This window comes from Rattus norvegicus, chromosome 19, assembly GCF_036323735.1.
Source record: "Rattus norvegicus strain BN/NHsdMcwi chromosome 19, GRCr8, whole genome shotgun sequence".
NCBI classification, from domain to species: Eukaryota; Metazoa; Chordata; class Mammalia; order Rodentia; family Muridae; genus Rattus; species Rattus norvegicus.
In genome coordinates, this window is record NC_086037.1 from 62,056,849 (window position 1) to 62,116,005 (window position 59,157).

A 59,157-nucleotide genomic window follows, 5' to 3' on the forward strand; every position below is an offset into this window, starting at 1 on the left:
TCTTCCCTCCCTCCCTCCCTTCCTCCCTCCCTCCCTCCCTCCCTCCCTCCCTCCCTCCCTCCCTCCCTTCCTTCCTTCCTTCCTTTCTTTCTTTCTTTTTCTCTTATAACCCTAGTCCTGAGGATTGAACTCAGGGCCTCTTGCAAGTTAAATACTTTACTGACTGATCCCTGTCCCCAACCCCAAAGCATCTTTTCATTTTATAACTTATTTAATTACGAAAGATAGAGAACTCTCGTACATATTCACGAGGCGTCCTTGTGCTGTTTTGATTCCTGTATGTGTTGTGGAGTGTGGAAGCCGGCTTGTGCGAGCCTTTTGCTGCTCTCCTGGCTGAGGGCATCCCTAACAGCAGCAGCAATCAAGAGTCTCCCTACTCCCACTCAGTGCCCTCGGAAACACAATGTGGATTTTGGGCAATGGCGTCGCATCGAGATATGTGATATGTGAACATTGGGAAACCCTAGACCCAAAGACAGCCATGGCTCGCTCCACTGAAGGGTCTCGCTGGACTGGCTATCCGGAATACCTCAAGGAACCTCCTAGCTCTGCCTCCCAGCTCTGGGTGCTCCTGACAGAACTCAAAGCCTCACGTGTGCACAGGCCCTGACACGTTATTCTTCGGTTCCTGATAAAGCCAGTCTTTGCTTTTTTTTTTTTTTTCTTTTCTATTTTTCGGAGCTGGGGACCGAACCCAGGTCCTTGCGCTTGCTAGGCAAGCGCTCTACCACTGAGCTAAATCCCCAACCCCCAGTCTTTGTTTTTTAAATGAGCACCTGACACATTTTTGTGCCCACCTTCCAGAAAGAAAACCAATCAAAAAAAATCAATACAATTTTTAAGAGGGGGAAGGAACCAGGCCCCGGGTTAAAGCCAAAGCCTTCTTTGTGTTTGCAGAAGACAGAGATGTCACCAACCCACACCTCGCAATAGCTAGGTCAGGGCCTTTGATGGTCCCCTCACTTAAAGAGCCTTTTCTGGTCTCTCTGGTCTAACCATAAACACATCCAGTTCTCAGGATGGGCTAGCTCAGGCAAGCTCAGCAGAACGCACCAAATCGTCTCCTCCAACTTAGAGCAGAGCCTTCCCTGGCTAAGTTAAAAGTGAAAACTGAGAGAAAGAGTTGGAAACACACTAATGGGATTAAAGATTAGCAGTAACCCATGGCTTGGGAACTGACCTTTAACCCAACACACACACACACTGTATAAATTATTCAGCAGCTTCCGGCAGCAGACCGAAACCCCAGCCAGCAAAGGGGAGGAAAGCAGAGGAGGAGACCGAGTGTACAGGGACAGATGGAGGCATCAAGGAGCAGAGGGCAGGAAGACAGGACGCTTTGAGCACACGGGGCTTTGTGTCTATTCCACTGACAACCTCCTCACTGCCACCCACCGGTTCCATGGAGATAATATTTGGCCGGAATAAGAAAGAACAGCTGGAGCCATTACGGGCCACAGTGACAGGTGAGACTTCTGTATTTAGATGGGCATCTTTTTCTTTTCCTGTGTTAGAAGTTGTTTGTGGAAGCCTTGACCCCATATATGGGAACAAGATGAGGCAGGATCCAGAAACAGTTTCTGTAAACAAATGGGGTATGTTTGCACACAGTAACTCAGTGTCGAAGGGGAGAGCAATTACTTCCCACTGTCTCCAGAAGAGTGTTGGGAACGCTCTGATAGAGAGCCACGTTGCAAGTGGGGAGACCAGAGGACAACTTGCAGGAGTTGGTTCTTTCCACCATGTCCATCCCAGGGATTGAACCCAGGTTGTCAGGCTTGGCTGTAAACGTCTTTACCTGCTATGCCATCTCACTGGCCCTTAGGTGGGGTTTTCCAAGGAATTGCCTTAGAAGTTGTTGGGAACCTTTTCAGCTTTTGTGTATATTTTCTACGATTCAATCTGCAACTCTGTGTGTGTGTGTGCATATACATTAAATTGCATACATTTAGGTGACTATTAAAATATGAAAGAAAAATTTGCGGTATCATTCTTTGAGTATATTTCCCTTTTTTAAAGGCTTTTGTTATATTTAATCATGTGTGTGAGTGTGTGTGTGTGTGTGTGTGTGTACATCTATGTGTGGGTGTGTGCACGTGAGCACAGGCACTTATGAGCTGGCGTGGGCACTGGGAACCAAACCCAGGTCCTCTGGAACTGGAAATGCAGTGTGTGCTCTTAGGCACTGCGCCATCTTTCCAAACCCTCTCTTAAGTTTCCATGAGATGGATGTGTTGGTCAGGGTCACTGTTATTGTGATGAAGCACCATGACCAAAGCAACTGGGGAAGAGAGGCCTTATTTGACTTCCACTTCCGCATCTCCATTCATCATCTAAGGAAGTCAGGACAGGAGCTCAAATAGGGCAGGAACCTGGAGGCAGGAGCCGATGCTGAGGCCCTGGGGAGCACTGCTTAACAGATTGCTCCCCGTGGCTTGGTCTTCATAGACAGTGGAAGGAGAGCGCTCCTGAAAGTTGTCCTCTCAATTCACACACACCCAAAGTCAGGCTCCTGTGCCAGCCTCAAGTCAGCACTCACCTTGTTTCTTGAAACCAGACCTCTGGGGTTGGGGATTTAGCTCAGTGGTAGAGCGCTTGCCTAGCAAATGCAAGGCCCTGGGTTCGGTCTCCAGCTCCGAGAAAAAAAAAAAAAAAAAGAAGAAGAAAAAAAGAAAAAAGAAAAGAAACCAGACCTCTGACCAACCTGGAACTTACCAGTTTGTCTAGACTGACTACCAAGTCCCAGGAATCCTCCTGTCTCTGCCTCCCCAGCACTGGGATAACAAGCCCAAGTTATCTATTGTGCCTGACTTTTTTCTCACATGGGTTTGGAAGATGAGCTCACAAGCTCAGAACCTCCTGCTTGTGTGGTAAGCACTTTATCCACCGAGCCATCTCCTCAGCTGTCCCTCAAGACTCAGGCTGTTACCTCCAGAAAGCCACTGCTTCCCAGCCCTTAGCCAGGTGAGGCCCTTCTGCTCTGCACAGCACTGGGCTGCGACACTGCCTCTGGCGCACTGTATTTGGAGCATCTATTCTTCTATATCTTAATGGACAGTGAGCGACTTCAGAGTACGGACGGTGTCTGTTCTCCTTGGTCCTCTTCAGTGCTAGCAAACTGTCTGCCCCGTTGTACCATTTCTAGAAGGGACCGTGGAGTACATGGACAGATAATGGGTTTACACTCTGTGTACTCAGTTCCTTTCCAGGACCCCCCCCCTCATCCCACCCCACCTTTTTTTCAAGTTTTTTTTTCAGTTTGGTCATGGGATCTGGAAACTAAACGGTTTATCTTTGAACAGGCAGCATTCCAGCATGGCTGCAGGGGACCCTGCTCCGAAACGGGCCTGGGATGCACACAGTGGGAGACAGCAAGTACAACCATTGGTTTGATGGCCTGGCCCTTCTCCACAGTTTCTCCATCAGAGATGGTAAGAGCCTGGCATGAGTTTGCTGTTGTCATGGTAACCGATGCAAGGTTGACTCTGTGGCCCGAAGCAATAGGAGTTTGTTCTCTTTCCATCCTGGAGGGTCAGAAGCCTGAAATGGATCTCACTGGGGCGATGCCCAAAGTATTGGCGGGGTTGCTTTCCTTCTGGAAGCTCTAGGGAGAACCCAGTGCCTTGCCTTCGCACGATTTCAGAAGGTGGCTGTACCCTTGGCTCGTGGCCACCTTCCTGTCTCAAACCAAGACTTACAGTCTTACAAGGACTCTATAACGCCACCGTGACCAGTCACACAACCCCACAGCTTTAGATGAGTAAGACTTACAAAGTCCCTTCCTTCACACGGGTACCGCAGGGTTCAAATGCAGGTTGATCCTGGAGAAAGCATCGTCCCACAGCTCACTGCCAATGAAAAAGGTGCCCAGGGTTCTTTATCATCTCATCTTATGATAGAATCCCATGGGATGAGCAACACCGGGAAAGGGGGCAAGATGGGAGCTCAGACATGACTTCAATCAAAACGAGGAGAGGCTAGAGTGAGAAGAAGTAACCTGGGCACACCACTTACCCTAACCATCATGGCTGTGCGTCTCTCCCATTGGTAACCTCGTCGTCTAAGGGTCCTCAGGTTGCCAGCCAGGCTTCTCATCTCCTCTGGGACACACCCCCCCATTGACTCCCTACCGTGTAACAATGGAGGTAGAAACAGAGTATCAAGCTCTCCTGCCTAGTTCCGAAGAGACTCGCAGGAAAATTGGGGTCGAGGGATAGAGAAGAAAATGGGGGAGTGTTCATTTTGTTTTGAGTACTTTATGGGGGTCTTTCATTCTTTAGATTTTTGTTTTATTTAGTTTAATAAATCTCGTGCAGGTGTGTGTCATGTTGAACCTATCTCCCATGTTATTCTACGCTCTTCTTCTCACTCCTCTCTTTTGTCTCCTAGAGAGTTTCACTTCTGCTTTTATTACATATATGTGTGTGTACATGTATGTATGTAAATGTATTATGTGTACATACACGTATGTGTATGTATATGATTTTATGCAACTATGTGTTCTCTCTATATGTGTGCGTACATATATATGTGTGTACATGTATATGGTTTTGTGACTCTACGTAAGATCCAGGAATCACAAATGAGAGGAAACATATGAAATTTATCTTCCCAAGGCTGATTTAATTCACTTAATACAACAGCCCCTGCCTCCATCCATCTTTCTGCAGATGACATAACTTCATTCTTTACAGCTGAAAGAAAACTGAATTGTATGCACACATCATATTTTTTTACCCATTCCCTCAATGGACACCTAGGTGGGTTCCAGGTCAGCTATTATGTTAGAGCTGCAGTAATCATAGATGTGCTGGTGTCTCCAGGGTGTGTAAGTATCCAGGAGTTGGGTCATGTGGTAGAATAGTTTTAGTTTAGTTTTATGGGTTCTTTCTTTTTAAAGATTTATTTTTGATGATGTGTACCTCCTTACATCCATGTATGGGTATGTGCATGTGAGTGCAGTACCCTAGGAGTCCAGAAGAGGGCGCGAGAGTTACAGTTGATTAGAAGCCACCCAACGTGGGTGTTAGGCACTGAACTCAGGTACCCTGTAAGAGCACTGAGCATTCTAAAATGTGGATCTAACTCTCCAGCCCTCATTTTTACCTTTTGAGGAACCTCAAACTGACTTCGAGTGGTCAGACTGGTTTTCATTCCCACAGGAGTGGATCCTGACCAGCCCTTAGGTTTCATGACTGCTGTTTTCTCTGAGGTTAGTTGAACTCTTAATGTAGCTTTGATTTCATTCTTCTGATGGCTCGTGAGGTGAGGCATCTTTTTGTTTACTGGTATTTCGTAATGGTTGTCATGCTTTGAGACTGTTCGTTTTACTAGCACACTTAGCTTTTAAGAAATTGAGGGCCAGGGTGGTGTGGTAGTGCACTTAGAAGGCAGAAATGTAGTGAGAATTTTGGTTTCTTTAAAAACACAGAAATATTACGGGACTATGCTTTTGTTTTAATCCCAGGCGTTGGGCTATAGGGCTGCTTCACAGCAGGTGACTATGATTTGCCTGGTGATATAGCAGGGGCGTGGTTTTACCAGCTGCTGAGAGTTCTGCAATTGTGTGGAGTTTGGAATTCTGGGGACTCTTCAAAGGATTATAAATGCTAGAGTCCTGGCTGTTTGGTTGGTGGTTGGATGCTATGGGTTACAGTTTGTCAAGTCATCATGCACAAAGAGACAAAGAGAAGAAATTATATATCCCGACGTTGATTAACTTGCCCCAAAGAACTCAATGACTCTAATCAGCAGAAAGGAGTCTAACTATTATCGTCACCCCATTTACCTTCTATCCTTTTTTCTCTCCTACCTGGTGTTACAGTGTTAAAGAGTAGAAGAAGGGCTGCAGAGATGGCTCAGTGGTTCAGAGCACTGATTGCTCTTCCAGAGGTTCTGAGTTCAAGTCCCAGCAACCACATGGTGGCTCACAACCATCTGTAATATACATTAGATAAATAAAAATTTAAAAAAAATCACTGATCTATGTTTCTGGACCCTGAAAAAAAATCAATTAAAAAAAAAGAGTAGAAGAAGAAGAAGGTAAAAGAAAGTACCTACAAAGTAGCCAAAAATTCAGCTACACAGAAGCAGCTGGGTCTTTGTGAGTTCAAGCCCAGTCTAGCTACAAAGTGAGTTCTTGGACAGCCAGGGCTACATAACGACACTTTGTCTAAAAACAAAAACAAAACCTAGCAAAGACTGGATAAAGAGAAGCAGCAGAGAGGAGGGAAGCTGGAGAAGGATTTCTTTGTCTAAATCTGAAAGGAGGTCAGAATAGAGAGCTTGGCTTAAAGCAGGGGCAGTGGGTGATGTCAGGTCTCTCTCAGCAAAGAGACCATTTCTAGGACTCAAAGTCATCTCACCAGTGTGCACATGCAAGAGTGTGTGTGGTACTCATATGGGGGGATGGAGTGTGTGCATGTGTGAGCAGTGTGTGTTGGGGGTATGTGTGTGTGTACATATGTGTGGTACATGTTGAGGGCAGTAGGGATGCACATGTGTGTGTCATGTGTGTGGTGGGGTTGGGGTGGATACTGTATGTGTGGTATGTTTCAGGGTATATGGGTATACATAGCATGTGTAGTGTGTATTGGAGGGTGTGTGGTGTATGTCTAAGTATGTGGGTGTATGTGTGTATGTGTGTAAGTGCATGTTGGGGAATGTGGATGTAGATGTATGCATGTGGTGCATGCTGGGATATGTGGGCATACACAAGTATGTGTGGTATGTGTCAGAGTAGATGGGGACACACATGTATGTTTGGCTTTTCTTTTAATGTATATGTGTGGGTACACACCCACATTCCTGCCTTAATCACAAAGCTTTCAGAATTGACCCAGTTCTTGAAGATAACAAGCAGGAGATTTCTGTTTACTATGTCCCTTCATATGGGGTATAGGACTTGTGACAGCAGGGCAGGCAGTGGCTTGGTGACTTTAATGCTCCAGCACTAGCTTTGAACATTTTCAGGGCTACTTTCTCTCAGGGCCTACAGTGTTCTGGGATCTTACAGCTCCATGTTTATAGGAAGTGGGTAGTCTGGCCTGAGAGTTTACATCTCACGTGAAAAGAATTCACCTTTTATGCCAAGCATCCTGGGGTGCAAAACCTTAGCCAGTGCCATGTGGATAGTGGCATCTCGAAGGCATGACCAAAGAAGGGCAGGCCAAAAGTGGGCCTTTGTTCAGTGCAGCGCTTGGCTGGGGACCAACATCGGGTTCATCCCGCAGGCAAGTTTCCAGCCTTAAAATATCAAGAGTTCTCCTCGACCATTTAGAATTTTAGCAGCCAACATCCATGTATAAGAAACTTTTATTTGCCTGTATAGTAAGTCTGCTAGGTCAAGTCCTGGAAGCTTCCAGCCTCTGTACAATCCAATCTAGGCCTAGAATGTTTTCAGCCTCTGAGACTTGCTGCTAAATAGGCTGACCCTTTCTAACTCTTTCTGAGCTCTCGATGGCTGGTTCAACTCTATTCCGCTCAAACTCCTCTCCAAGCTGACTGATTCAATCTAGCTTCTCTCAGCTTCTCCTGAATTGCTCAGCTTGGCCTCATACTAACCTTGGCAATCTGTTCTAATCTTCTGGCTCCTTCTCATTCTCTGGTTCATTCTGTCTTCACCTATGTCTAGCTTGTTCTCTCTCACTGCAACCTGATTCTCTATAACTAATTGTCCTGGTAAAACTGCTTCCTTGTCTCCCTCTCTGCACTGCTCTCTTAAGTAGCTTCCCTTTCCTCTTTCTTCTCATGGGAGTTGGGCATAATCTCATTCTGTCAAATCTTTCTCTGATTCACCACTTTGTCTGCCACTCGATTAGAAGTTGCTTTCAAACATGGGTGCTTCCTTCTGCAAACTAACTTGACCTTCATTGTTTGGGATTAAAGGTGTGTGCTAACAGCTGGTCCACGCCAGTATTTACTGAAATACTGGTTATTTCAGTAAATAACGAAGTCTCAGGGTTCACAGGGTGATCTAATATCCTTCAACAAATGTTCATTGCAATGAGTTCTTGGTCTCGGTCTAGGCCTCTGGCTTCTGCGACACTGTCAATGCTCACTAGAACTACTCTCAGACATCCTATTGTTGCCCTGTGTCATGAATATTCGGCAGCTTTGAATCTGCAGGACCAGGCCCTTCATGGGGATGATGGAGGCATAGATAGGATAGATGTTGGGGTGGGTGGACTCAAAGTCCCAGATCCGGGCCTGGATGGTAGCTGAAGCTCTCCCTTACCCCACACCACTGGAGCCAGCTCTCCAGCACTGCCCTGGCTTGCTCACAGCCAGCAAGGGGCAAGACCTGCTCTCCAGCTCTCAAGCCCTTGAGGCAAGATCACCTGCAACCACAACACCAGGGCAAGCTCCACTGTGCTGTGCAGACAAGGTTCAGGGCTGGTCTCCTGAGTGCTGCAGTTGGTGAGGGACAGGGCCACCTCTCCGGCTCTCCTGCCCTCTGGGCTGACTCTCTCTCCACCTGCCGAGGGGTGGGGTGGAAGGGATATTTCATTTTATATTTTATTTCTGTGTGTGTGTGTGTGTGTGTGTGTGTGTGTACATACAAGTACACGCATACACAGGGTGGGGGCAAAGAGTTCTCTCTTTCTACCATGTGGGTTCCAGGGGATCGAACTTAGGTCATTAGACTTGTGAGCAGGTGTCTTTATGCACAGAGCCATTCCCCCCAACACCCCCTTCTCATCTTACTTCATTTTTATAATCCACCATGTCTAATTGTAATCCACCATGTGCATAGGTGTGGGGCTGTCCACTGGAGCCTGGGAAACGGGATCACGCCTCTTAAGAAAACTCTCTCTCTCTCTCTCTCTCTCTCTCTCTCTCTCTCTCTCTCTCTCTCTCCTCGAAGCCTACAACTGCCAATACCTCTGGGAGGGCTGTGACCTCATCTCTATACATGTCGACTGTCCTGATGTCACACAGGCAAACAGTTGCTGAGTCCGTGAGTTCAGCAGTCCTACTGAGTCTACGGAAGGCACTGTTTCACTTTGTCCTCCCAGCCTCTGGCTCTTTAAATCAGGGTCATCCTCTCCTTTCTCCCCTCCTCTCCAACCCCCCTCCTCCCCTCCTCCCCCACTCCCTTCCCCTTCCCTTTCCCATCTCCCTCTCCCTCCCCTTCCACCACTCTCTACCTCCCATCCCCCTCTCTTTCCCTCCCCCACCACAGTCCCTTCTTGTCTCTCTTTACCTCTTTATCTCCCTCTCCCTCCACTTCCTTTCTCTTCCCCCTCCGCCTCACCCTCTCTCTTTCCCTTTCCTGCCCTCTCTCCCTTCACACACACACACACACACACACACACACACACACACACACACAAAACACATCCACATTTTTTAGTGTGTGCAAATGAACTTAGACTTCAAATTCCCTTCTCACTGTAGTACACGTTTTCATGAAAGAGGCTGGTCTGGGTCAGCAAACCTTCCTCTGGACCCCAGTGAAGCCCCTAGAATGTCTGGGGCCCTATTTCCTAGGTCCCGAAAGGTACCAGGCTGACAAGTGTCTGCTTCCGTTTCAGGGGAGGTCTTCTACAGGAGCAAATACCTGCAGAGCGACACCTACAACGCCAACATCGAGGCCAATAGAATCGTGGTGTCTGAGTTCGGAACAATGGCCTACCCAGACCCCTGCAAAAACATCTTTTCCAAGTAACACCCCCCTTCTGAATTTTGACAAAGTCATACTTTTGGATATTTCTGACGGTCAAAACAGCCTACCCATTCTCCCCTATTAGTTCTCTTTGGGGCAGAAAAAACAAAAACAAAACAAAACAGCTAAGACCACATGGCTGGCCTGTGACCTCAGATGCCCCGTATGATTCTTGATCAGTGACAGCAAGGGAAGCAAAGAGCATGTGACAATTGTCAGATGTTCACCTGCCCGGCTGGTGGGAGTGTGTTTGGGCATTATCAGTCAAAATTACAAATGTGTCTTCACTTTGGTCTGGAGATACACTTGCTCATGTCTGACATGACAAATAGACAAAGTTATTCCGGGCTATGTCATTCGTCATGACGGAAACGGCCGATAACCCAAGTGTCATTGCCAGAAGTCTGGTTGAATCCGCAAGGGTAAAACTATATAAGAAAATGCCTCAGCGAGGCTGCAAGGGCCCGAGGCTGCTGCTGTGTGGCACAAAGACAATCCTAAGACATATTAAGTTAAAAGGTTGTTGTTGGTGGTGGTGGGGGGATAATGTTGATAATGTTGTTCTAAAGCAGGGGAGGCCTGGGGAGACAGTGAGTGGGTAAGAGCACTTCTTGGTTGTTTTTGTTGATTTTTTTGATGTTTTAAAGCAAGGTAGGGTTGGTAGCTTAGGATTTCTATGGCTTACAAAAAAACAAAACCCTACCATGGTCAAAAGTAAGTTGAAGAAGAAGCTTACACTTCCACATTGCTGTTTATCACCAAAGGAATTAGGGCAGAATTTCAGGCAGGGCAGGAACTTGGAGGCAGGAGCTGATGCAGAAGTCATGGTTACTGGCTTGTTCCCCATGGTTTGCTCAGCCTGCTTTCTTATAGAATCCAGAGCTATCAGCCCAGGAATGGCACCACCTATGATAAGCTGGGTCCTCTGCCATTGTTCACCAATTGAGACAATGCCTTATCCTGGGTCTCATGGAGGCATTTCTTCCACTGGGGCTCCTTCCTCTCTGAGGACTGTAGCTTGTGTCAAGTTGACACAAAAACAGTCAGTTCAGCTGGAGAGATGGCTGGTGGGTCAGAGCACTTGTTGAGAGAAAGCATGGAGTCCTGAGTTCAAGTCCTCAGAACTAAGCATTATCACAAGCATGCCTGTAGCCCAGTGCAGCAGTTTGCAGACAGCCTAGCTCCAGGTCTAACCAGAGACCTTGCCTCAAGGGAATGTGATAGAGAGCGAGAGGCAGGACAGCTGATGTCTACCTCTAGTCCATTGTCCACACGTGCACAGGTACACGGACCTGCACACAAATGTACTACACACACATGCACACACATACATGCACACATACACATACACACATGCACACACATACATACACACATACATACATGTACACACATATGCAGAATACAATATACATATGCAGAATATACAAACACACATGCACACACATACATACACACATACAACACATGCAGACACACACATACATGCACACATACACACATGCATACACATACATGCACACACACATACACACATGCATGCACATACATGCACACATACATAGACATGAAGACACACATATACACATGCATACACATATAGATACATGTATACACATATAGATACATGTATACACATACTAACACATACCACACATGCACATATGCACACACACACACACCTCTTTTCAAAGCAAGACACATAGATGCATTCTGTGATCAGGGAGGGAAAAAGCAGAAGTAAGTTTAGATGTATTTTTGCTTGCACAGGGCATAAGGAGATCCCAGAGGACAGTCAAGGCAGTGGGAAGATGAGGAACGAGAGGGTGGGGAGATTTTTCTGGAACACATCTGAAATCATCGGGGTTATATGAAGCAGATGCTTGTATTACACATTCAACAATTAAATTCTTGGCTACAGAGTCAGGCTCGCTCCCACTATCTCTCTTCAGATACACTTCAGAGAGCTATGGTAAGACTCAGGGTGGATTGCCAAAGATAGGAAAACTGCTTCTGCTCTCCCGAGGCTGACATCATCCTTCCCTGGAACAGGGCGACTTGCCCTTGCAGATGGGGCTGAGCTGGGGTGGTGTCAACAGAGAGAAGGGAGGGGACCTGAAGGACTCCAAAACCTTACCTGGAGGAGAATCCTGCAGTTACATCCTCTGTCGCTAGGGGGAGCACCACTCAAGGCTTGCATCCAGGCTTTGCCATTTGTATCAATTAATCCCCCTTGGGTTCTCTTTCTTCCTGTTTGCAATTTGCCATTTGGTGAAATGAACCCCGAGTCTTACAGAACATGAGTTTCTTTTCCTTTTTGATGATGATGATGATGATGATGATGATGACGACGACGACGACGACGACGACGACGACGATGATATAATTATAATGCCTAGCCACATACTCAGAAGGTGGAGGCAGGATAATCAGAAGTTCAAGGACATCCTTGAACTTAGCAAGTTTAGGCTAGCCTGGGATAAATGAATCCTTGTTTCAAAAGAAAAAAATCAACAAGTAAACAAACAAAAAACCCACAAATGATTTCTTGAACAATATTTAAATATTCAGTAGGGAATTTAGATTGTCAATGCAAAGATTAACCGTTTGCTAGGTTTGGGGAGCATTATGAGTACAGATCTGGTCTCTGTGTGGCTACTTAAAAGAGTTGGAAGCATACCAGTTCCTGCTGGTTCTAGCTGAAGAGACCCCTGCACTTCAGACACTCGGGAGGAGTGTCGTGTGGCCACACTGCCCCAGCACCTTACTTGCTGGCTGACTTGTTGTAGACTGTGTGGGGAGCCCGATACCTGAGTCCCCCAGATTCCTCAAGTGACCCAGAGTTGACACCCAGAGTCTTTTCTCTACTGTGGAAGCAGAACACGCTACACGGTGAGAAAGGCAGGTCCCGGAGGGTAGCCTTCCCAGTTGGCCAGGCGCAGCGGCTAACGGGCTGGCTTTCTCTCTCTCCAGAGCTTTCTCCTACTTGTCCCACACCATCCCCGACTTCACAGACAACTGCCTGATTAACATCATGAAATGTGGAGAAGACTTCTATGCCACCACAGAGACCAACTACATCAGGAAAATCGACCCCCAGACTCTAGAGACCTTGGAGAAGGTATGGTAGGCTTACAGTCAGCGTCCATTCCTGACCCAATGAGGAGCCCCGCTCCCCACCCCCCAGGGGGAAGGCAAGCTACCCATAAGCCTCCCCTAATGTCTCAGCTGCCTTACTTACACGGTGCTTGCAGTTACAGTAAGCAAGGACTGCATGGTGTCCATCTTTGTGGCTGCCCTCATTCCCAGTGGTTCCCATACACAGCACAGTCATGCGCTGTTTAAGTATATTTCAGTTAACCGCAGGATACGTGCGTGATGGGGATCCCAAGGCTGGTTCCACCTAGCGACACTGTACCTATCTTATCGGATAAACCCTATGCTGTCCATATGGTGATTAAAAGCATGTACCGTGCTCTTTCAGATGATCGGAGTTTGGTTCTCAGCACCTTGGTTGTAACTCCAGTTCCAGGGGATCTTATGCCCCTTCTGGTCAGTGTGGGTACTGCAATGCTCACCCACACACATACCCTTTAAAAAGTATAGACATAAAAATAAATCTTTAGAACACATCCTCGTCCCTAAAAGTGGTATAGACTAAGCACCTTTGAGAGAGAGAGAGAGAGAGAGAGAGAGAGAGAGAGAGAGAGAGAGAGAGAGACTGACTTACTGTCTTGCATTTATGGAAGCCACAATTCTAAATCCAATATGTAGAGCCAGTCTCTGGCAGGTTATAGAGCTTGTGTGTTTCCCAGCTCCCGAACTTCTCGCCAGTCCTCAGTGTTCCTCAGCTCATAGACATATCACTTGAATGTCCACCTCCTCAGTCCCATGGTAGTCCCTTGGTGTCTGTGCGTTCCAATTCCCCGTGTTCTATGAACACGCAAGTCTTAAAGGCCATAGCCCACTCTCACGTGGTACAGCATCATCTTGTGGTGATTACACGCTCAAAGATGCTATTGCCACGTGAGAGCACATTCACAAACGCTGGGGTGAGGACTTCCTTCTGTATGTTTGGAAGATGGTACGACTATATCCATAGTTCTTATAGGACCCAGAGCGTCCTACCCACAATGACCTGCAGAGGGAGGTATTACTCAGAGAGCAAGGGCATCCGCTGACAGAACCGCTTCCTGGGAAGCGCTGGGCTAACATTCCCATGAAAATCAGTAGACCCCCGTGCCAGTTTGCTCCAGCTAGTTGTTGGAAGCCACAATGACGTCATAAGGCATTTGCGCGATCTGCTAAATTGAACACCTATCTTAGCCGGGAAATTACGTCTAGTTCCTTAGAAACTAGGTGGCAAGAGCCCAACTGATGCATGCTGGGAAATACCGGAAGGGCCAGAGCCGGACCTAACTCTTAGCTGCCAGTGTTATCCTGGAGAAGGGCAAACAGCTGTTTCCTAGCCATCTCACGGTTCTCAGGCTGTGGTCTGTTCTGAGCAGGGGTTATCGTTCAAGTTGTTAGTAGAATTCCTGCTTTAAGTAAATGGTTTCATAACCTCGTCTTCCACAGTATAATCATGAGAGGCATAGAGAGCTGTATCTCTGTCTCTGGACTCCAACAGGGGTGAATTTAAATGACTTAATAGGATTGACACAGAAGTGGCTGAGACTGGCCGGAAGGTGGCGATCTACATACCCCCACCATTGCTTAACATCCTTCTTCCATGGGGCATCCTGTCTCTATGCAGAGGATCCTGACAAGCCCAGGATGCAGGATGGGAACCACAGGCACAAAAACAACATGAAACAAAACATGTGGCTCATTAGCTCCCCACAACGGACTTCTGCCACCAAAGTAATACAGACTCATATCTGGTCACGAGAGTAGACATCTCTTTAAAGGTAAATTAGGATCTTTACGAAACGGAGTGGCTGTTGTATTTTACAGGTTGATTACCGGAAGTATGTGGCTGTAAACCTGGCTACCTCACACCCTCATTACGACGAGGCTGGAAATGTCCTTAACATGGGTACCTCCATCGCGGACAAAGGAAGGACAAAATACGTGATGTTTAAGATCCCCGCCACAGCACCAGGTAAGTCACGCTGGGGATCTAACAAAGCAAGGACGGCTGGGTGACCCTGACTGAAGTCAGATTTGTGTTCGTGACACACTTCATGGATTATTCAGGTTATTATTCACGGTTTTTGTCATTTAGTCAAAGGCAAAGGTTCTTTGGGGGAAGAACTCAGTTTTCTCCTTTAAACATAAAAGGGACGTTTCTGAGATTATTTTGGATAAAAGAAATCCTGTCTCTATTTTAACGTCCTGACTTTTAGGCTCCAATTCATGAATTCATTTTTTAATCTATCCACCCACCCATCCATTCACCTATTGATCCCTCAGTCTACACATTCAACTACTCACTTTCCCGCTTCAATCACCCATCCATCCAACTATCCATTTACCCATCCGTCTATTCATCCACCCATCCATCTACGCATTGATCTACTTGCCTATCACTCAACTGTCTACTCATCCATTCACCTACCCCTATCCATCCATCCATCCACAAACACAACCATCTATTTACCTATACACCGATCCATACCACCATCCATCCATCCACTCACCTACATAGTCAATCATCCATCCATCCATCCATCCATCCATCCATCTATCCATCCATCCATCTGTCTGTCCATCCATCCAGTTAGCCTATCCTAACCTTTTCCCTTCGCTACTAGTTTAGTCATTTTTAAAAGTCTCCCGACAAACTTTATATGCCAAGATTGTGCCACCCCCTCTATCCCGCAGCCGGGCTCCCAGGGCTGTTGGGGTGCTCAGCCCTGCTGGGATCCACTCCAAATTCCACACCCTGTTCCCAGAGGCTTCTGGACCTCCTCCTCTTAGGGCCGGGTCCTGGAGCAAAGCCCAGGCCAGTGATTGCGTGTTCCCGAGGGGGAAGAGGGTGAGGTTCCCAACCTGTGTTTGTCTGGGACCCTTCTGGTTGCCACACCCAGCAGATGAAGCCTTCAAGGGTGTATGACCTGACCTTCTGGCCTAAGAAACAGGTTTCTGTGACCCCAATAGCACCTGCCTGCTCCCCACCCTGACCAGCTGTAGAAAACCACCCAGCTGTGACAGAAGCTGGGAGTGCAGCGCCCCCAGGTCAAAAGGTGCCATGAATATTATTAAGTGAAACTCAATTTACCCGAGCTGATGAAAGATGTGTGGTCCAGTCCAGCACCTTAGAGCTCAGACTGGGGTCTTGCAGGCATTTTTTTTTTTATTTGCCACCTCATATCACAGGGGACTGTGAGGTGACCTGGTGTTGGTCACATGGCTTACAGGAGCCCTGACATCATGCAAGAGTCGGGGGCAGGACATTCTTGCCCTGCCTGCCAGACCTGGCTCTGTGTTTCTCTTCGTTTGCGGAGAAAACTAGCCCACAGCCCCACAGCGTCCCCTCCCACCCGCCAGCTGTTTACAGTGTGCACAGGTGGCCACAGAGAGGTGGGGACATTGACAGGGAACTCATTATAAACCAGCCCCAGGACTGGGTGGGGAGGCCTTTTGCCCAGGGCTGATTCATGCTTACAAAGGACTCAGAAAACAGAGCGCGTGTACACACACACACACACACACACACACACACACACACACACACACACACACACACAAGCTATGACCTTCAGTGCCAGCAGTTCAGTGCCAGCAGGGGCCCGTGAACTGTGGTTAGAACAGAGGGTGGGTACGGACCTCCCGCCCCTCCCCCACGCCCTATTGCTTGCTTTTCTGGGTATTCCCCGCCCCCACCCCCACCCACAATGACACAGGAAGAAGTCAGTTATGACTTGGATCATTGTGATAGACCGTTCACCTCATTTGCCCAACTGCAAAACGGGCATCCTACAGCGTCATAGGACATGTCAGGGCCCCTCATCGTTGGGTGGAAGCATGGCCCTGTCAGTAGAGGGCTAGACTTCTTTTTTTTTTTTTTTTTTTTTCTTTTTTTTCAGAGCTGGGGACCGAACCCAGGGCCTTGCGCTTGCTAGGCAAGCGTTTTACCACTGAGCTAAATCCCCAACCCCGAGGGCTAGACTTCTAAGCGTGAGGATTTGAGTTGGATGCCAGAGCCCGTGTAGAAATCCAGATGTGGTAGTGCATAGCTGTAATCCTGGTCCTGCAGAGACAGAAACTTGTGAGGTGAATTCCTGGGGCTCGCTTTTTTTATGGGCTCCAGGTCCTACCGAGAACCCCTGTCCAAAAAGGCAATGGCAGCTCAGGTTGTCCTCTGTGCCTCTGTTGGTGTTTGTGCACAGTTACCTCACCCCTGAGACACAGGGCGGTCTGTCTGTCATCACAAAGGACAGTCTTCTGCTGGGCATTCTACAATAGGTAGTCTTTAGAACAATGGGTCGAAACCTTGTGGAAAATATTGTATATGCTGGCTCCCTGCGAAACACAAGGGCTGTGGGAAGGGTTCCCCTGGGAACCTTGGTAGAAATGCAATCTGGGGCCCTGTTCCAGGAACATATTAACCTCTGCACTTGATCACTGTCCCCTCGTGATTCATGAGGATGTACATCCATGGCTCTGTAGCAGGGATCAGCAACTCTTTTTTTTCTGTTGAAAGACAATGCCGGTAACTAAACTATCTAAGGCCCTGTGGACCAACTCTCTGGTGTCTGTCACAGAGGCTCACCTGGGCTACTGTCCCTGGAAACAGTAATAGTCTAGACCTCATAGAAAGCAGTGGATGTGTCCAACTCTACACAGATTGTATTTGTGAAGGCAGCTGGAGGCTCAGTGTAGTCCCCTAGCTGGAGTGGAAACCATTGGCCCCTCAATGCCTCCCTGGATGAGCCTGGCTTTTCAGGCCAGAAATCCAGAATTCACCACAGCCAGTGGACTCTAGTGGGGAGTCTCTCAGTCTCTGGGCCTGTGGGTTCTTCATTGATGGTTCTCTTGAGAACACTGTGTGGGTGTGGGTGATGGTGCCATTCTGCTAGATTCCCAGGCTTGCCCCTCTGCAGGCAGCAAGAAGAAAGGGAAGAACCCCTTGAAGCACTCAGAAGTTTTCTGCTCCATCCCGTCCCGCTCGCTGCTCTCCCCCAGTTACTACCACAGCTTTGGAGTCACGGAGAACTATGTGGTGTTTCTGGAGCAGCCTTTTAAGCTGGATATCCTCAAGATGGCCACCGCATACATGAGGGGTGTGAGCTGGGCTTCCTGTATGACATTCTGCAAGGAGGACAAGGTCAGAACTTCCTCTCTGTCTACCCCACCCCAGGGAGCACTGAAAGAGAGGCTACCCTGAGGGATGCTCATGGGACATTAACTGCATTTAGTCCCTTTGCAGGCAGCTGCCCCCCGTCCATAGAGTTCCGATGCTGGGATGGGTCTTTAGTCTGGTCCTGAGACCACTAATTCCAAATGCAGATTGTCCAGGGAAAAGCATGAGATCTTGGGCAGACAGAATCCCCCTAAACTATCCACAGGTGCACAGCCACTATGGGATCAAGACCTCGTCCAGAGCTGGGACCTACATAGCCTCTACCATCCATCGGGAAGATTCCTATAGCATCTCAACTCCCATTGTACAGTCTCGGGGGGCTAAGTGAACCCTGGATACCAGTGAGCTTACATATCAGGATGACACTGGTTCCACAGATGTGGAGTGACAACATCTCCTTCAGTCAGAGGCACGTGCGCGTTCTAAGCACACGCAGATGAGCATGCACATGTATGTACAGGCATGGGTGGATGTTCAACACATGTGTATGTACTTGTGTGTGTTTTATTTGCTGTTGCTGCTTCTGACAAACCTCCAGCGATTCTCAGCGTTACCTATTCAGAGAACACACCAGTATAGAGAGCCACACATAGAATCTCTCTCTCTCTCTCTCTCTCTCTCTCTCTCTCTCTCTCTCTCTCTCTCTCTTTTTTAATAAATTGGGTGCGGTGGTGCCAGCCATGAGCCTGTAGGGGAGGGGAATGGGGAGAGAAGGGACAGAGGGGGAAGAGGGTAAGAGAGTAAGAGGGTAAGAGAGTGAGGAGGGGGCAAGCAGCCCCTTTTATAGTGAGCCAGGCATACCTGGCTGTTGCTAGGTAACTGTGGGGCGGAGCTTAGACTAAATGCCAACACTATTTGCAGGAAATCCCAGGCTGGCCTTTTCCAGCTCCCAACCCTAATTCATTTTTCTTGAGAGTGCCCTTCAGACTTGATGCGTTCCAGATTTTATTTTTCTCGTGGGTTCCACCCCGCTCACATTACAGTCCTTGAAAGGAGCCACTCCATGTCACTCTGTCACTATGGTTCCCAAAGAAGTGCCCAATATCAGGAGGGAAGCCAGCTCAAGTTGAATACCCTCTGCATCTATCTTCAGAGACACTAGGGCTCTCCTAACTGCCAGGAGCTTAGAGACCAGTAAGCCTGGAATCTGTAACTGTGGGGCAGCCCTGGGCCAGAGGGTCCCAGGCTCCAGAAGTCAACTGGGAGTAAACTCATAAAAATCCAAAAAAGTGTCCAGCCTGGGGCTGGGGTCACTGCAAAGAAGCTGTCTAAACCAATCACTCCTGCGCTTACCTGTCCCTGCTGACATGCCCCACCCCCATGACATCACAGCTCTCCTCAGTGGCCTCTGGGGGAGGGGAGAAAGCAACCAGACCAAAGAAGCCACCTCCTCCTTCAGGAGGGTAGTTAAGTCAGAACTGCAAAAAAGAGATAACAGAGGAGAGGGGAGGGGGAAGGAGAGAGGGAGGGAAGGGGTGGTGGAGGGGAAGGTAGGAGAGGAGAGGGGAGGGGAGGGGAGAGGAGAGGAGAGGAGAGGAGAGAAAAGGGAGGGAGGAAGAGGAGAAAGGGAAGAGATGGGAGAGAAGAGAATGGAGAGAGAGAGAGAGAGAGAGAGAGAGAGAGAGGATCAAACACCCCACCCAGGATGGTTTTAGTCTGGTCACACACAGCCAGGCCTCTTGGGGCAGATGCAGCTCCCCAGTCAGTCCTGGGCCCACTCCCCTGCAGCCCCGAGGACAGCATGGGTGGCTGTAGCTGGCAGCACTGGGGAGAGACTCCGCACTGCAGTGCATGGGAAAGAGGACCACGGGGCTCCAACCTCAGCTGGAGCCCGGCACTACTTTCTACCGGTGTGACTGTTCCCAGGGTGCTTATCTGGAACCACAGCAATGCTCTCTGGGCGCCCTCCCCAAAGATTGCCCAGCAACCTTGGTGGCAAAGCTGCCCTCCTGTGGCCTTCTGTATGTCACAGAAATGCTCTATTCACTGAAGGCTTTGCCTGCCTACCTGTCAGTTTGACAGCATTTTGTTTTGTTTTCATTTTTTGCTCATTTGCCTGTGTATATATGCGTGTATTTGCGTGTGTGTGTGTGTGTGTGCGTGCGCGCGCGCGTGCATGCACCCACGTGTGCACATGCATATGTGCTCAAGAACAAGCAAAGAGACCAGAGATCAACCTCCCATGTTGTAGCTTAAGACATTGCTGCACACCTTGATTTTTGGAACAGTGCCTCTACCTGGCCTGTGATTTGCTAACTCAGCTCGATTATTCAGCCAGAAAACACCGCAGGTCCTCCTGTCTCTGCCCCAGCCCTAAGCACTGGGGATTAGAGCCACCACTCCCGGCTTCTTCACGTGGATGCCAGGGATCAAGGTCAGGTTCTCAAGCCTGTACAGTAAACGGTTTATTGATCGAGCCTTCTCCACAGCCCCTTGTCTTAAACTTTTATTAGGAAATACTTATTTTTTTAAAAAGATTTTATTTATTTACTTATTTATGTGAATACACTGTAGTTGTGTTCGGATGCACCAGAAGAGGGCATCAGATCTCATTACAGATGGTTATAAGTCACCAACCATGTGGTTGCTGGGATTTGAACTCAGGACCTCTGGAAGAGCAGTCAGTGCTCTTAACCACTGAGCCATCTCTCCAGCCCCAGGAAATATTTATTTTAAAGGTGGCAGACTCGTGATATTTTCATCCAAACATATCATGTACTTTATGTTCATCCCCCTGCCTTCTACTTCCGTTCACATACCCACATACGCAAAATATAGGATTTTGAAGGAAATAAACTTCATCTGTTGGTGAACGCCTTGTAGTCTGGCCATTGTGAATAGCACTACCTGACAGTTTGGGGTGGGTGCAGAGCTCAGAACGGGAGAAAGGAACATCCATATGGCCAGGAGCTAGGGCAGGCCTGATGTTGCGATGTCACCATACCAGATGTGTCCGCGGGTGAGCTGACCGCTTCATGGGCTGATGTGGGCGTCTTCTTCCAGACTTACATTCATATCATCGACCAGAAGACCAGAAAGCCTGTGCCAACCAAATTCTACACAGACCCCATGGTGGTCTTCCACCATGTTAATGCCTATGAGGAGGACGGCTGTGTGCTGTTTGATGTCATCGCCTATGAGGACAACAGTCTCTATCAGCTCTTCTACCTGGCCAACCTGAACAAGGACTTCGAGGAGAAGTCCAGGCTGACCTCAGTGCCTACCCTCAGGAGGTTTGCTGTGCCCCTCCACGTGGACAAGGTATTGCGCTCAGGGGATCCTCCGTGCTCAGGGGATCATGGATCTGGGCAGAAGTCTTTCTTGATGCTTGTTGACACAGAATTCCACAATGCACAGGGTTTCCTTTTTGGTTTTGATTTTCTTTGCTTCGCTTCGCTTTGCTTTGCTAGCAAGGATGGAACCCAGGGCCTCACACTAATTTACCACTGAGCAACACTGAGTCCCGGCCCTGAACTATACTTTGATAAAAGTTTTTCATTGTTCTTCTAAAAGCAGCTACGTTCTGTAGAAACTTTCAGAAAAATAATTAAGTGAGAAAGAGAGAAACAAACAAACAAATAAATTTGTTTTGTTTTGTTTTAAACCTGGCTTGGAGTGGTAACATAGGCTGTGTTGCCGGTACTGAGGAGGTTTAGGCTAGCTTGCGCTACTTAGCCACACCTTGTCTCAATCAAGCAGATGATCCCTGTTAAACCCACCATGCAAGATGAACACTGTGTTTGCATTTACTCCAGTCTCTCTGGATATACAATACATACATACATACATACATACATACATACACCATACATACATACATACATACATACACATACTTACACATACATGCATGCATACATACATACACTATACATACATATATATACACATGCATACGTACACCATACATACATGCATACACACATACATACACCATACATACTTACACATACATGCATACATACACTATATATACATATATACATACACATACATGCATAACCATACATACATACATACATAGACGCATACATACACCATACATACTTACACATACATGCATGCATGCATACCTACATACACTATACATACATATATACATACACATACATACACCATACATACACATACATACATACATATACTGTGCATACATATATATACCTACATATACCACATATACATACATACATAAATACAAACATGCACACATGTACATGTATATTTTAATCGCAGTTTTATTGAGATATAATCCACACACTATAGACTTAATCCATTCTAAAGTGTTCAATTCATTGCACTTTGTGTAGTCAGGGTTGAGCATCCCTCCCCATCCTCGTTTTGGACATTTTTTACCAGCCTTAGAGAAATCCTGTACTCTTTACCCCTTAGCCGTCAACTCCCAGAAACTCTCCCCTTGTCCCAGGCAACCACAGATCTCCTCCAGCCTTAACAGCATTATGTCGGCGGAGTCTTGCAGCCTGGCACTCTGGCTTCTCCTCAGGAGTGTTTTCTCCATCGTGAATATTGCGGTGTGCATCATTCTCTTGCATGGCCACGGGTGTGCATACTCTCTTGCCTTCTGCCTCGTGTACCAATTACATACCCAGGCATCGCTCCGTGCTCTCATTTTAAATATTCAGCTAATGGTCCAAGGGCGGGGACCAACACCACCAGCTTGCAAGATGTCCCTGCTGTTGAATTATTGTTCTTAACACTGTGCACAACCCCTGGGGCCAGGAGTCCTCCTCAGTCAGGGCGCTGCTGTCATGGCTCTGAACAGGGGGAAGCTTCTGGCTCCAGAACTCACTGACTTCATGAGATAATTAATTTAAATGGAACCAAATTGAACTCAATTAAGATGTGGCGGGCGGCTCCGGTTTACTGAAGGAGATCTGGATGCCAGGGGCTTTTGCTGTGCATTTCTCGTCTTTGTTTATTTAATGACCGAAACAACTTCTGGGGAAAGTTGGGAGGCTCATTTTACAGTTGGAAACAAAACAAAACAAAACAAAAACAAAAACCAAGAGGAAAAGGAATGCGCCCCAGGCCACCACAAGGCTGGAACCCTGGGCCAGCCACTAAAGGTATATCTGTTAAGTGCAGGGACACAGGAATTCAGTTGTTCACCCTGCAGGCCTTACACCTGGGAAACAGACCTCTGCAGTGGGCAGAGGGGACCCCTCATTTCTGGATTCTGCAGTACAGGGGTTCAGTCTAACCCTGTCCAGGGAGCAGGAGAGTCAGGGTTTGTACCCAGGTTTGTGTGTGTCCAAGTTTGGGGATCTCTTCTCTCTGTAACATTCTCTATGCGTCTCTGCCATGGCTTTTCCCACATGGCATGTCACCTTGATCTCGCGTCCTTAACGTTGTTGTTGTTGTGAGTCATATGAAAGGGGATGTGACCCTCACCAGGGAAAGCAGCACCCCTGTTGTAACATGGAGGCGAGTGCAGTGAGACCTGAGAACTCCAGCAGACGCGTACCGCTCCAGCGAGGGCTACCTCTTCCCATGGTCTGACTTTGCAAAATGAATTTAGTGTTAGGAATTGTCCTAGTTAGGGTTATTATCCCTGTGATGAGACATCATGACCAAAAGTAACTTGGGGAGGATAGGGTCTATTCAGCGTGTGCATCCACATCATAGACCATCATTGAAACCAGTCGGGACAGGAACTCAAACAGGGCAGGAACCTGGAGGCAGGAACTGGTGCAGAGGCCGTGGAGGTGATGCTTACTGGTCCCTCATCGTAGCCTGCTTCCTTCCTTCCTTCCTTCCTTCCTTCCTTCCTTCCTTCCTTCCTTCCTCCCTCCCTCCCTCCCTCCCTCCCTTCCTACCTTTCTTTCTTTTTTAAGATTTATTTATTCATGAATTTATGTATATATATGTATGTAAGTGCTGTGTCTGTACATGTACCTGCTTGCCAGAAGAGGACGTCAGATCCCATTACAGATGGTTGTGAGCCACCATGTGGTTTCTGGGAACTGAACTCAGGACCTCTGGAAGATGAGCCAGTGCTCTTAACCGCTGAGCCATCTCTCCAGCCTCCTAGTCAGCTTTCTTATAGAACTCAGACCACCATCCCAGGGGTGTCACCACCCTCAATGATCTGGGCCCTCCTCCATCAACCACTAATTAAGAAAAAGCCTTACAGCCAGATCTTCTGGAGGCATGTTCTCAACGGAGGTTCCCTTCTTTCAGATGACTCTGGTTTGTATCAAGTTGCTATCAGACTACCCAGAACAGGAGTATAAGTCAGGGGTAGAAAGAAGGCTTAGTACATTGAGACTCTGGGTTTAATCCCTAATGTGACCTTGAAGAAAGAAAGGAATCAACCAGTTGGGCATGTTGGCATATGCCTACAATCCCAGCACTCAGGAATCTAAGGCAGGAGATCTGCAAGTAACGGCCAGGTCGGTAGGATGCCTGGTGAGACCTTAACTGTTGTTGTTGTTGTTGTTGTTGTGATTGTTTGAAAAAAGGAAGGAAGAAAGAGGCTAGAAAGATAGCTCAGGTAGGAAGGAAGGAAGGAAGGAAGGAAGGAAGGAAGGGAGGGAGGGAGGGAGGGAGGGAGGGAGGGAGGGGCTGGAAAGATAGCTCAGCAGTTGAGAGCATTGGCTGCTCTTCCAAAGGACCCAAGTTCAATTCCCAGCACCCACAAGGCAGCTCACAACTGTATAGAACTCCAGTTCCAGGGGATCTGGTACCGTCACACAGACACACATGCAGGCAAAACACCAATGCACATAAAATAAAAGTAAATAAAGCTTTTAAAAAAAAAAGGAAGAAATGAAGGAAGGAAAGGAAGAAGCAGGCGAGCTGGTCTCACTGTTCTGGTTTACAAGGCCAACTACCCAGGAGGCTGGAGTAGGAGACCTGAATATTTTAACGCCAACCTGGCAACTTAGTGACACCCTGCCTCAAGATAAAAATAAGATCTAAAAACCAGGACAGGACTACAGGATAGTTCAATGGTATCATGTTTGCCTAGCAAACATGAAGCCCTAGGTTCAATTGATTCAGTTTTACTAAAAATACTAGGATGTGGGGGGACTTATAGGACTTAAGGCATTAGCTTCCTGCCCTCATGAGGGCGACTAAGTGATAACCGGCACCCCATAAAATCACCCCCAGCCCTGGCCTCTGCACCCCTTATACTGGGACAGCCCCACAATTCAGCACTGAGGTTTTTCTTCTGGTCTAGGAAGAACAGGGTGTCACAGAGCACACAAGGCATGAGTCACAAGGCTGAACTCAGCCCAGGGCTGATGCAGGAAGAGGGACAGGCTCCCTCCCTACCCCCACTTAAGGTTTGACGCCCTTTGATCGCATGGGGGAAGGGTTACTTCCTCAGAAGCAAGCTTGAATGGGCTGTCTGTGTGCCTTTAAAGGCCGCCTTGTAACCACCAGGTGCTTTGAAATCAGCAAGGGCGAGCAAACCCTTGGATGGGCGGCTCTGGCCACGCTGGCTAATTGTTGTTTATTGTCCCTTAAAGATGGCTTCTTCGCTTTCAAGTCACTCAGCTGCCTGGACATACAAATGGGAAACTTGGATAGGTGGACACACACACAGACACACACACACACACACACACACACACACACACACACACACACACACACCCTGCTCCAAGAGCCCAGTTCTGTCCTAGCCGGGAAAGTCCTCCCTTCTTAAATGCCCTCTACTTGGGGGCATTTGACCATCAATGACCCCTCTACCTGCCCCTGTGACCCATCCTGGAGTCCTGCCTAATGTCCCCAGTTGCATTTGGAGTCATCTCCCGCACTCCCTGGACACAGAGCATCCCGAGGGATTGCGGTGCATGCTGACAGGCTCTCTGGGCTTAGAAAGGTCTTCATTTTCTGGTCTCTGTGTTTACCACTCCCTCCCCTGTCAGAGGTGTGTGTACACTGTGGCACCCTCTAGGGTGACACCCACCTCTGGTACAACAAGCTTATTTGGTCCCCTCTTGCGGCTGAAACACAGACTCCTCAAAGGCAGGTATTGTTATTAAAATCTCGTTGTTAATTAAATATTACCCCGTGCTGGTCCAGATGGAGCACAGCAAACCAACATGGTTCCACATGGAGAGATTTAATGGGAGAACGAGACAAGGGGAAGGGGTGAGAGAAAGAAGAGAAAGAGAAGGAGGGCAGAGGAAGTCTGCCCTTTATTTGGAATGTGACGTAACTATTCCCAGATGGAGGTGGGAACTGAACCAAAGGAATACTGGGAATGTATGGCCATTGCCATGGCAACAGTGACCAACCGTGGTTGCTGTTGGAGGAAAAGGCAATTCCTGATACCAACAGCAGGGACACTGTCTTGCAGTGAGCCATCATTGTATTTAAAAACTCTTCAATGTGGGGAATGAATGCATACACGAATGAATGAATGAATGAATGAATGAATGAATGAGTGAATGAATGAGTGAATGAGTGAGTGAGTGAATGAATGAATGAGTGAATGAATGAGTGAGTGAATGAATGAGTGAGTGAGTGAGCGAGTGAATGAATGAGTGAATGAATGAGTGAATGAATGAATGAATGCGTGAATGAATGAATGAGTGAATGAATGAATGAATGGAAAACATGAAGCTAAGTCTCTAAGAGGTCACAACTCTCCTGTTAGCATCATACCATGTCCTGGGGAGCACTGCTTTACAGCCAGCGCAGATGGTGGGAGATTATTCTCAAAGGTCTAGGCCCTCATGATTACCTGTGTTGCTCAGACCAGCTGGGGTCAAAGGAAGGCAGCATGGAAGGGCCCCTAACACCCGTGCTGTTTATGGAGTGCTGCGGGCACCTGAGGTGGGGCTATGTAGGGGTGGAGGAGTGGCAGGGAGGAACCTAGGCATGTCCAGACAGTGGGGCAGCCGCCCTGCCCTCGTCCTGAAGGGCGCCATGGCATGTTAGAGGTAGGTTTGTGAGAATTCACTGTCATGGATCACAGACTGTCACAGGAGGAGGCATGCTAGACCGAGACGAGGTAGCTTTGGACTCTAGACCAGCAGATTTGGGGTTCGTCTCCAAAGGCAAAGATGAACACATGCTGAGGGAAAGCAGTATCTATGGACGCGGGCTGAGTGCTGGGCTCCGTGTTAAATGGCTTTTCTGCTCTGAGACTTTGGCAACAGGATGCCCTTCTCCGAGACTGTCACTTTAGAGGCTTCTATTTATCCCTTCTGTCTCCAGCATGGCTCCTTCTCCCTGAGAGGAGAAATTTGAAGGGCCAAAGGGTCATGTCTGCCAAGAAAAGTATCTCTCCATCACACCTACCCATGCTTTGGAGAACTGGTCTACCTCCCTGTTTGAGAGGCTGCCTCTGTTCCACTAAGAATGAAATGCATTGCTAGTGTGTCTGTGTGGTATCTGGGGCTGGCTGGGACTTAGGGTGCTGGGTGGGGCATCTGCATAGCTCCAGGTAAAGCCTGGAGTGAGAAATGTTCACTGACCATTTCATCTGGCTGAGAACTAAGGGGTCCCAGACTTTTCAACCCATATCCCTTCCAGGACACCCTTTGAGACAGAACCTGCTGTGCTGCTGGAATGTTCTCCCAGTCCGTCCCAGTAGCTGCCAACCGAGAGTGTGGTGGTGGAGCATGGGAGATGTGGCTTCATTAGGGCCAAGGAAATTTCCATCTCACTTGATCCTTTTTTAAAGTCTCGGTGTCCACACTCGGTTCCTCTCTGCTCTCTGAAGCTCCCTTTGCTACGCAGACCGAGGGATGGAGCCAACTACAGAAACACAGTAGACTTTCTCTTCTCTCCAGAAAGAAAAGAGGAGCTGCTACCATTAAAATAGGCTGGTTTTGGCCCTAGCGATTTGACAGAGCAGTTCCAGAGGATAAAAGCCCATGCGTCTGGGTAGGAGAGTGATTTGGTCGACTTAATTAGCCTGCTGCACTTGGGCATAGGGCCCGTGGGCCTCAACTGGGGCTATTGCTCCAGGCCGTGCAACTTTTAAGAACTGTTAACTCTTTTGCCAGTTCACACTGCAACCCTCCCCTCCGAGTTACTCTTTATCCCAGAGTCTCCAGTTGAGAGGGAAAGTAGCTCGCCCAACATCAAAGACTTACCACTGGGATTAGGTCAGGATTTGAATTTGTGTCTGTGAACAATGATGCCTCTGGCCTGGGACCAGATCCTTACACAATCATAACTTTCCAAGATCAGGCAGAAACCACTGTGCTTCACCCAGCACCCCATTTACAGATAGGGAGACCCACCCAGTGGGGTCAAGGGTCTTTTCAAGCTCACATAGCAAGTTCAGAATTCTGGTTCCACGCAGAAGCTGGGTTTTCCTTGGCAGCAGATGGGCAGATATCTGAGCTCTCTTCTTAAGCCCCGGAAGTTCCCTCTGGCACCAGGACTGCAAGGCTCGCCTGTGGCATCTTTTATCCACCCCCCCCCCCCGATTTCTTGCTGATTTCTTTTCAATGCTGAGCAGGGCTTGGCTGCTAAAAGCAGCCGAGTCATGTTAGGTTATTGCTGTGTGTGGAAAATTAAAAGTTTATCCCTTAACCAGTCTGACCAGTTTCAGGCTGGAGCTAAAAGAGTGTCTGTAGACCAACTCCCTGTGGATCAAGGCTGGACCTGCCTTGGGCGGGGAAGGGGCGTTACCCGGTGAGGTTCGGGCACAAGATGAGCTCCTATAGTGAGCCCAGCACAGGGCTACTTGGTTCACAGACTTGCTTCCATTGGGCTCGCCAGCCAAACTGCAAAGCAGATACATTCTTGGTCCCTGACCACTGAAACTGGAGAAAAGCTTATTAAATCATGAATTCACTTCCTGGTTGCCACATGTCTTGCACCCAGAGAAATGGTCTCTGACATCCTGGAGAAACTGACCACAAAGAAGGAAAAAGAAGCTTCCCAAATGAAATAATTACAGCCCAGGACTGCTGCCTCACGGGCTCAGCAGATTCGGACCGAGTGGTTTAGGAAGGAGATGTTTGAGCTAAAACCTACAGGATGGGAAAGGACCCCTCGCTCTGCCCTCTGTCCAAACGTTCTTGCTTCTGGGAGAATCTCAGTATGAAGCCATGGGCCCAGGTTCTGCTTCTCTTGTGTGACTTTTTTTTTTTTTTAAAGATGTATTTATTTATTATGTATGAGTACACTGTCGCTGTCTTCAGATACACCAGAAGAGGGCATCAGATCTCATTACAGATGGTTGTGAGCCACCATGTGGTTGCTGGGATTTGAACTCAGGACCTCTGGAAGAGCAGTCAGTGCTCTTAACCACTGAGCCATCTCTCCAGACCCTCTTGTGTGACTTTTGATGTGTCACTTTCCATCTCTGGAAATCAGCTTCCTCTTCTAACGATCAGAGGATCGAACTAGATGAATAATCTCTAAGAAGCCCTTCAATTCAGCTACCGTGAAGTGGTCGCTTGCCCTCTTTCTCAGCTTTCTCAGCAGACAAGATGCTCTCATTAAGATAGGTTGTTGTAGGGCGGGGGTCGTAGCAGGTTGGAGAGGTGGCTCGGTCTATAAAGTGCTGGCTATTCAGCTACAAGGACCCATCTCCAGCATCCATGTGAAATAAAAGCATGGCATCGAGTACCTGTAATCTCAGCGGCAGAGAGGTGAACCCCAAGTTCAGTAAGAGACCCTGTCTCAACAAATGTAAAATAAAATAAAACAGTGGAGTCCTCTCTTTTTCCTTAACTGTTCAAGGACCCACCATCATGGATGACACAGTACCAGTCTAACTGTTCTCCCAGGAAGTTCGTGACTAACAGTTTGCTTCAGAGGAAACACACAGTCAGTGATGATCTTCACCGCCCGGGGAAAAGCAACAGTACCAAAGACAGGCATACAGGAAGAGCTAGCCACAAAGTCCAAGATGGCGCCAGATGGCATCTTTGTATTTGAATTCAGAACCCACTTGGTGGCAGGACAGCTGGCTTTGAGTCATCCTTGAGTCTTTGGCTTCTGCGAGGGAAAGTGAGGCTAAACACAGACTTGCAAGACTTGGTCTTTACTAGAGGAAGACTTCCAGGAAACAATGAAAGGAATGCAGGAACTGGATGAGGAAGATGGGGGGCTGGGGAGAGCCGAGGCCAATGCAGGTGCTGGCGAAAAGCAAAACGGAGTAGAAATTCTGAGTGATTCCTTCTGCTGGGATGGTGCAGATTTCCAAGAAGACAGACTAAGAACTTGCATTAAAAAAAAAAAAGGGCAGTAACTGAGGAAAACATCAAAGGCCAACCTCTGGTAAACATACACACACCAGACACATACACATGTGCCAAGAGAAGAAGCCAACTGTTTTTAATGTTAAAAATTATTTTTAGGGGTTGGGGATTTAGCTCAGTGGTAGAGCACTTGCCTAGCAAGCGCAAGGCCCTGGGTTCGATCCCCAGCTCCGAAAAAAAGAACAAAAAAAAAATTGGATGGAGGAAATGTGAAATTATATGAAATTATATGAGGAAATTATTATAATAATTAATAATATACAATTATCCCCTCTTTTGGCTTCACGTTCCACCCATGCAGTGACTTAGAATCAAGAGAGCTCCAAAAGTGTTCAGTGAAAGACTCACCTCTAAAGAAATGTGATTTTGTTTTGGGGTTTTTTTTTTTGTTGTTGTTGTTGTTGTTGTTCTTGTTTTTTTGTTTTGTTTTTCTGAGACCGGGATTCTCTGTGTAGCCTTGTCTGTGCTGGAACTCCTCAGAGATCTGCCTGCCTCTGCCTCTGCCTCTGGGAGCATTGGAATTAAACATACAGCCATTGCCTAGCTAAAGAAACCAGTCTTAGGTGTAAAATTGCATGCTGTTCTGATTAGCAGTCCAAGAACTCAGACTTCCTCGGAACTGGACTTCCTCAGAACTGGACCGGTCGTTTTGTACAATGTATCCATTCTATATACGCTGCTCACCTCTTAGTCATTCTGCAGTTGGCTCAAGTATCAGATCGATGAGCTGCTGTGGCTTGCAACACTTACACAAAGTATTCAGTGTTATCTGAGTTTCAGGACATCACCAAGGGCTTGGAATGAATCCTCTGAGAGTCAGTGCTATAGCATAGACCTGCTGTGTAGCTGCAAAGATGTCATCATCAAGCAAAGTGTTTGTCAAGGTCCTCCTGCAAACCATTTGGCAGGTGATGTCATTTAATCCTTGCAATCTGCCAAAGACGTGCATACTATTATCTTCCTTATACAAAGAAGGAAACTGAACCACAGAGAAGCTAACTTCTTGCCCCAAGTCCCATGCTTAAGTATGTGGTAAATAGGGAAGTTTCCACTATCTGCTATGTTGTTCGTGTCTGTATGATTTCTCACATTCTTGTCCCCGTGTACTGTATGAGCAAATGTGGTTGAGCTCAGACCACACGTACAATTTGTTCTGAGGCTTCCTCTCACTATTACATCCTAAGCACGCGTGTTATGATAGACTCTACAAGCGTCCGTTGAATGATGAGAACAGCTGATTACAAGGGATCACCCAGCATTTAAAAGGGGACACCTTACTCTTTGAAGCATTCAGAGCCTAGATAGGTCCTGACTGTACCTCCCACCCGCTGTGTGGCCTTGGGACAATCTGTTCCTATTGCCAATCCTCATTACTGTTTAAGGGATGGCTGTGGATTTTTTTGTTTGTTTGTTTGTTTGTTTGTTTGTTTTTTTCCGGAGCTGAGGACCGAACCCAGGGCCTTGCACTTGCTAGGCAAGCGCTCTACCACTGAGCTAAATCCCCAACCCCGGCATGGCTGTGTTTTTAAATGTATTTATTGAATGTGTACATGTGCTATGTATTTTCGTCTGTTCACTTCTATGTGCAGTGCCTCTTGGAGGCCAGGAGAGGCATTAGATTCCCTGGGATTAGAATTAACAGACTTTTGTGAGCTACCTTGTGGTGCTAGGATTCGAACCCAGAACCTCTGGAAAGCTGGGCCATCTCTCCAGCCTCCGGCCTCATTATTTCCAACTGACAATAACAGCAATGAAATAGCTGCTTCCTGTGGTTACTGAGAGGCCAAGCAAAGTGATACGCTTTGAAACTCTGTTCAAATGGCTATGGTAAAGCAAGGGTTTGTGGGAATAACCTTTTCTTTTTTTTTTTTTTTTTTTTTCGGAGCTGGGGACCGAACCCAGGGCCTTGCGCTTCCTAGGCAAGCGCTCTAACCACTGAGCTAAATCCCCAACCCCTGGAAATAACCTTTTCTTTTTGTTGTTGTTGTTTTTCTTTTAATTTATTCTTTTCAGGATGCAGAAGTGGGCTCGAATTTAGTCAAGGTGTCATCTACAACAGCAACTGCCCTGAAGGAGAAGGACGACCATGTCTACTGCCAGCCTGAGGTCCTCTACGAAGGTAAGGTACATCTTTTCTCACGAGTGTCATAAAGCCCATCTCAGTGATATTTCCCTTCCATGAAGGGACAGGAATAGGCAGAGAAGATTCTTGGAACCCCAGGAAAAAGAATTTGGGAAACTTTTAAAATAGCTTTCAGGGTTGGGGATTTAGCTCAGCGGTAGAGCGCTTGCCTAGCAAGCGCAAGGCCCCGGGTTCGGTCCCCAGCTCCGAAAAAAAAAATAGCTTTCAACATTTCTGGTCCTTGGATAGATGACATGCACAATTGATGTATGCGAATGGCTGTGATATATTAAACAGACATCATAGTCTCCTTTGTCTTCCTCTGCACTGTCACAATTCCTACAACGTGGACGTTCTTGGTCCACTGGCCTTAGAGATGCTGATCTATAATACAGAATGTCAAACCACAAGACAGGAGCCACACCCATGGGGCCATGTTCCTCAGCCTTGATGACACGCGGGGCAGGTCTTTGTGGTTGAGCAGTGCTGTAACTGGAGAATGCTCAGAAACATCCCTGGATTCCAAATAGCCCTCACCCTACACCAGAGCCAGCCAAAAGCTCTCCGGGAGGTGTTCCTGTCCCACAAGGCTGAGTTTCTGTGCCCAGTGGACCATAGGGTGTGACACAAAGCCCTTTGTAGACAAATCTGTATTTCATACTCCTATGCGTACAGTGAAGCTAGGTGTAGTGGGGCATGCCTGTCATGCCAGCATCAGGGGGCTGAGGCAGGAGGATTGCTGTGAGTACTAGGTTAGCCTGAGTCACATAGTGTCTCAAACAAACAAGCAAACAAACAAAAGTTGTATGCCTGTAATCTCAACTCTTGGGAGATGAGGGTGGGGAAGGGAACCTAAGGTTATTCTTTAACTACAAAGTAGCCAGCAAAGGCTTTAAGGGATCTTATCTTGAAACAAACAAACAAACAAACAAACAAAAAAACAAGAACACTGACTAGGCAAAGGGTAATAGAAGTAATGAATGCTGCAGGATGGAGGGTCAGAGGGCAGGCAGTGCTGACCCCACCCAGCATTGCTTCTAAACTTTCTCTTTGGGACACAATGGACACACTCTGTGACCGTCCTATTTGCACTTACCTTACCATATGGACACTTCCCATGATATGAAAATCCTTTTTATAAAGACTATAGTAGGATTCCCTGAATTTATTTTATTCACTTAAAGAAGAGTCTCATTCTGTAGCCCAGGCTGGCTTTGAACTTCCGGCGATACTGTTGCCTCAGTGTCCCCTAGTGCCTGCTCCATCCCAAGCATCACATTTATTTTATATTGTGCGTTAACACTCATCCCCGTGGCTTATGGAGCCTTTTTTCATACCCAGGTGTGCTCACATACACTCAAACACCACGTTTTAGCCTCTTAAAAACTGCAGTAGCCTCTGATTTAAATCTGTAATTCTCTGATTTCTATCGTAGATAATTACAGGCACTTAAGCATTTAAAGCCCTCTGGTCTACGGCACTCACTCCTGAACCTTCCGGCAGGGACAGCATCATTATCAGAGGTCCCTCCCTACCTGTGACCACCTTTGATGTCATCTGGGTCTGAATCAAGGCTAGGGTGGTACTTGGGAACCGTTCCTATGGAATGAGGCCATTTGGCACGAAAAGGGAAGCTCCCCGAACCAATGATGGGATTTCACTAGTGTTCTCCTCTTCAGGCCTAGAGCTCCCTCGGATAAATTATGCTCACAACGGGAAGCCATATCGCTACATCTTTGCTGCTGAAGTACAATGGAGTCCAGTCCCAACCAAGGTACAGATTCCTGTATCCTGGGTATCTCTATGCAGGCAGACTGGCCTTCTCCAGACCCAACTTAATGTCTGCAAAGCAGACTCCTCAGGGCTTAACACTGGGGTAGGGGATACAGGAGAGAAGTCTGGGGGGATAGTCCTGAAGTAAGAGTTCTGCTCCCATTTGTACGTAGGGAGCCCTGACAATGTGACACTGTGCTGGGCTCTGAGGAAGAAGCGATCAGCGGGGAATGCTGTCCCAAGCAGCTGCCTCACCTTCTCCAGCAAGCAGATGTCACAGGAACTTGCAGAATTAGTTTTGTTTTCTAAATAGCTAACTGTCCATATTAACATAGTCCAGTGCTGTCCAAAGCGCTGGCCAGACACTGTTTTTCTTTGAGACCAACATTTGTATTGACATTTGAAAATGTGGAGCTGACGAGATGACTCAGGCGGTGAGGGATGTGCTGTCAAGCTTGGCTACCTGAGTTTGATACCGGGAACCCACACGGTAGAGGGAGAAAACCAATTCCTGCCCTCTGGCTGCCACATGCATGCTGTGGTATGGCGCAGTGTTGCAATGATGCATGCCCCACCCACCCCCCCCCCCTCTAAAGATGCAGAGAGGAAAAAAATAAGACAATAAATTTCAAATTATTTAAATTTCTAAATGGAAAAGATTGAAAGCAAAAAAATTAAGGTGAACACACACACACACACACACAGAAAGAGAGAGAGACAGAGACGGAGATAGACACAGAGAGAAGCCCCAAGCCACGCCCATGAATTCTATACTTTACAGGAACAAGCCCATGAGAGCCCATGGGAATTTCCCTCTTTTATTTGTTGTTTTGCTTTGTTTTTTTGTTTGGGAAGCTGGGACTCAAATCACAACCTCCGGTGTTCTGGGCTCTGGGTTCTGGGTGTTCTACCATCCAGCTCTAGTCTTAGTCCAGAGCTTTTAATTTTAAAGTAACAAAAGAGTTGTATCATGTTTTAATTAGTGGCATTAAACACCTTAATTATATAATGTAAAACATTGTGAGATAGTGCCAAATACCAGAAAGTTTCAGGACTCTGGCGTCCTAGCCTTCGGTAAGCCAGGAGATCTGTGTTGATTTTGGGGGAGGAAGTTTGACTCTTCCCTTCTTGGGGCTCTGCTGCCTGGGTCAGATGTCACTTGGGGGTGACGTCACAAGTGTAGGTGTGAGGGCTGACTCTCCCCTCAGAGGCCTCCATGCCCTTCTGCTTCTAGGGAGTCATGGTGCTTGCAGACACAGGATCTCATCTTTCTCTTCTCTGTGTATACAGATACTAAAATATGACGTTCTCACCAAGTCCTCCTTAAAGTGGTCCGAGGAGAGCTGCTGGCCTGCAGAGCCTCTGTTTGTCCCCACACCGGGTGCGAAGGATGAGGATGATGGTAAGAGAGGGAGAAGGGAGCCCATGTGACCACACTTACGATTACCCATCGAACAGAGGCGCCACCCAGGGGCATCCCACAGTGGGTTGCCTGATGAGAAGTCTAGGTATGTCTGTGGCAAAACCACCACATTAAAAGCTTCCCGAGACCACACTCACTTCTGATGTTGAGTGCAAGGTCAAGGGCTCCTACCACCAGGTTCTGTAATCCACTAGGACCTCCCCCAGAGCTCCCCACCATCCTTTCCCAGTGTATTTGCCTGTAGAGTTAACTTCTGACAACCAAGCATTTCCAGACATGAAAGTTCACCTGAGCCTCTGTACCCAGAGATTTTATCGTGGCTCGCTCACATGACATTATAGCTACCCTAAGCAGATGACCTTTAAAGTTCAGCCCCTTGCAGGCCAAGCAGAGACCTTGTAGTCTAAGGTCCCATCATAAATCAAACCGTCAGCTGAGCATGGCATGGATGCCTGAGATCTCAACATTTGGGAGGCAGACAGAAGACAAGCAGGGGTCTATGATCATTCTCAGACAACACAGAGAATTTGAACTACTAAGACCTGGTCTCAAAAGGACAACAGGAACAAGATAGGTGTAGGTTTCCACTTAGTCAAATTGCCTTAACCCCCTTTGCTTCAAAAATACCCTGCCCACAGCCCTGAGGATACCAGGGAAGGTAATAAGCTATGGGTAAGGACACCGCCCAGCCAAGCCAGGGATGGGTCTGCCCACACCTGCAGGGGAGGGCAGGCTGTCCCACTGAGACTGCCGGTTTCTTCCCTCAGGTGGGAGGGGGTGGTTTTCCACCTGGCCTTGACTTCCTTCTGATTGTGGCCTGGCACACAGGCAGGGGGATCCCATGTCACTGTCATCTCTAAGGCAAGGGACTGTTCGCATCCACTCCTACTGAGGCCAGCCCCTGGCTTGGCGGGGCAGCTGCTTCTCACGCCTTCTCCCCATGGGTGTGGAGTGACATTGTCCTCATTTCATCCAGGGGAGGCTCAGGGTGAGACGAGTTGACCAAAGTCACGAGCTCCCTATGCAGAGGTTGGCTTTGAATCCAGGCCAATCTGACATCACTTGTGTTCAAACTACAACAACCCAGGTCCTTCGGGCAGAATCTTGGGCACTTATGAAAAGTTTCCTTACCCTGCTGTACTTGAAAGTGAGCACAGAGAACGGAGAATGTCCCCATTTACAGGCAAAAATTAGGGGTCACCAACATAACCAGGAGATAGATTGGATTCATTCCATGTCACTGCAAGCCAGACATGGCAACACATGGCTTCGAATCCTAGCATCTGGGAGTTGGAGGTAGGTAGATATGAGTAGCCTGGGCTACGTTGCAAGACCTGTCTCAAAACAAAACAAATATGTCAATGCTTTTGCAATTCAGGAAGTCCCTGCTTCACGGAGTCACATGACTTAGCCTCCCTGAAGTGGCTGGGTCTCTCCATCCTCGGAGGTTTCGGGCAGTAGGAAAAGGAACCTTTCTTCAAAACACTTGAAAATGAGCCATGCGCTCCCAGAATCCACCCTGCAGATCATTCCAGCACCCATGAGGTTGGGGGTTGGTGGGAATTATCTTCACTGCAGATATGAAGAGAGAAGGTTCATGGAGGCAAAGCGACTCTCCCAGGAGTAGGTTTTCTGATTCGAGGTCTGGGTTTCTCTTCTGCCAACACAGAATGGCAGGTGTCATCTTCCCTCCTGTTTGCATCAAGGATGAGTTAAAAGGTGACAGGGAGAAATGTCCTCTCCAGGTAGAAGCTATGCTTTGAACAGTGTTAGGCATCTCTTAGGACTGAGAAGGAAGCTCACGGGGAAAGCAGCCATCTAGCGCACATGAAGGCCCTGGATTACACTCTCAGCATTGCAAATGGGAATAAACTGGTTTTTCTGTTGTTGTTTTGTTTTTGTTTTGTTTTGTTTTTTGTCTTCTTGTAGGAGTCATCTTATCAGCCATCATCTCTACAGATCCCCAAAAGCTGCCCTTTTTACTTATTCTGGATGCGAAAAGTTTTACGGAATTGGCTCGCGCCTCTGTTGATGTGGACATGCACCTGGACCTGCATGGTTTATTTATTCCGGATGCAGGCTGGAATGCAGTGAAGCAGACTCCAGCCAAAACGCAAGAGGATGAAAATTCAGATCATCCCACAGGTCTGACAGCACCAGGATTGGGCCATGGTGAAAATGACTTCACGGCAGGTCATGGCGGCAAGAGCCTTTAATCCTAGCACTCGAGGCAGAGGCAAGCAGATCTCTGAGTTCAAGGCCAGCCTGGTCTACAACACAAGTTCCAGGACAGCCAGGGATACACAGAGAAATCCTATCTTGAAAACAAAGCAAAACAAAAACAAAAGAAAGAAAGACTTCACTGGCAGGACCTCCGGATAGTAACTGTAGTTGTTGACACTGTCAAATGTGGACCGCATTTAGGATACCTAAAGAAACAAACTTTTGGGCCTGTCTGTGAGAGAGCTTCTTTATTGTGTTAACTGGGCAAGGAAGATCCAACCTGAATGTGGTAGCACCTGTCCCCTGAACAGAGGTCAGGACTGAATAAAAAGGAAAAAGCCTGAAGCAGGACTTTTGCTACTTTGTGGGTTCTTTTACTTCTACCCTTTTCCATCCCTCTTCTTCCAACCTTTCAACCCCCTAATATTAGAAAGAAGAAATGATAGAGGGGAAAGGACTGATTAGAGGCATTAAGAATATCTAATTTCTTTTTTTTTCTCTTCTTACATGACTATATGACAAACAACAACCATCAGCAGTCAACAACCAACAACCAACAACAACCACCACAATCAACAACCACCACAACCAACAACAACCACCACAATCAATAACAACAATCAACAGCCAACAACTACCACAACCAACACCAACAAACAAACAACAGCAACAACCACAAACAACAACAACAAACAACCAACAACCACCACAACCAACAACAACCAACCAATAACAACCACCACAACCAACAACAACCAACAGCAACCACTATATCCAATAACCAACAACCAACAACAACCAACACAACCAACAACAACCACTATATCCAATAACCAACAACCAGCAACAACCATCACAACCAACAACAACCACCACAATCAACAACCACCACAACCAACAACAACCAACCAATAACAACCACCACAACCAACAACAACCAACAGCAACCACTATATCCAATAACCAACAACCAACAACAACCAACACAACCAACAACAACCACTATATCCAATAACCAACAACCAGCAACAACCATCACAACCAACAACAACCACAACCAACAACAAACAGCCACCAACAAACAACAAACAGCCACCACAATCAACAACAAGCAACAACTAACAATAGTAAACAACAATAAATAACAACAAACAACAATCAATTACACCCAACAACAACCACTACATCCAACAACCACTACAACCAACAACAACCACTACAACCAACAACAACCACCACAACCAAAAACAACAATCAACAACAACAATCAACAAATGTAAACAACAATAAAAAACAACAACAAACAATGAACAATAACTCACCTCTGGGACCCTACATCCTCTGCAAAGTCCCCAGAATTCCAAACATTACACACGCACAGAAATGATCTGCAGCTGGCAAAACCAAGCCCCTGCTAGAGCATGAGGCAAACCATAGTCACCTACTTTAAGGCAGCCCCATAGCTCCACACCTTGGATTAAAAATAAAACATATTCCCATAATATTTCTGTATTAAAAAAAAAAAACAACAAAATTCTCACTACAAAAGCCACTTGAGCACCAGGACTCATTACTCTCAGCTTCAGACTGTGCATGAATCAGCTGTCTCATGTTCCTGACGCCGTGCCTTCCCACCGTGATAGACTGTACCCTGGTCCTGTGAGTCAACATAAGCCCATCCTCCCTTAAGTAGCTTTTGTCAGTTATCATGTCCCAGGAATGGGAAGTGTAAGTAAGCGTGCACCTTTCTGTTGTTGGAGATGGTTATCCTCCTGTTACTCTTTGTGTAAAGCTGCAATAAACCACAGAGACAGCTCCAGCTCCATTTTATTAGAATCCTTGTTGGAAGAGCAAGTATTTACCAGTCACTTCTAGTCTATTTAAGAAAGCCCTTTCTTGGGGGGCTGGGGATTTAGCTCAGTGGTAGAGCGCTTACTAGGAAGCACAAGGCCCTGGGTTCGGTCCCCAGCTCCGAAAAAAAAAAAAAAAAAAAAAGAACCAAAAAAAAAAAAAAAAGAAAGCCCTTTCTTTTCTTAGAAAGGCCCTGAGGAACCGGGAAGATGCATCGGTGGGTGAGAGAACCTGAGTTCAGGCACTTGCCTCCCCGTCCCCCATAGCTACCCACGTAAAAGCTGGGCATGGCATTGTATGTCTAGATCCTAGGTTCTCAGGAGACAGAGGCAGGAGCTTGAGGGCTAAAGAGTCAAACCAAATAGGCATTCTCAGCAGTGAGGGACCGTGTCTCAGGAAATAAGGGGGAGCATGATGAAGGGAAATACCCAGTGTCCTCTTCTAGTCTACACATACATATGCACATGTGCTCAAGTGCGCACACAGACAGGTAAATACACTTGAAAAAGACCTTGACTATAAAACAAGAATTATATTAATCACACTATCACTGTTCTTGGAACAAGCAGCCACGAACGTGAGGAAAGGTGGTGGGATCATCCTGGCTTTTCCATCCACTCCCTTCTTTCTAATGGACCGAATCATGGGCGTGGCCTTCTGGCTTTCCCAGGCATGCCCGTTCATAAGTCATGTGACCAGAAGGGCACGGTGCTCTGTGGTCATTCCACGCAAGAGAGAACAGAATATAAAAGAGAAAAAAAAAAACTTGAAAGTCTGTTGAGAGCTTATTTGATTTTCATGTGGCTGCCTCTACCAGTTCTTCGGAGCCTGTAAAGTATGGCTGCAGTCTCACCCTCCCGGGCCGGTAAGAAGTCCAATCGTATGATCAGTGGCTGCAGGGTTTCTAATGGAACCCCTCTCTGCAGGAGGGGGTCACTGAACTGGCATTGGCTTGATGAGCCATGGCAGAAGGGTCAGCGTTCAGGGTGGAAGACCAAGCCCAGGCTGGCCTGAAAACCAACCTGAGCCACATCAGTGTCTGAAGGGAAAGGGGTGGGGGGTGTCCTGAGCTATTTGCACTTCAAGGTGGAGCAGATATGTGGAGTGTAGCAGAAGGAGAGCCCCAAGCAAGACAATGGCTAATATGGAGGAGCTTGGAAACAAGCCACGTGGCTTCCCACCTGATTGCTGCCAGCCCCGTGGTCATCGGAGCCTCGCCGTTAGAGTCTAGTGGGTACCCGAAGCACAGGTCAAATCCCCACAGGTAAAACTCATACATGTGTATGTGTGTGCATGAGTGTATGAGTAGTTCTGGTGTTATCACCTGCATAAAACCGGTACTTTCCTTTGTTCCCCATCATAGTCAAGTACTGTGTGGTCCATCACAAGGATCCTCACGAGACTGTCCCTCCAACCTCCTGTCCCTACGCCCCGGCAACCGCCACCTGTAGGATTTTGTCATTTCAGAAACGTTATCTAAAAACCAGTATCATGGCCCACACCTGTAGTCCTAGCATTTGGGAAGCTGAGGCAGGAGAATTGCCATGAGTTTGAGGCCATCCTAGGCTAAAGAAGGAGACTTTATTTGAAAGAGTGACAGGTGGGAGAAGAGGAAGAAGAGGAAGAAGAGGAGGAGGCAGAGGGGGAAGAGGCAGAGGGGGAAGAGGAAGAGGGGGAGGAGGAAGAGGGGGAGGAGGAAGAGGGGGAGGAAGAAGAGGGGGAGAAGGAAGAGGGGGAAGAAAGGGGGAGGGGGAAGGAGAGGGGAAGGGAAGGTCCTATAAATGAATTCTGCTGTGTTAACTCTTTTGAGGTTGGCCCTGTGGAGACTCCTCAGGCTGCAGCATTAAGTTTGCTGCTCTGTTCCTAACACCTCAAAACCACCTGGTGTGATGTAGATACTCAACAAGTGTTTGTTAAATGAATGCATGAGCAGTGAGTCAATAATTCCTCTAGCAAACATTCAACTCCACAGCACCCTAAGAGACAAGACATTTCCCTAAAGAGAGGCTGGGAGCTGGGAAGACAGACCACACACACACACACACACACACACACACACACACACACACACACACACACACAGAACCTGGGTCAACACACAGTTATCCACTGACTTCCCTTTCCTGAAAGTCCCTGATCTATGCTGCTACTCACGGCCACCGTACACATCCTGGTCTCACCAGCCCCTTCTGTTTTCCTCACCCTGTCCATCTCACCCTTAGTTTATAGTTGTCATGGATGGGACAGGGGGTGGCATGAAGACCACTGGAGCCCTTCCCTACCATCTATGTCCCTTGGGAATCTCAGCCCTTCAGGCTGGATGGTTGGAAATGTCAGCTTACAGCAGCCTAAAGGAGATGCGATCAGAGCCTGAGTTTGGGTGGCAGGAGGGCAAGGGAGGTGACAGATGTGACAGTGCTCACCCACTCTTGCTCCTGCTTTAAATGTTTGAGGGTAGAGTGGAATGTAAGGCAGTTGCATCCCCACCCCCATGCTCTCAGATTGCCAAACAGAGGCCAGACCTAATCTCAGAAAAGGGCCCAGTTCTGCAGGGAGGAAACAACCAATGTTGGTTTGTTGACCTTATTTAAGATGACAGCTGGAATACCATACTGGTGAGGGAGGCTGGCACACCAGGTCCTGTTCTCTCCATTTCAAACAAAACTCCAAAGCTTGATGACAGGATATCTGATTTGTCTGGGTCCAGGGTTCTATAATCCTGTTACATTTCGTACATGCACAGGCCAGGCCACTTAGCCGAGAGCTCCCTCCCTGAGTCTTCTTTCTCCAAAGGACCACAAAATGACCCCTTTTCTCCTCCGGGACTTCCTGGTTATGAAGTGTGTGGGTGGGCAAGATGAACAAACAGGAAGTTTGGGGAGAGAAGTATCTCTGAGTTTGTTTACTGCTTTCATCCAGAGCTACCTTCTGGAGCGTTCTAAGTCCTGAGTGTCAGGTGCAGGAAAGGCTCACGGGTGTTTGTTGTGTCTACCACATGTCTTGAGAAGCATCCTTCAAAGGCTGAGTCCCAAGCCAAGATGCAGGGTATTCTCTTGGCCAGAGGATCTAAGTGAGGTGTGCGGCACGGAATCCAGGCAGGCTAGACATGTGCAAGGTTCCCTCTTCCTGGTGATTGGATGAAGCATCCAGGATGGGTGGGACTTCCGGAGACGGCGGCTCCTGCAGGTGGAGACTGCGGCTTGGGACTAGGATAGAAGTTAAAGTGGAAGAGCTTGAAGGGGCTCAAGACCCCATATGAACAACAATACCAACCAACCAGAGCTTCCAGGGACTAAGCCACTCCCCAAAGACTATACATGGACTGACCCTGGGCTGCAAACTCAAAGGTAGCAATGAATAGCCTAGTAAGAGCACCAGTGGAAGGGGAAGCCCTTGGTCCTGCCAAGACTGAACCCCCAGTGAACGTGATTGTTGGGGGGAGGGTGGTATGGGGGGAGGATGGGGAGGAGAAGCCCATATAGAAGGGGAAGGGGAGGGGTTAGGGGGATGTTGGCCCCGAAAACCGGGAAGGGGAATAACAATCAAAATGTAAATAAGAAACACACAAGTTGTAGGGAGAGGGGGAGGGGAGGGGGAGGGGAGGGGAGGAAGAGGAGGAGGAGGAGGTTGTTAAAGTGGATGCCTGAATGAATCAGGTAAAGAACAAAGTTCCCAAGAAAGAGCCATAGGAAGGGGAGGAGGTAGATAAAGGAGTGTGTGTGTGAGTTCTCTGATTATAAATTCCTGTGTGTTCACTGTAGAAATCCTAGCTAGATTAAAATAAGATGAGAGAGACAACCAGAATCCCAAGACCCAACGAAAACCAGTGAAAGCATTCTGGTGTGTTTTCTATAGCTTTTGTTTGGGTGCAGGCTAGCGATCTATTTATTAGCAACACGTCAGCTTGAAAACCTTCCATTGTTTTGCACTTAACAGGTTGCTACCTTCTTTTCATGGGTTCATGTTACTCTTCTCTGGGACGTGGCAGCTTGGGTAGCATGTCCCATCCTATGCTTTAAGTCATTTCAAATTTCTCCCTGTTGTAACTGATGGGTCAGTTTGCTTGAAATTCTAGAGTTCTTCCCTTGCCTGATATGCAAATGATTGACATTGTTTCCCTTTTTTAAAAAAATTGTCTGCACAAGATTAATCCGGTCAGCTTTACCGTTTGGATCATGAGGGGGATCCTGAGTCCCCACCCCTAGCTGAGGAGCTATTGACAGGTGATGGCTGCTATAGGAGGGAGAGTGGTTTTCTTTCAGGGTGTGGCCCTTGGTCCGTGACTATGCTCCTCCCATGGATGGCCCTACACCCAGAAGTATATGAGCAGCACAGATTGGATTCTGTGCCTTATAAAAGGAGGGAGTTGGGTGTGGATGGGAGAAAGAGGGTGGGTCTGGAAGCAGCTAAAGGTAAAGTTTCATACACATGGACTGGTATGTTGATTTTTTTTTTTAATTGACACAGAGTTTCGTTTAGCTCAGGCTGGTCTTGAACTCATAGCCTGGGATGACCTTGAACTCCTTTTTTTTTTTTTTTTTTTTTTGGTTCTTTTTTTCGGAGCTGGGGACCGAACCCAGGGCCTTGCGCTTCCTAGGCAAGCGCTCTACCACTGAGCTAAATCCCCAACCCCGACCTTGAACTCTTGATCCTCCTGCTTCCACGCTCCAAGTGCTGAAGTTACAGGTACATGACACCACAATGTATGTGGTACTGGCAATAGAATCCATGAATTCTAGCAATCACCTTCCCAACTGAGCTACGTCTCCCTGCCCGGTATGTTGATTTTTTTTAAAAATATGTATGTATGTATGTATGTATGTATGTATGTATGTATGTATGTATTTAATGAGCATACACTGTCGCCATCTTCAGACACACCAGAAGAGGTCATCGGATACCATTACAGATGGTTGTGAGCCACCATGTGGTTGCTGGGAATTGAACCCAGAACTTCAAGAAGAGCAACTGGTGCTCTTCCTGTTGGGCCATCTCTCTAGTCCTGATTTGTTGATTTTTAAAAATTGTATTATATTCATTTTGTGTGTGTGTGTGTGTGTGTGTGTGTGTGTGTGTGTGTGTGTGTGTGTTGATCAGAGGATGGCTTGTGAGAGTTCTCTCCTTCCACCACATGTGGGCCTTGGGGATTTGAACTCACGTTGTCAGGCTTGCTGTCAAGCACCTTTGTTGCTGAGCCATCTCTGCAGACCTACTTTTATTTCTGTGGCTGGCTTCTCAGTTTTTAAGGTTTGTCTATGTTTTTGCATGAGTCACCATCCCGGGGCTGTTGTGACAGAATATTACTTACTGTATGACTGTATCACCCTTCACTTCTCTGTGTATCTGTTGGTAAACATTTGGGCGGTTTCCTCATTAAGCGAGCATGAACAAGTCTACATTGTGGACATTCATGCAGAAGTGTTGTTGACAACTGTGTATCTTAGTTGATGTTCTACTACTGTGAAGAGACAACAGGATCAACAACTCTTAATTGGGGCTGGCTTACAGTTTCAGAGGTTTAGTCCATTATCGTCATGGCAGCCCATGGTGCTTGGGAGGTAGCTGAGAATTCTACATCTGCGTCAGCAGGCAGCAAGAAAAGAGAGACACTGGGCTGGGCTTGAGCATTTGAAACCCCAAAGCCCACCCCCCAGTGACACACTTCCTCCAGCAAGGCCACACCTTCCAATCCCCGTCAATGAGTGTCACTCGCAATGACCAACAACTCAGATCTATGAGCTTATGGGGGCCGTTCCTATTCAAACCACCACATTATTTACTTTCTTTATTTTAATGTCCAGGGTTTGCAACACAAGGGCTGGAGCTCCCTCCTGGACTGTTTTAGAGGAGAGACCAATCCAGGTACTTATCGTCTACCCTGGATTCTGGGGAGATTCATCCAAGTTGGCTATGGTCATCTAATCAGGAGGAATCATGTTCTTCCTTTGCTTGAGCTTTACTAAGACACATAGTACAAAGAAAAGAGAAAGAAAAGAGAGAGGAAAGAGAAAAAACAGTCTAGCAGCACTTCAAAATGTTAACATGTGGAGTTTCCATGTGACCCACTAACTCCACAGTTGGTACATACTCAAGTCGGTTTAGACTCAAACTCAGCACAGTTCTTTGCTTTGTACTTTCCCTTGTTCACCAGGGCTGTGCATTTATCCTTGGGAACCAGAATCTTAGTGGTTTATACTTCTTTTTAAGATCATCCAGCAAGCCAGCCTGAACCACATTGGCCTTGTAGTAAGCCCAGTCAATCGCTGGGGATTTCCCAGACAGAGTAACCAACCTGATGTGGAAGGGCTAGCCTCAGGACTTTAGGGGGGTTACAATTGTCTTTTTGAGGGTTGGGGATTTAGCTCAGTGGTAGAGCGCTTGCCTAGCAAGCCCAAGGCCCTGGGTTCGGTACTCAGCTCTGGAAAACAAAACAAAAAACAACAAACAAACAAACAATTGTCTTTTTGGTTTAGGGCATGGTCAGCCAATTGTTTATAGAGCAAATTTATGCCGAGCCATTGTGGGATCCTCTGCTAACCCCCCAGTGAAGCTACTAGACTATTTCCAAAGTCCCTGAGCCTATGGCACTCCCACAGTTGCGGCATGAGAGTTTCAACATGTCCACATGGTCCTTGGCTGCCATTTTAATTTCAGCCACCTTCATAGGTATGTCGCAGCATCTTGGTGTGCTCGTGAGCATGAAGTCTAAGAAATTCTTTTTTTTTTTTTCGCTTTTTTTTTTTTTTTTTTTTTTTTGGAGCTGGGGACCGAACCCAGGGCCTTGCGCTTCCTAGGTAAGCGCTCTACCACTGAGCTAAATCCCCAGCCCCAGAAATTCTTGAGGAGGGCGGTGGAGAGGTGGTCCAGTGGTTAAGGTTCTCCTGCCCTTGCAGTTCACAGCATCCACACGGGGTGGGTCACAATTTCAGATGAACTCCAGTTCTAGGAATCGATGTGGGAGTGCCAGCACTGTCCACATTGCTGGCACATCCTCTCAGCTAGGGGTGAGGATGACAATTTCTTACCGCAACGAGAGTGTGTGTAAACTGACAAACCAGCTTGTGTCTGGCGAGGTGCTTCACAGGAAGGAGCAAGAGTCTTCCGTTGTGGATAAAACAAATTCCACTAGCCTAGGCATGGCCCAAAGCAATGGACATTGATTTTCTCGCTGTTCTGGAGGTCAGATGTCCAAAACAATGAGTCTTATAGTAAAAGGTAAGGATGCTGTGGGACACCTTCCTTCTGGAGGCTCTGGGGGAAACTCTCCTTAACTCACCTCATGCCCTGACTAGTGTCCCAACATCACAGTTTCTGTCCCTGCTCCCATAGGCACATTGCTTGCCTGTTTCGGGTCGAATCCTTCTCTGTCTCCCCCTTATTAATGCAGGGTGTATTTCTGTCTCTAGGTCTTTATTTTGGACACATGTGCAAAGCCCCTTTTCTATAGCAGGTCTTATATTCACAGGCTTCAGCAGTTAGCATGGGGAGGTCTTTGGGGGGAAGGAATCGAGTGGCCACAAGCAGCTACCTCTGTTCTCCTCTGTCTTGATCCACCTCATTCTCTTGAGGCAGGGCCTCTCATTGAACCTATAGCTCTCCAGTTTTCAACTAAGCTGCCAGCCACCAAGCCCCAGAGATCCTCCTGTCCCTGCCTCCCACCACAGTGTTGGGGACTACAAACATATGGCTATGTATGTATGTATGAATGTATGTACGTACGTACACACACATACACACACACACACACACACACACACACACGCACACACACACACACACACTGCAGCGCATAGCATACAGTGATTTTGAATCTGAGCCGAGGTGTTTGAGGCAGGATTCACAGGTGGCACATGAGGGGATGAGCTGAGCAAAGTGTGCCCGGTGTGTGTTCCACACCGAGGCTGCACAGGAAATTGTGCCATGCTATACCAGGGAGAAGCCAGAAATGCCTCAGGTTTCTAACACTCCAGATCTCGAACTGGTTTTCAGTTACTGAGTTTTCCAAAATCATATATCATTGCCAAAATTTTCAGGGCTCCTGCATTCTAAATGGGATCACAACCTGCAGTTTAAGAGGCTAGAGTCTAGACCAGGGCCTGGCATATAAAAAGGCCTCAGTACAGGTGGGTTAAGTGAACATATAAAGTCAGTGGCATTAATCTTCTACCCACTATGGCCATTCCTGGCATTCAAGACCCTGAAGTATTGCCTGTGCGGTACCAGGCAGTTCTAAGTAATCTGTGGAGTTTTCCGTTCACTGGTCTCCACCTTGCCCAGTTAACGCACTAGCACCCCGGATCTCTAAAGCAGATGACCTCAGTTGTTATCTCCACCAAGACTTGAGAGGCATCTTAAGGGAGAAGCGGACGTTTCAGCTTGAATGGCCATGTGAGTTTTCCAAAGGGGAATGACTGAGGAGTTGCAGTGGCCACAGCTGGAGACTCTTGAACGTGCTAAATTCCCTGAGTATACCCCTACTGCTGACCCCTGACCCCCGACCCCTGACCCCCAACTCCTGACTCCCGACCCCCTGACCCCCAACCCACTCCCAGGCCCCTACCCCACTGTTCTTCCTCGAAGTTCTGTGTTTGTGTTTCTGTGTTCGGTTAGACTCAGGATGTCCCCTGTAGAGGAATCTTGGGCACTTGAAAAGGCCACAGGATGGCTGCAGGATTCTTATAGACTTTCTGAAATAGCGTGGGACTTGTCGGATGCGTAAGTGTCCCCAAGAAGAGCAGGATCCATGGCAGAGTCTCCACAGAAGCACTTCTGCCCTTGCCCGGCACTGACTTGTAACATGTGGCTAGAATTAGCTCAGGAAGGAAAGGCAGTGTCTTCAATGGGTGGCCTTCTCCCTGTAGCTTCCCCAGGCTTCTGTGCTGAAGGCGCTGAGCCAGTGCCAGTTCAGCGATGGAGCTGACCGGTCCCCATGTGCATGAGACACTATTGCTTGAGGCTGCACTTGTCTTCATGGGTAAAACGGATCGTTCTAGTGTCTTTGGTTTTGCTGTGATGTGAAAGGACTTTTGGCGTACAAATAATATAGAACTGCGCAGTGTTGATGGTAAAGAGAAAATGTAAATTGTTTGTGATGTAGTGACACACTGTCTTGTCCTCTAGTCCATCTCTTATCCAACTGTCTATCATTCATCACATTCATTACCTACCTGTCTATCATCTATCCACCCATCCATCATCTATCCATCTGCCCATCATCTATCCATCTGTCCATCATCTATCCATCTGTCCATCATCTATCCACCAATCTATCATCTATCCACCTGTCCATCATCTATCCACCTGTCCATCATCCATCCATTTGTCCATCCACCCATCCATCATCTATCCACCTGTCCATCATCTATCCACCTGTCCATCATCCATCCATTTGTCCATCCATCCATTCATCTTCCATCCATCCATCCATCTAACATCATCTATCCATCCATTCACCATCCAGCCATCATCCATATACTTGCCAGAATCGTTCATTTTCTCACCATGAGTATTAAAAACTCCCATAGTTGTGACCAGAGTTCCTCCGAATACACACACGCATATACATATGAAAATTGTCAGTAAGCTGGGGTCCAGAATACTCAGCTTCTTGATCACACATGTATGCATCATGGTGGAGAGTGCTTGAATTGGGAACTCAATGCTATCCCACGCAGGTGGCAATCTTTGCCTGTGTCCGCCAGAAAATATCCACTAGCAGGAAGTGGGGGAGAAGAAAGGTGCAGTATAGGGGTCTACCATTGCAGGCATGAAAACGCCTGTGTCTGCCATGGCATTCAATGCTTGTGTTAGTATCAAAGGTCCTCTCCAGCTTTAAGAACAAGTGATGCTCCGGGAAGGGGGTGCACCTCAGTGAAACTCCCTGCCACACTCCCTCCCATGCACCCCATTTAGCCAAACCAGTTGCTCATCACTTATGTTTGTCTTATCCCAGGACAAGGAGGTTTAGAAGTTTCTAGAGACCAGATTTGAATCTGATCCATTCCCCGCCCCCCCCATCCCCCGACCCCCACCCCGACCCCGGCCACAGCCTAGCCTAGCCTAGCATTCAGCATAAAACACCACCAAAGCAGACCATGACTTGGTAATGACTTCTTGAAACCCTCCCTTCCCAAACCAGGTGCCACAGGAGATTCAGACAATTGCGGGTGGTCCCTGTTCTTCAGACACTTAGAACGGAGCTGGAGCTGGGGAGGCCAAGCTTTCGTCTTCCCACAGAGGAAACCCCCGAGGCTCTTGGCACACCATTTTAAAAGCTTAAGATTGTGGGGCTGGGGATTTAGCTCAGTGGCAGAGCGCTTACCTAGGAAGCGCAAGGCCCTGGGTTCGGTCCCCAGCTCCGAAAAAAAAAAGAACCAAAAAAAAAAAAAAAAAAAAAAAAAGCTTAAGATTGTAACAAAGAAAGCAGTTCGTTACACACCCAACAGAAAAAGTTCACTAAATCGGATACATTTCGTTTAAAAGTAGCAACCTGTTCCCCTGGAAGGACCGCACTGTCTTGATTAAAGAGCACACCTGGGAGCCACAACGTGCAAATTATCGATGTCGAAACCACCTTTCCCAAGAGGGAGACACTGAAAACAGTCACCAGCCCAGATGCTATCTGGAAAGTTGATTGACTGGACCTGGAGGGAAGTGTTCAGAAGCTCGGTGGCCCAGTTAAACGCATGCCCCTTTCTGCGTGCCTGTATAGGCTCGGAGTCTCTTGGGTTTGATTGGCTGTTTACCAGGCCCTTTGCGGAGATCCTGGGAGTGCACGGACGGACAAGCAGTGACACAGAGTGTGGGAGTTAACAAGCTTTTCCAAAACATCATTCAAAATCCTGGCTTCTCTATATGTTAGCTGAGGGTCCGTGGTTCTCTGGGACACAGTCTTTTAGGCCGTGACATGGAGGGCCTGATCTGTGACTTCAGATGGCAGAAAGAAAGGACTGCTCAGTGTGATGGGTACTGAGCTCCCTGTATAAGGAAGCACCAATGCTCCATGCATGGGCACCAGAGGAAGTGATCATTATAGAGAAACTGGGTTGATGCCCCTTTATTTAGGAAACCCCCAGGGAAGGGAAAAGAGAGATGTTCTCAAACTGTTGCTGCTAATACCATAGGCATGACGGCCAGTTTTTATGTTTCATTTTGCTTTGTATGTGTATACAGTGTGCATGTTTGCACGTGTGGCTGCTGGTGCACATATGTTTGAGTGCATGTGGAAACCAGAGGCCGATGTTGGAGTTATCTGAACTCTTTTCCTTGTCCATGAAGGCAGGGTCTTAACGTCAAACCCAGGGTTTGCTGACCTAGTGAGTCTTGGTAGCCCCCTTGCTCTGGGCCCCTTTGCCTCTCCCTTCCCGGATTTGAATTTTAAGCTTGCCAACCTGCTCACCTAGCACTCACGTCACATGTGTTCTCGGGATCCAAACTCTGTTCCTCATGCTTGCTTAGCAAGCACTTTTGACCAGTGAGCCCCCACTACATCTGTGACTCTGTGTTTGCAGGGTTTTTTGTTTAAATTATTTTAAATTGCATGTGTATGTGCTCACATATATGCATAAGTGTGTGCATGTGCATGCATGTGTGTTTTGTGTGTCTGTGTGCATGTGTGCATGTCTGTGTGCGTATGTATGTGTGTTCCTGCATTATATGTGTAGTACCTGAGAATGCCAGTAGGGGGTGTCTGATCCTCTGGAACTATGGTTCCATGTGGTTATGAGCAGTCAGACATGGAGGCTTGGAACTGAACTGGGATCCTCTGCAAGAGCAGTATATGCTACTAATCACTGAGCCACTCTTTCCGGCCCTGTGACTGTGCTATTTAAAGTCACTATTTACTAATCACTCACTATAGTGACACAAGTGTGTTTGTCAGAGAGGCAGGACATGGCTATGTGTCAGGCAAGTTTCACAGAGGAACATAGATGTGTTCCAGATGTGAACTACATGACCAGCGGTGAGTCAGGTGGGGTCCAGCTGAGACAGCTGTCCCAGGCTGAGGCAGGAGCATGCCCCCAGTAGAAAGCTGTAATGTGATGGCCCGACAGCTAGATTCCAGAGGAAGAGTTCACAGTGCAGCAAGACCTAAAGGAGCTGAGTGGAAGGGCTCTGTGAGGCGATGCTGGAGCAGTACTAGGCCCTGGGAACAGGTACCAGGAAGGGGGACAAATCAGGTACATGAGGCCAAATCACTGGAGACTCCACTGGTTCCACTCAAAGGTACAGGAAACGTAGTCCTTAGGGTTGACCATGATCGATGGTAGATATGTAAAAGGAGAAAGGGCTGGCAAGATGGCTCAGCGGCTAAAGATGCTTGCTGCCAAGCATGATGGCCTAGTTCTGTCTCCAGGAGGAGGAGAGAACCGACTCCTGCGAGTTGTCCTGGGCTTGTACCCAGGGACCGACAGACATGTTAGAGATGGGATGATTGATGGTGGGGTGGCCCCTGTCTGCTGGGTTCCCAGAGGCGCACACGAGTCTGAATAAGCAAGCCACATCATCTTTGCCAACTAAATTATTACTTTCTCAACATTCCTTCCCCTAGTAGCCAATTAGTTCCTTAGACTTAGTGCTGACCCTAATTGCCTATGGTCTCCCACAAGGGCAAGCACTTAGAACTTCGGTCTCAAGGTGTGAATGGATTTCATATTTAGGTCTCAGCAGGGTTGAGGTAGAGAATAGAAAACGCACACATCTAAGGTTGATCACACACCTTCTAAAAGAAAGCGCAGGAAGACATCATGAGAGCAAGGCTTCCTCAAGGAGAACGTGGGGAAGCACTGCGGATATGGTGCGTTTCGGAAAATAGTTGAAATTACTTAAATGTTTAAAAGTAAATCAGAGCCAGGCAGTGGTGACACACGCCTTTAATTTCAGCACTTGGGAGGCAGAGGCAGGAGGATCTCTGTGAGTTTGAGGCCAGTTTGGTCTACAGAGTGAGTTCTAGGACAGCTAAGGCTACACACACATCAAGAAAGAAAAACCCTGTCTCAAAAAATTTTTTAAAAAAGAAAGAAAGGTAAAGCAGAAGGTGGGGGGGGTAGAAAGATTGCTCAGTGGTTAAGAACACTGGCAACTCTTGCTGAGGACACAAGTTTGGTTCCCAGCATCCATATTGTATGACTCACAACTACCCATAATTCCAGGTCCAGGATATTCAATGCCTCTGGTCTCCGTGGGTATCTGTGTTCAACATGCACACGCATAACCACAGAGAAACATTTAACAAGTGGGGTGTGGTGGCACATGCCTTTGATCTCAATACTCAGGAGGCTGAAGCAGGTAGATCTTTATGATTTCAAGTCCAGCCCGGGATACATGAGATTCTGTCAATCCATAGATGAAGGCACGGGGCACGCTATAGAAGAGACGGAATAGGATATTTGAAGGTCTCATGTGGAAGGCAAAAGTAAGCGCTAGAGTGGGAAACAGATGAAGTTCACCCAACCCCCAGGATTGAGAGTCAGAGAATGATGAAAGGGAGAGGGATACCAATTTGGCCATGGAGACAGGGTTGGCTTTGGGGTTGGAGAAACTAGAATTTGCTTAAAAGTCAACTATGGGTTAATAATTCCCAAGCTTGGCGAGATCCTGCCAAAAACGAAGGCAAGGATGGTACGGGAAATAATAGTGATGGTGATGATGATGATGATGATGATGATGACGATAATAATAATTAGAACAATATGGTGTGTGTTGAGGGCCTACTGTGTGCTAGACCCTGTTGCCAGCCTTCACTGGCACCAACTCACGGCTCCTTCACTATTGCAGGTGAGGAGATGCTCTGGTTACGCCAGGTTGGTAGAAACAGTGATGTGTTATAGACCATTCTGAGAATCACAGACTTAATCATCTTAATCAGAGCAGCCATGAGTACCCAGAAGGAAGTCAGAAGGTCGTCCAATAGCTAGCCATTCAGAGGACTCAAATGAGTTCACAAACCATCAGACATAGCCAAGGCACAGGTGAACTATTTATACCATGGGAGCACTGATGAATGTACCAGCTCACCATACACCCAACAACAACGTAGACAGAACTCTCGCTAAGGAGCAAAGTCTGAGTACCTTTTCTATATTGTTCACATAACTATAAACTAAAGCAAATGTCTTGGGTAAAAACTGCCACGTGAGACGGGAGGTGGCCCCCGCCTTTAACTGCAGCTGAGTTCGAGGCCAGCCTGATCTACAGAGTGAGCTCTAAGACAGCCAGGGCTACACAGGGAAACCCTGTCTCAGAAACAAACAAATAACACTGCAAAGTGGTACATGCCTTAACAGGACCACACTGAGGTTCTAGCATGGGATCTAGTTTGAAAGACAGCACTAAGGTAATCTATGCCTGGAGCTGTTGCCATCTAAGATTTGCAAGGCTCACTTCCTGTTCTTTAAATCACTCTCAATAGCCCAGCATCCTCGGAGTACAGAGGTAGGTAAGGGAACAGGAGAGGGAGAGGGATGTCTGCCAGTAACTGATCACTTAGGGCATATACTTTCATGTTGGCTTTGTTTTAGGGCCTAGTGACACAGAGATAAATTAACCCCGTGCAGCCTCCCGAGAGCCTCTATAAGAAATAAGCAGCAAGGACACAATGCACAAATACACGCACATAACTTGGGCAGGGGTTAAATGTACAGAAGAGAAACGAGGTGGGGTGAGGAAGCCACTATCTCGGAGCCATAAGAAGAATGAAGAAGAATGAAACTGTCGGCGGACTCCCTGTCTGAGAGAGAGAGAGGATGATACAAAGGTCCTGGGGTGGAGGATGACTTAAGGCTGTTCCAGGAAGAGCAAGACAGCCAGTGTGGCTAGTGTGCTCTGAGAGGGAGTGTTCGAGGATGTGGTCACACGGGATATAGGCTATAGATCACTCCCAGCTCTGCACAGCGTAAGAAGGGCTTTCATTGTTGTTGTTGTTGTTGTTGTTGTTGTTTTCTTCCTGAGTCTGATGGAAAGCCATCGGAGGATACAGAAATCAGAAGTAGCTTTGTCTGATTAACTTGTTGGGGAGGAAGGATCCCCAAGAAGGGCAGAGGGAGGGCAGAAGGGCTAGGTGGTGAGGGGTCAAATGGTATCGATGAGGCCGAACAGTCTGCCTGAGAGTTTGTGGGGTTTACTGGGGAGTGGGGTGAAGGACCCCAGACACAGCTAGGGGAACAGGTCAATAGATAGGGATCTAGATCAAGTATATATGGCCTGTGTGCACAAGATTCTGGGTTCCATCCCCAGCACCACCACCCCTTAAAAAGTCCCGTTTCCTGCCACCGTGTAAACAGATACCATCAATGGACTACCACATACTTGGGAGGAATTAGAATTAGGTTTAAGGGGTCAAGGTTTTTGTAACTTTGAAACATTTTATTTTTACTTTTGAGTGTTTTCTGTCTGTATATCTGTGCACTACCTGCATACACTTCCAGAGACCTGAAAAGAGCCATCTCATCCATTAGAGCTGGAGTCACACAGGTGGTCGTGAGCAACCACGTGGGTACTGGGAACGGAACCCTAGTCCTCTGGAAGAGCAGCCAGTGCTCTTACCCACTGCGCTGAGCCATCTCTTCAACCCTCATGAGTTCATTCAGTCACCTGCATAAGAGGCAGACGGCCATTGGCTATCACCAGTGGAGATGTCAGGCAGGTTACTGAATAAACCAGTTTGGAGGTCAGTGGAGAATTGTGGGCAACGGCCCCTGAAGTTATCTGGTAGGGATGGGGAAATATCTATCATTCCTATTAATATTTATCCGTTCAGCAAATCTGTACAGAGCATCCAGTGTATGTCAGGCACTGTGATGGATCCTGGGTGGGAGGCAAGGACAGCTCTACCTTGGTGGAGTTTCGATACAATGTAATTAGCTCGCTGGTTTCCCAGCCACCTCTCCGAGCCCTGTGAAATATATAGAACCAACTCCTGAACCTCATACACAGACCTGGCCCCTGAGTCAGCAATGTGGGAAGCACTTAGGCTCTCCAGAAAGAGCTATCTATGGATTTGGACAAATGACAGATTCACCCAATAAAATGTCTGAAGACAGCCTTAAAATGAATCAGAAGAGACTGTCTCGACCAAACGAGTCTTTGTAAAGAGCCAGCTTTTGAGACTGGAAAAGCTTACAGGGTTGGAAGGGAGGAATCTGACCTTGGTCCTCTCTACCCTCACTCGGTCTCATGACTGACCTTGATGGAGCCTTTGACTCATCTGAATTTCAATCTTCTCTTCAATAAAAATGAGCCCATCCAACCCCAGATTTTTCAACCTCCCGATTATTTGTGTTACAGTATTTATTGTCTTGTGCTAACAGTTACTTTAAAATAAAAGCCCAAACTCCCAAGGGGATACTTCTCTTGAGAGCTCAGTTTTCAACAGAAGAAAGCTTTTAATTTTTTTTTTTTTTGCAATAGAAATTGTTCTTTTCTCAACTGTAAACATGATACATGGTCAGTGAAGAAATAAAGTACAGGGAAGTGCACAGACTAAAGACCTACTTAGTAACCCATGTCTGTCCTCGGCACTCCACCTGGTATGAGTTTGTGGAGGGGGAATGGACAAGTAGCCAAAGCCTTAAAAAGTGTATAAAGTCACTGTTACTAGTATCTTGTAAATGGTCTTTGGGGAAGGGCGGGGAGGGAAGGAAGAAGAGGGAAGGAGAGAGAGACAGAGAGACAGAGAAAGGAAGGCTGTGAGTTGTGTTGTCAACAGAGACTGAAACCGGCCAGGCAGTATGGGATCTCTCTCAGATCGAGTGTTTCACAATAACTGCTATCTGATACCTATGGAATGCTGGGAAACAAAAACACCGTATACACAACTTCAATGATCATAATTAATATCAAGGACAGATCAGTTTGAGCAACATCAAGAATGGCTGCAAAGCATTCCAAGACACAGCCAGGACTGACTGCTCTTCTACAGAGACAGGGAGTTGTTCCTCTGAACCCCAGAACTCCTCCTACCCCATTAGCAACAGGCTGAATACTTTGGGGACACCTGAACTCAATCGGACACATTTTACCGTGAGCCTAGCATCCGTAGGACCAACTCCTTCCAAAGGGAGCCGATGGTTTTCTGATGATCTCTGAGATGGGATTAAAGTCAGATCTTGGCTGCAGAGCCATGAAATTTTTTTCCCCTTCCGTGGAATGAGTTGCTACCACTTAATGACATATGGCAATCAGCTGGCCTGGAGGGGATGTGTTCTTCAGCTCAGCATCCTACATCACTCTACCTGATTTGCTAAGTAATGCATGCAGTGGGAGCATCTGCTAGGCGCCAGGCATCCCAGGAAACACAGGTGCATCCAACACCTACCCTTCCTTACCCTTGCTGACAAACCCAGAGGAGGAAGAAAGTGCAGCACTAAAGCTCACACACCAGGAGCTCAGAACAGCTGGGATGGGGAGTTGACTCAATGTTGCAACTGTCCAACATACACAAAGCCCTGAGCTGGATCCCAGCACCATAGTAAATTAATAAAATACAGTGAGATGAATACAGCACTTGCCTACCTTGTCCTCAAAGGCAGGACAAGGAGGAGGCTTATAGTCACGTTGGAGCTGAGTTTCAAGAATGACTCAGAATTCAGAAAGCAGAGTGAGTGATGGGGACGACTGGAAACAGTGGAGGTGCTGTTGTGTCCTGTTGTGCAGGTGCACCTTTCCAGTCGGTAACCACCTTCCTCCCGACTGATTAACGACTGGTTGGGAGCCTCTGCCCAACTCATGCCATCCCTTTCCAAGGGAAACACTGCAAGTTCATCTCTACCAGGAAGAGTCTGCCTGATCTATACTCACTCCTAGTTGCTTCTGTGGAGATAACCCTCCCTGCTCCCATCCTCAGATAACTGACCAGCATCCTGTTATCAGAGCTGTTTATTTTGGAACCTCTGCCATTTGAAGAGTAGACCACCATTACGATCAACTAATATGCTCGTGTCAAATACCTGCATTGGGTAGAGCTCTCCTAGTCATATACAGCATGGGAGGGCTAGGGAGGAGGGGTAACTGTGCAAGCATCTGAGGATGCCAGAGGTTGACACCGGGTGTCTCCTCAGTCACTTTTCTATATTCCTTTTGAAACAGGATCCTTAGGATTCTGATTCTGGCTAAACTGGCTGGCCACCAAGTTGTTCTTGCCCATCACCCAGTCCCTTCTCCAACCCCAGCTAGGATCACAAGTGCACCCTGCTGCGCCTGGCTTTTTCCATGGGTGCTAGATAGAGTTCAGGTCCTCACGGTTGCACGGCAAGCACTCTAAAGACCGAATCATTCCCCCTACTCACATACTCCACTTTTGACAACAGCACAATTGAGAGAAAAATACACGAGAACAAAAAAATACAACCCAGGAAACATTTATTTAATATTCACACTTAGAGATAAAGTAAAAAACCATCCACCATCCATCCAACCCTAAGTGAGTAGCACTGTGTACCAAGTACTTGGCATCTGGAAATCAGGCCAGCCTACAATATACATGGAAGTTAGCTAGTCGTATGGATAAAAAAGTGTCTTAAAGAACAATGTTCAAAAGACAGCAACTGCTTACACGAAAGAGTGCTGACTGAACCCATAAGCACTATGCCAGGTTTAAGGAGAAGACATCTGCATTATCTTATTATATTTTCTCAATAGGCACAAACACAGAAGCTAATATGCCAACAACGCAGCTCACTACAGGCCTTACTAATTAGTAACTCACAGTCCCTTGTTAGCTCTACTCCACTCTGCTTTCCTAGACCTTAGTTTTGACACAGAGTATACACTTGACGGGGGTGGGGGGTAGGGGGAATTTCTGGCTGAGAACTCAGAGTTCTGCCTGCCTCTGCCTCCCGAGTGCAGGGATTAAAGGCATGTGCCACTTCCTTGCCTAAAACCTGTTTGCTAAACCTCCTGGCTTAGATTCTAGATATTTTTATCACTGCACCCATAGATACTGAGCTGTATGTGAAACGGAACTAGAAACGTGTCAATCTTCTACTAGTAACTTCCTGGTCTCTTGTCCTGAGAATACAGTTTATACTCTGATCTCTACCAGTGACTCCAAGGTCTTGCTGTTGCTAGGGTGAAAAGTCAAGACTTCCTTGGGACCTTTGGACTAAAAGAGGCTGTGCTGATGTACTGAAAACGCCATCCTGCCTTACCTTGAATGCTGTCCTAATCCTTGGTCTTCATGAAACCTAATTTTCTATAGGTTTGAGCACCTAATGTTTGCATAAAATGGTAGCTACTTCCTCCATTTCCAAGCACTTTCAGCAACTTCCGAGGACACTTCGAACAATAAGAGGCTTCCCCCTGCAGAGTGAGCACACCCAGAGTTGCTTACTATCCCAGCCTTGATCTGCCTCTGTGGGAAGCCTTGCCCCCGCCATTAGAACATCTGGCTTTTGGGGTTGGGGATTTAGCTCAGTGGTAGAACGCTTGCCTAGGAAGCGCAAGGCCCTGGGTTCGGTCCCCAGCTCCGAAAAAAAGAACCAAAAAAAAAAAAAAAAAAAAAAAAGGACATCTGGCTTTTATACTCCAGCCTTTCAGACTTTATCTTTCCTAAATGGTAGGGATGACAACCATGCAATTAACTGGACCCCC

The 59,157-nt window shown here is 47.4% G+C and overlaps 1 protein-coding gene, 1 long non-coding RNA gene and 1 pseudogene across 4 annotated transcripts; 2 read left to right on the top strand and 1 right to left on the bottom strand.

Moving 5' to 3' along the window:
- Window positions 1-1,212: 1,212 nt before the first annotated feature.
- On the top strand, window positions 1,213-38,075 carry Bco1 (beta-carotene oxygenase 1). 3 transcript variants are annotated; one of them, NM_053648.3, is made up of 11 exons: window positions 1,292-1,466; window positions 3,303-3,431; window positions 9,537-9,666; window positions 12,641-12,788; window positions 14,624-14,771; window positions 17,716-17,939; window positions 20,979-21,236; window positions 32,192-32,297; window positions 33,980-34,074; window positions 35,364-35,475; window positions 37,426-37,831. In NM_053648.3, the coding sequence occupies exons 1-11, from the start codon at window positions 1,403-1,405 to the stop codon at window positions 37,710-37,712; spliced, it is 1,701 nt and encodes a 566-aa protein (NP_446100.2). In that variant the 5' UTR covers window positions 1,292-1,402; the 3' UTR covers window positions 37,713-37,831. The 3 variants fall into 3 exon arrangements, with proteins under 3 accessions (XP_038953355.1, NP_446100.2, XP_038953354.1); XM_039097426.2 differs by lacking the exons at window positions 1,292-1,466; window positions 3,303-3,431; window positions 9,537-9,666; window positions 12,641-12,788 and adding an exon at window positions 14,015-14,530 and having other exon boundaries at window positions 37,426-38,075; XM_039097427.2 differs by lacking the exons at window positions 20,979-21,236; window positions 32,192-32,297; window positions 33,980-34,074; window positions 35,364-35,475; window positions 37,426-37,831 and adding an exon at window positions 18,181-18,631 and having other exon boundaries at window positions 1,213-1,466.
- Window positions 11,539-13,927, bottom strand: LOC134483653 (uncharacterized). Its single transcript, XR_010060494.1, has 2 exons — window positions 13,398-13,927; window positions 11,539-13,258 (listed from the first exon to the last, which is right to left on the bottom strand). It is a non-coding gene; the product is annotated as an uncharacterized LOC134483653 (long non-coding RNA).
- Window positions 24,575-30,403, top strand: LOC134483652 (small ribosomal subunit protein eS24-like; annotated as a pseudogene).
- Window positions 38,076-59,157: the final 21,082 nt, after the last annotated feature.

Coding starts and splice junctions, on each gene's coding strand:
- Bco1 (NM_053648.3), top strand. CDS start 1,403: ATGGAGATAATATTTGGCCGGAATAAGAAAGAACAGCTGGAGCCATTA. Junction 14,772..17,715: donor GATCCCCGCCACAGCACCAG/GTAAGTCACGCT, acceptor GCCCCTCTGCAG/GCAGCAAGAAGAAAGGGAAG. Junction 34,075..35,363: donor GGAGTCCAGTCCCAACCAAG/GTACAGATTCCT, acceptor CTGTGTATACAG/ATACTAAAATATGACGTTCT.